This window comes from Onychostoma macrolepis, chromosome 03 (genome assembly GCF_012432095.1).
Source record: "Onychostoma macrolepis isolate SWU-2019 chromosome 03, ASM1243209v1, whole genome shotgun sequence".
Classification (NCBI taxonomy): Eukaryota; Metazoa; Chordata; class Actinopteri; order Cypriniformes; family Cyprinidae; genus Onychostoma; species Onychostoma macrolepis.
The window spans coordinates 34,143,586-34,215,674 of NC_081157.1; the positions used below are offsets into that span (position 1 = coordinate 34,143,586).

At 38.5% G+C, this 72,089-nt stretch overlaps 1 protein-coding gene across 1 annotated transcript; it reads left to right on the top strand.

Annotated features, from left to right (window-relative positions):
- The first annotated feature begins 31,021 nt into the window (after positions 1–31,021).
- Positions 31,022–47,657, top strand: LOC131537733 (uncharacterized). The gene is given in 23 exon segments (XM_058771361.1): positions 31,022–31,109; positions 32,694–32,996; positions 33,231–33,578; positions 33,767–34,066; positions 34,298–34,618; positions 34,806–35,043; positions 35,045–35,103; positions 35,334–35,654; positions 36,085–36,384; positions 37,786–38,106; positions 38,364–38,663; positions 38,899–39,219; positions 39,480–39,779; positions 40,015–40,335; positions 40,597–40,896; positions 41,132–41,452; positions 41,708–42,007; positions 42,243–42,563; positions 42,808–43,107; positions 43,393–43,710; positions 43,907–44,212; positions 45,117–45,271; positions 45,448–47,657. Coding segments are annotated over 23 exon segments (6,105 nt in total). The 5' UTR covers positions 31,022–31,090; the 3' UTR covers positions 45,460–47,657.
- Positions 47,658–72,089: the final 24,432 nt, after the last annotated feature.

Consider the following 72,089-nt stretch of genomic DNA (forward strand, 5'->3'; position numbering starts at 1 on the left):
CAGATATACCAGACTAGAGGAAGCAGGATCCTCTCTCTCTCTCTCTCTCTCACACACACACACACACACACACACTCAGGCAGATATACCAGACTAGAGGAACCAGGGTCCTCTCTCTCTCACAAACACACAAACACACACACACACACACACACACACACACACACACACACACACACATTCTATTGGTTGTATTCTCAGCATTATAATAAAGAATTAAAAACTTAGCTTAAGGAATAAAATAAATATTGCAATAAAAACTTTGAGTACAATGAAAATGACTTACATTTTCAGGAGGTTGAGTAATTACGTCTTTACACATTGACAGCAGATCCTCAAATAAAAGGCTTGCAGATAGTTAAACATTAGAAAGCTGAATTAGAAATTATCTGAGTGCTGAGTACTTTCCCATCGTTCAGTGAAATGAGAGGCAGTTGAGGGGAGGTGGACCAGCCGTCACACACACACACACACACACACGCACACACGCTCAGGCAAACTATACCAGACTATAGGAACCAAGAGTCAAATATGGAAAATATTGAGTAACGTTGGGGATAGAAAAAAATATTTGAAAAACATCACCGGTCATCTGGCAGCTGCTTGGCTTACTCCTTGATTAATTATAGAGGTTCAAACACTTACACTAGTTTTAGGCGACGCTAAAAATATAAAATGTACATTTTCCAGGAGCGGAAAAGAGATTGTCCTGTTAGGGTTAGGATCAATTATAAATTTATAGATTATAAACACCAAATGGCAAAAAATATATATATTATTATTAAGTAGGCCAAAGGATAAGAGCTATTGTCCCGGACATGTCTGGACTTGCCATAGATGTAGTGATTTTAATTCTCCATCATTACCTACAGTAAACCTATCCATCACAGTAAACTTTCTACATTTATTTTTCATTAAAATTTTCAAAAACATAATTTTGTATAATTTATCATTTAAAAAGTCGTTATGCTCATGGAGACAAATTTTGCAGAGGTCAATCATTTGGACTATTACTACACATATGGTTTGGGGGACACTCCATACAGACGTAATTCATGTTTTGTTTTGTTTTGTTTTGTTTTTTACTTTACAGATTCTAAACCTACCCATCACACAGACATTTCTGCACACGATTCCATTTTTAAGAGAAATTTCAAACCACATTTGCAATGTTATATCAGTCTAATACCCATGTTATTATACAAATTTGTGTTCTGAGAAATCATATAAACAAGTACACACATACATAAACATTTCAAGCTAAAAAGAGACTTATCTCTATTTTAAAGAATATGGAAATAAATAAAATATAGATTTATATATGACATCATAGTAACAAACATGTTACTCGAGCAAAGCAAGCCATTTATCATACATTTTAAACAAAATTTTAGTTTTTCACTAACCACACATAAACGTTGTTTTCTCAATAACAAAAACACAAACATGTAGATTCATGCTGCTCACATATTATTGTAGCCCAGTTTGTGGCAAATACAGTATAATCAGACTTTAGCCATTATTATATTTTTAAGATACTGAAAAACACAAATGTCAGGGTATGTCAAAACTTACCCAATTCCCCAAAGACCCCATTTTAAATAAAACATTGTTTAGTATGTTTGTAAATATTTTAATTATAATGACTCAAGAAATATCCTCATAAACTGCATTTATGTAATTATAGCATTGTAAAACACATATAATCATACAATTGTCTTGATAAATCATATAAACAAGTACAGACACAGCACACACACACACACTACAGATGCAGCTTCTTAACCGAACAAAGAAAACATATTTTTCACATTCATTCAACATATTTTTAATATTTTGCACGAGTACCATGGGATCATGCCTTTTTAAAGGCTTGTCTGATGCTTTAGATGCATCAGAATGTGGATTTTCAATATCCAACATGAAATTAAAGAGTTGTATCAGCTGTTTCAGCTGTTTATTACCATTTTCTTAGGTTATTATTATTATTATTATTATTATTATTTTATTCGCATATAGAATAGGTGTAGAATAACCTTATCGTCCATGCTTTTCCCCTTTACAGACCCATGCACAATTGTAAATTCAAGAGGCCTAGTTAGCACCATTTAATAAAAGCGCCACAATGCATTCAGAATACAGAAACCCCCTCTCGATCTATTATGACCGGCGTTTTACTTATGCCGAGTTCACACTGCACGATTTTCAAACTCGTCGGATTGCTGTTGTTTTCACACTGCGTGACTATCTGGGGTAGCATTCAGTCGCTGCTGTGTTCACATTGCACGATGGATCGGCGACAGGGGCTTTCATTGCACGATTTCACAATAGGAAGAATCGCCGACAACTCTGTCTGATCCATAAACTACGTTTCACAACAAAACACACGCGAAGTGATAAGGAAATAACGCGAGAACCTGCATGTGTCAGACCGTTGTTCTCGAGCGAGACTGTACTGGAAGTATTAAGATTATGCAGGAGGGAGATGCAGGGATTGTGTTCTGCAAAGAGTGGTAAATAATAATTTGCAGTAACTGTTATGCTGATGTTGCGGCTGGTCAAGCGTTTGTGCTCGTTTCTGTATGATATAATTGTACATATTAAAATACTGATATGGTCTATAACTCCTCACTGAACTTCCCTCTGCCCTGTATCTTTGTCTCTCATTGGCTGAAGGTCATCGTGATGTAGTTTTCAGTCAGAAATCATTGCACACAGCGTGATTGTGAATCGCCGACAGCTCCAGATATTTAGCATGCCAAATATTTCGCGGGCGTCGGCGACATGTCGGCGATTCTCTCAGATCGCGTCGTTGATAATTCACACTGCGCGATTGTCACTCGCGTGAACGAGCTCCGATTTGCCTCCGATGTCGGGCATTTGTCGGCGATTTATCAAAACCTGTCGGCGAGTGAAAAATCGGGCTAAAATCGTGCAGTGTGAACTCGGCATTAGTCAAATGATCAGGATTACGGATGATACTGTACACATTTTGTTTGTTGGACTGTTTATGTCACTACTATGACTGCAGGCGAGGCCTTCTCTCTCTCTGAGAGTCATCAGCATTCACGGTTTATATAAATAAATGAAAATTTCTCGAGAGTGTTTGACTAAGTCGTTATTTCTTTTTAGGACGATTATTCATCTATTTGATGTGAGACCCCATTAAGTATTGACACAAAAATTATGGCGTGCTGTTTTACACTTACAACTGAATTGACATATCTTACCATTGTGCTCAAAGCTACACATTCAGTAAAGTTTGAGGTCTTGAAAAGGCTACAGACACAAAATATCAAGGCATTTTTTTAGTGCTCTCCATATAACTCACAAGTAAATATCGTATGAATACAGAAAACCCACTCGTGATCATTTGGGTATATTTTTATAAGCGTTGTTTTAAATTACTTTTTCCTTACGGCACTAGATTTAGACCTCTTGCTCAGATGTGCACATTTTATTCGTCGTACTCGTTTCAACATTTCCGTTTCGACATTAAAGCGTAGGTAATGTGATCACAATTAAGAAACATAACATTACACTACATGCCCTTGAAAAGGCTATAGACATAGTCGTTTATACAGGAAATATGTTTGCGCAACAGAAATATGTATCGGTATAACAAATACCTAATACTGAAATCCTCGCTTCTAAATTTGTTAAAGTTTTAATGCTGATTTTGATGGCCTACCCGCTAGCTGATACCGCTCTATACTTTTTCATTGTTTTTAGATGAAGACTATTCTCAGAATCTGGTCAATCACGTCGCGAGTGTTTTCAGGAAAATAAAAGGAAAATAAAAATAAAATAAAAGGATAGTCCTTCTACAAGAGATTGTTTAAACCGAGATTGTGATGTACTGTAGAGCATCTTTCTGGTCTGGCTACGAAGAGGCCGCAAGACACAAGGCCTCGACATGAAGAGCGAGTCTCTGTTACAACTATTACGTATAAAATGAAACGTCATGGATGCGCTATTTGCTTTGTACGCGTCTCTAAACATGACTTTAATAAATAAATCACAGATGTCATGTAGTTAATTTAAGCGAGAGGAGGGATGATTTTGACCATTTTAGTCGGTCATTGAGTTTTAGGTCTGATCCAGGAAACAGCAGTACAACTGCGATCGCGTTGTCATGGTTGTCTTAATAACCTGTTCTTTTTAAGAAAACATACGGAGCAATTTTTAACATCTCTTCATTTTTCACAATTGTAAATGTTTGTTTAGTTTAAATATTAGTTTAAGTCGGTTACATAGGTGTCAGGCATGAAGCTTATATTTATTTTTTAAATAATTATGATAGAGTTACAAGTCTCGGTTGGTTGGGTGAAAACTTGACAGTAAAAGTGTCAGGGACTAGAGTGTTACTCAAACAGTCCGCCGTGTTATCTTTTAATAATTCTATTTTATTGCATGTTACTAAGACAAATTCTGTGACACTGATCATAAACATGTTGAAATGAATATAAATGTGCAAATCTGTAATATAGCCTAACGATACAGCAGACTGATCCCTGCTAAGTACGCCTAAAATTGCTTTTTCATCGCCTTACACTATGAAACCGGAACAATTTTATGTTTCCACGACTTGGATCATTCTTTCTGTTTGAATTCGTTTAGGCCAGTTTCGCCATTCTTATCTCATTTTCCCATCTAATTGTAATTGCTAGGCCTCGCGGTTTGTTTCCTAGTTTTGCTGATGTGTTAACGAGCTCTTTGTTCGTATGCAGCTGTATTTCTGTGAATTTGCTTGATTTAATAAAATATGCTTTAAACCTCATCTTCATTCGAGACATGTCCGTTATATTATTACATTATCCTAGTTTATATCAGATATAAGATACAAGATCATTTCTTAATAATTCTTTTCCGTTTTCTTTTTATTCAATTGACTAAAAAATAAAAAACCTTCTCAGAGGTTCTCACAAACTACTTGAGTTTACTCTTGCACAGTTTGGAAGAACAAACGGTGATAGTGCACGATAAAACAGTTAAAGTGCACGTTTTATGACTGTTGAAGGCGCCACGTCCTTGGTTGTTTCACACCTACAGGCCCTACCTACATTCAGAATTTGGTATTTAAATAAGGTTTAGAGGCCACAGAGTTAACCGGAGAAGACATTGCGGTCTCCTGATACAATGGCTGCTGCTGTTCCAAACGGTCCTGAAACATCTAGAAGAATGATGTGTGTAACACCGCCAAGAAGTTCTGTTGAAATGAGAGAGGAGCTCACTTTAGCACCGAGGAATAATCAAGGGAAGAGCCTAAGAAAGGTTCTCATTGAAGATGAAGATATCGTGAAACAAGATTTCACCGTGTCTTGCGATCGTGTGGGGAGATTTGTGTTTGACAAAGAGTTGCAGATTGTGAAACTCTACGTTTTGAAATCTTACGATGAATATACACCCGAATGCTCCTACCTGCTTTTGACCGCCATAGACTGGACATACTTCTACAATCAAATTTGGAGAAATTTTATTATGGATGAAAACATTTGGTACAATTTCCAGTGGGACGGTTCGATGCCTGGCATGAGGTATAATGCGAGCAAGCCGCCAGACTACATATCCATATCATCCTGTTGGAACAAAACGCTTCATGACCAAAATTATCTTATGCTGGTAAATAAACGTCGGGAGGACTCGGAAACAAACGTTTTGTCTCAAAGCAGCGATGAGTCTGACTCTGATGAGTATGATCGAGACTGGCCTCTTCCTGAGGTCAACCCTTTCGAATGCTGCAAAAAGAGTCTATATTTCGAGCAAAGCGACGTACCTGTGTTAAACACCATTTTTTCAAAGATAGACGAGCTGTTTCAGTCAAGTTCAATGTATTTTAAACCGAATAATCAGGCTGTGTATTCAGTATAATTGTGTATTCGGTATAATCAAAAGCTGAACTATGATATTGTAATGTTTATTTTTCAGCGTTTACTCACCCATCTATGTGTTCCTTGCTGTATGTTTAATCGTTTAATAATTGGCTATTGGGTTGAGTTTTCCCAAGCCACAATACAATACCAACAAAAATCCTAATAAAATGACCGAGTTATCTCATAAACTTTTTCTGTTGAATAAAAATTATTTTTATTCAATTGATTTAAAAATATATATATATATATATATATTTGTAAAATTGTTCATTTGTAAGTCGCTTCAGAAAAAAGGCTAAATGATTAAATCCAAAAACTGAACTCGGAGAAAAGGACCTTTTATTTATCAACCTTTTATTTTGAACAATATATTGTTGAATATATATATTTACACATTGAAGTAGTGAAAAAAATGATCAAATTGCCGTTACAAACAGTGGTCTAGCCAACAAAGAAAATCTCTTAAGGCCAGTATGTTTTGCTGTAATATGAAATCGACAAGTGTTTCAACAATTTCACATATCATGGATTCAAAATTTTTTGAAACCAGCGCCACGCATAAATCTGTTACACAGTACACAGACAGAGAACTTCATTAATTTCTATCTGATCCCCACGTTCAGTCATCATATCCAGAATTTTTCTGGTGGATACACAGATTGGCTCTTCGCTGTAAATAAACATGCCAGTCAAATCAGGCCAAGGGTTATTTTTCAAGCTTCTCACAACGTCCATTTCGTTCTTGAGATTTTTCACACGCTTGGTATCCCCCGTACAATCATGATTCGGATCGCAAGCATGCTCGATGACCATTTGCATCAGTTTGATCATCTGTCCTGGTAATACGGTTTGAACGTAGAGTCTATGAAGCCAATCACGTGACACGTTTTGCAGGGCAGCCGCATCAGCTGATCATCCGCAGCGGCGTCAGAACTCTGGCTGCGCTCCATCGGCTTTTGCGCGGCGTCAGACATCCTTTTCAGAATTCAATTCTTTCCAAGAGATAAACTTTGTCTCCTAATCGATATAGAGCGTTGTCGCCGTTTTCTAGAATCGACTGTTTTAATCCACGACGGTCCAGGCCTTGTGCAATTCAATTTCGCTTCAATTTCCGGTTTATGGTTCAGATCCAAGCCTTGTTAATTGAAAAATTGCAGAGTGCTCAGACAAATTGGATTGTTGGAGCTGATTCTGTTGGTCCATATACTGTAGATAATGTTTTGATCAACAAGATGTTGCAGTAGCTCCGTTGACCGTGCTGTCTGGATCTAGGAAAGTACACGATAACTGTAGAGTTTATCCAGAACAGCAGCTCTTCGCACAGGATCAGTATAGCCGTGGTCATGAGGATCTTCTGTATTATGTGATAAAACAAATTGTTGGGGATGAGGTTTTTACGTTCGCTGTTGGTGGGTTGGTTGTTGAGATGAGGGTGTTGCCCTCAAGGGGCCTGTTTAGGATTTCTGATCGGCAAAGCAATTTTACAAATATATATTAAATCAATTGAATAAAAATAATTTTATTCAACAGAAAAAGTTTATGAGATAACTCTGTCATTTATTAGGATTTTTGTTGGTATTGTATTGTGGCTTGGGAAAACTCAACCCAATAGCCAATTATTAAACAATTAAACATACAGCAAGGAACACATAGATGGGTGAGTAAACGCTGAAAAAGAAACATTACAATATCATAGTTCAGCTTTTGATTATACCGAATACACAATTATACTGAATACACAGCCTGATTATTCGGTTTAAAATAAATTTAACTTGACTGAAACAGCTCGTCTATCTTTGAAAAAATGGTGTTTAACACAGGTACGCTTTGCTCGAAATATAGACTCTTTTGCAGCATTCGAAAGGGTTGACCTCAGGAAGAGGCCAGTCTCGATCATACTCATCAGAGTCAGACTCATCGCTGCTTTGAGACAAAACGTTTGTTTCCGAGTCCTCCCGACGTTTATTTACCAGCATAAGATAACTTTGGTCATGAAGCGTTTTGTTCCAACAGGATGATATGGATATGTAGTCTGGCGGCTTGCTCGCATTATACCTCATGCCAGGCATCGAACCGTCCCACTGGTAATTGTACCAAATTTTTTCATCCATATTCAAGTTTCTCCATATTTGATTGTAGAAGTATGTCCAGTCTATGGCGGTCAAAAGCAGGTAGGAGCATTCGGGTGTATATTCATCGTAAGATTCCAAAACGTAGAGTTTCACAATCTGCAACTCTTTGTCAAACACAAATCTCCCCACACGATCACAAGACACAGTGAAATCTTGTTTCACGATATCTTCATCTTCAATGAGAACCTTTCTTAGGCTCTTCCCTTGATTTTTCCTCGGTGCTAAAGTCAGCTCCTCTCTCATTTCAACAGAACTTCTTGGCGATGTTACAGACATCATTCTTCTAGATGTTTCAGGACTGTTTGGAACAGCAGCAGCCATTGTAACAGGAGACCTCAATGTCTTCTCCGGTTAACTCTATGGCCTCTAAACCTTATTTAAATACCAAATTCTGAATGTAGGTTGGGGCTGTAGCCGTCAATCAACCAAGGACGTAACACCTTCAACAGTCATAAACGGCACTTTAACTGTTTTATCGTGCATTATCACCGGTTGTTCTTGCAAACTGTGCAAGAGTAAACTCAAGTAGTTTGTGAGAACCTCTGGGAAGGTTTTTATTTTTTAGTCAACTGAATAAAAAGAAAACGAGTAGACGGAAAATAATTATTAAGAAATGATCTTGTATCTTATATCTGATATAAACTAGGATAATGTAATAATATAACGGACATGTCTCGAATGAAGACGAGGTTTAAAGCATATTTTATTAAATCAAGCAAATTCACAGAAATACAGCTGCATACGAACAAAGAGCTCGTTAACACAACAGCAAAAACTAGGAAACAAACGGCGAGGCCTAGCAATTACAATTAGATGGGAAAATGAGATAAGAATGGTGAAACTGGCTTAAACGAATTCAAACAGAAAGAATGATCCAAGTCGTGGAAACATAAAATTGTTCCGGTTTCATAGTGTAAGGCAATGAAAAAGCAATTTTAGTGTTAGCAGGGATCAGTCTGTTGTATCGTTAGGCTATATTATAGATTTGCACGTTTATATTCATTTCAACATCTTTATGATCAGTGTTACAGAATTTGTCTTAGTAACATGCAATAAAATAGAATTATTAAAAGATAACACGGTGGACTGTTTGTGTAACACTCTAGTCCCTGACACTTTTACTGTCAAGTTTTCACCCAACCAGCCGAGACTTGTAACTCTATCATAATTATTTAAAAAATAAATATAAGCTTCATGTCTGACACCTATGTAACCGACTTAAACTAATATTTAAGCTAAACAAACATTTACAATTGTGAAAAATGAAGAGATGTTAAAAATTGCTCCGCATGTTTTCTTAAAAAAGAACAGGTTATTAAGACAAACATGACAACGCACAGTCGCAGTTGTACTGCTGTTTCCTGGATCAGACCTAAAACTCAACGACCGACTAAAATGGACAAAATCATCCCTCCTCTCGCTTAAATTAATTACATGACATCTTCGATTTATTTATTATAGTCACGTTTAGAGACGCAGCAAATAGCGCATCCCATGACGTTTCATTTATACGTTAGTTGTAACAGAGACTGTTCATGTCGAGGCTGTGTCTTCGGCCTCTTCGTAGAGAGACCAGAAAGATGCTCTACAGTACATCACAATCTCGGTTTAAACAATCTCTTGTAGAAGGACTATCCTTTTATTTTAACTTATTTTCCTGCAAACACTACGATTGACCAGATTCTGAGAATAGTCTTCATCTAAAAACAATGAAAAGTATAGAGTGTATCAGCTAGCGGGTAGGCCATCAAAATCAGCATTAAAACTTTAACAAATTTAGAAGCGAGGATTTCAGTATTAGGTATTTGTTATACCGATACATATTTCTGTTGCAAACATATTTCCTGTATAAACGACTATGTCTATAGCCTTTTCAAGGGCATGTAGTGTAATGTTTGAAAAAATGGTGTTTAACACAGGTACGTCGCTTTGCTCGAAATATAGACTCTTTTGCAGCATTCGAAAGGGTTGACCTCAGGAAGAGGCCAGTCTCGATCATACTCATCAGAGTCAGACTCATCGCTGCTTTGAGACAAAACGTTTGTTTCGAGTCCTCCCGACGCTTATTTACCAGCATAAGATAATTTTGGTCATGAAGCGTTTTGTTCCAACAGGATGATATGGATATGTAGTCTGGCGGCTTGCTCGCATTATACCTCATGCCAGGCATCGAACCGTCCCACTGGAAATTGTACCAAATGTTTTCATCCATAATAAAGTTTCTCCAAATTTGATTGTAGAAGTATGTCCAGTCTATGGCGGTCAAAAGCAGGTAGGAGCATTCGGTGTATATTCATCGAAGATTCCAAAACGTAGAGTTTCACAATCTGCAACTCTTTGTCAAACACAAATCTCCCACACGATCACAAGACACGGTGAAATCTTGTTTCACGATATCTTCATCTTCAATGAGAACCTTTCTTAGGCTCTTCCTTGATTTTTCCTCGGTGCTAAAGTCAGCTCCTCTCTCATTTCAACAGAACTTCTTGGCGGTGTTACACACATCATTCTTCTAGATGTTTCAGGACTGTTTGGAACAACAGCAGCCATTGTAACAGGAGACCGCAATGTCTTCTCCGGTTAACTCTGTGGCCTCTAAACCTTATTTAAATACCAAATTCTGAATGTAGGTAGGGCCTGTAGGTGTGAAACAACCAAGGACGTGGCGCCTTCAACAGTCATAAAACGTGCACTTTAACTGTTTTATCGTGCACTATCACCGTTTGTTCTTCCAAACTGTGCAAGAGTAAACTCAAGTAGTTTGTGAGAACCTCTGAGAAGGTTTTTTATTTTTTAGTCAATTGAATAAAAAGAAAACGGAAAAGAATTATTAAGAAATGATCTTGTATCTTATATCTGATATAAACTAGGATAATGTAATAATATAACGGACATGTCTCGAATGAAGATGAGGTTTAAAGCATATTTTATTAAATCAAGCAAATTCACAGAAATACAGCTGCATACGAACAAAGAGCTCGTTAACACGTCAGCAAAACCTAGGAAACAAACCGCGAGGCCTAGCAATTACAATTAGATGGGAAAATGAGATAAGAATGGCGAAACTGGCCTAAACGAATTCAAACAGAAAGAATGATCCAAGTCGTGGAAACATAAAATTGTTCCGGTTTCATAGTGTAAGGCGATGAAAAAGCAATTTTAGGCGTGCTTAGCAGGGATCAGTCTGCTGTATCGTTAGGCTATATTACAGATTTGCACATTTATATTCATTTCAACATGTTTATGATCAGTGTTACAGAATTTGTCTTAGTAACATGCAATAAAAGAATTATTAAGAAATGATCTTGTATCTTATATCTGATATAAACTAGGATAATGTAATAATATAACGGACATGTCTCGAATGAAGATGAGGTTTAAAGCATATTTTATTAAATCAAGCAAATTCACAGAAATACAGCTGCATACGAACAAAGAGCTCGTTAACACGTCAGCAAAACCTAGGAAACAAACCGCGAGGCCTAGCAATTACAATTAGATGGGAAAATGAGATAAGAATGGCGAAACTGGCCTAAACGAATTCAAACAGAAAGAATGATCCAAGTCGTGGAAACATAAAATTGTTCCGGTTTCATAGTGTAAGGCGATGAAAAAGCAATTTTAGGCGTGCTTAGCAGGGATCAGTCTGCTGTATCGTTAGGCTATATTACAGATTTGCACATTTATATTCATTTCAACATGTTTATGATCAGTGTCACAGAATTTGTCTTAGTAACATGCAATAAAATAGAATTATTAAAAGATAACACGGCGGACTGTTTGAGTAACACTCTAGTCCCTGACACTTTTACTGTCAAGTTTTCACCCAACCAACCGAGACTTGTAACTCTATCATAATTATTTAAAAAATAAATATAAGCTTCATGCCTGACACCTATGTAACCGACTTAAACTAATATTTAAACTAAACAAACATTTACAATTGTGAAAAATGAAGAGATGTTAAAAATTGCTCCGTATGTTTTCTTAAAAAGAACAGGTTATTAAGACAACCATGACAACGCGCGGTCGCAGTTGTACTGCTGTTTCCTGGATCAGACCTAAAACTCAATGACCGACTAAAATGGTCAAAATCATCCCTCCTCTCGCTTAAATTAACTACATGACATCTGTGATTTATTTATTAAAGTCATGTTTAGAGACGCTGCATAAAGCAAATAGCGCATCCATGACGTTTCATTTTATACGTAATAGTTGTAACAGAGACTCGCTCTTCATGTCGAGGCCTTGTGTCTTATGCCTCTTCGTAGCCAGACCAGAAAGATGCTCTACAGTACATCACAATCTCGGTTTAAACAATCTCTTGTAGAAGGACTATCCTTTTATTTTATTTTATTTTCCTTTTATTTTCCTGAAAACACTCGACGTGATTGACCAGATTCTGAGAATAGTCTTCATCTAAAAACAATGAAAAGTATAGAGCGGTATCAGCTAGCGGGTAGGCCATCAAAATCAGCATTAAAACTTTAACAAATTTAGAAGCGAGGATTTCAGTATTAGGTATTTGTTATACCGATACATATTTCTGTTGCAAACATATTTCCTGTATAAACGACTATGTCTATAGCCTTTTCAAGGGCATGTAGTGTAATGTTATGTTTCTTAATTGTGATCACATTACCTACGCTTTAATGTCGAAACGGAAATGTTGAAACGAGTACGACGAATAAAATGTGCACATCTGAGCAAGAGGTCTAAATCTAGTGCCGTAAGGAAAAAGTAATTTAAAACAACGCTTATAAAAATATACCCAAATGATCACGAGTGGGTTTTCTGTATTCATATGATATTTACTTGTGAGTTATATGGAGAGCACTAAAAAAATGCCTTGATATTTTGTGTCTGTAGCCTTTTCAAGACCTCAAACTTTACTGAATGTGTAGCTTTGAGCACAATGGTAAGATATGTCAATTCAGTTGTAAGTGTAAAACAGCACGCCATAATTTTTGTGTCAATACTTAATGGGGTCTCACATCAAATAGATGAATAATCGTCCTAAAAAGAAATAACGACTTAGTCAAACACTCTCGAGAAATTTTCATTTATTTATATAAACCGTGAATGCTGATGACTCTCAGAGAGAGAGAAGGCCTCGCCTGCAGTCATAGTAGTGACATAAACAGTCCAACAAACAAAATGTGTACAGTATCATCCGTAATCCTGATCATTTGACTAAGTAAAACGCCGGTCATAATAGATCGAGAGGGGGTTTCTGTATTCTGAATGCATTGTGGCGCTTTTATTAAATGGTGCTAACTAGGCCTCTTGAATTTACAATTGTGCATGGGGGTCTGTAAAGGGGAAAAGCATGGACGATAAGGTTATTCTACACCTATTCTATATGCGAATAAAATAATAATAATAATAATAATAATAACCTAAGAAAATGGTAATAAACAGCTGAAACAGCTGATACAACTCTTTAATTTCATGTTGGATATTGAAAAAATCCACATTCTGATGCATCTAAAGCATCAGACAAGCCTTTAAAAAAAGGCATGATCCCATGGTACTCGTGCAATATATTAAAAATATGTTGAATGAATGTGAAAAATATGTTTTCTTTGTTCGGTTAAGAAGCTGCATCTGTAGTGTGTGTGTGTGTGCTGTGTCTGTACTTGTTTATATGATTTATCAAGACAATTGTATGATTATATGTGTTTTAAAATGCTATAATTACATAAATGCAGTTTATGAGGATATTTCTTGAGTCATTATAATTAAAATATTTACAAACATACTAAACAATGTTTTATTTAAAATGGGGTCTTTGGGGAATTGGGTAAGTTTTGACATACCCTGACATTTGTGTTTTTCAGTATCTTAAAAATATAATAATGGCTAAAGTCTGATTATACTGTATTTGCCACAAACTGGGCTACAATAATATGTGAGCAGCATGAATCTACATGTTTGTGTTTTTGTTATTGAGAAAACAACGTTTATGTGTGGTTAGTGAAAAACTAAAATTTTTGTTTAAAATGTATGACAAATGGCTTGCTTTGCTCGAGTAACATGTTTGTTACTATGATGTCATATATAAATCTATATTTTATTTATTTCCATATTCTTTAAAATAGAGATAAGTCTCTTTTTAGCTTGAAATGTTTATGTATGTGTGTACTTGTTTATATGATTTCTCAGAACACAAATTTGTATAATAACATGGGTATTAGACTGATATAACATTGCAAATGTGGTTTGAAATTTCTCTTAAAAAATGGAATCGTGTGCAGAAATGTCTGTGTGATGGGTAGGTTTAGAATCTGTAAAGTAAAAAACAAAACAAAACAAAACAAAACATGAATTACATCTGTATGGAGTGTCCCCCAAACCATATGTGTAGTAATAGTCCAAATGATTGACCTCTGCAAAATTTGTCTCCATGAGCATAACGACTTTTTAAATGATAAATTATACAAAATTATGTTTTTGAAAATTTTAATGAAAAATAAATGTAGAAAGTTTACTGTGATGGATAGGTTTACTGTAGGTAATGATGGAGAATTAAAATCACTACATCTATGGCAAGTCCAGACATGTCCGGGACAATAGCTCTTATCCTTTGGCCTACTTAATAATAATATATATATATATATATATTATTATTTTATTTTTTATTTTTTTGCCATTTGGTGTTTATAATCTATAAATTTATAATTGATCCTAACCCTAACAGGACAATCTCTTTTCCCGCTCCTGGAAAAATGTACATTTTTATATTTTTAGCGTCGCCTAAAACTAGTGTAAGTGTTTGAACCTCTATAATTAATCAAGGAGTAAGCCAAGCAGCTGCCAGATGACCGGTGATGTTTTTCAAATATTTTTTTCTATCCCCAACGTTACTCAATATTTTCCATATTTGACTCTTGGTTCCTATAGTCTGGTATAGTTTGCCTGAGCGTGTGTGTGTGTGTTTGTGACGGCTGGTCCACCTCCCCCTCACCTGCCTCTCATTTCACTGAACGATGGGAAAGTACTCAGCACTCAGATAATTTCTAATTCAGCTTTCTAATGTTTAACTATCTGCAAGCCTTTTATTTGAGGATCTGCTGTCAATGTGTAAAGACGTAATTTCTCAACCTCCCTGAAAATGTAAGTCATTTTCATTGTACTCAAAGTTTTTTATTGCAATATTTATTTTATTCCTTAAGCTAAGTTTTTAATTCTTTATTATAATGCTGAGAATACAACCAATAGAATGTGTGTGTGTGTGTGTGTGTGTGTGTGTGTGTGTTTGTGAGAGAGAGAGAGGACCCCTGGTTCCTCTAGTCTGGTATATCTGCCTGAGTGTGTGTGTGTGTGTGTGTGTGTGTGTGAGAGAGTTATTTTCCTCTCATTATTACTCAATTATTGACCCCTTTAGTGATGTAATTTTATTTTAGACATCTAAAATGTATTGTCAGCACTGTCCATAACAAATAATAAATAATAAATAAATCACATTGAATTTTAAGAACTATCTCTTAAAATTGTTTTTCTTTTACTTATTTTTCAAATTGTCCTTAAACCAATATCTCTTTCTCACATCCATGCAGGCTGACCGAAACCTATGGGTCGGCGTGACACCACATAAGAGCACCTGCTGCCCCATCAGTCCGATTTAAACAGATGACGCATTACGAATCGGAGGTCCGGCATGCTATACCACAAACAGCTGCCGCGCTTTAACGCACAATGTAACCACTCTCTTATTTCAGGATACATAAAGATGATGCATTACAAACACATGTCGCGTTACAAATCGGAGGTCCGGTATGCTATATCACAAACAGCTGCCACGCATTAACAATGTAACCACTCTCTTATTTCACAGATGAGGATACATAAATATGATATATTACAAACACGTGTCATAACACCTGTCATAACACATGTCATAACACAGCTGCGATCATTAAAAGGTCATAAAGTTAATCCCTAAGGTCAAAGGTCAACAGCTGTCGGTCATCAATCAAATATTTTGACATTCAGTGGCTTCCCAATACTACTTCCTAGTCTTGAAGGTACACACAGTATGTAGTTGTAGTGGAGCGGTCTGGTGTTTGGTGCTTTGGAAGAACTGACTGGGTTGCATCTGAAATATTGCAGCGATGACAAAGCACCAATGAAACCTTTGGCCACACACTGATGGAGAAAGAAAAGTACATTTTAAGTTAAAAAAAGTTAAATTATATCCACTTAACAACTCATAAAACACTTTCTAAATGTCCACTCAAAAAAAGTTGGCTATGTTGCATGATTTTCTCGTTAAATTTAGTCTAAAAAATAACATTTATTTAGTGCAACTCACCTGACTTGTGAACTTGACAAGATGGCAGCGCTGTTTCTCCTGCGAAGTCACTCAGGCTCGTGCACGTGTGGAATGATCTCAGTGTTGGCTGGATTTGTTTTTATTAGTTTAGTCAACATTTAGCATTCTGAATGTTGACTGGATTTGAAAATAACCATTCATTTAATATTTTTTAAAATATACTTGTGCAGACTTAATATGTCTTCTCAACTAAGCACAAGCAATAAAAAGAGTTCAACTTCAATATTTGGTAACACTTTATTTTGATAGTCCACTTTAGACATTCTACTAACAGTAAGAAACTTTGCAACTACACGTCAACTAGCAGTCATTAAGAGTATTAGTAGACTCTCTGCTTAATATCTTCTAACACTTTATTTTGATGGGTCCGCAACATACAATATACTGACTATGAGAAACTTTGCAAGTATATGTCAACTTATTCTACTAACCCTAAACCTACCCTACTGAGAGTTAGTAGACATGTAGTTGCAAATTAATGAGAATTAGTTGACACGTAGTTACAAAGTTACTTATAGTTAGTAGAATGTCAAAAGTGGGCTATCAAAATAAAGTGTAACCAAATATTTTTGCCCTTTCAACATTTTGTTAATTGGATTTTTTACAGTGTACATATGCTGCAGTATTATTGAATTGGGAGGAACATCATAACTAATTTACACAATTGTTAAAAAGTCTGGGGTCAGTAGGATTTTTACATCTTTGAAAGAAGTCTCTTATACTCACAACTCAAAAAACAGTTAAAACAATAACATTGTGAAATGATATTACAATTCAAGAGAACTGTTTTTTTTTTTTTATTATTTGAATATGTTAAAATTGTAATGTATTGCTGTGATCAAAGCTGAATTTAACATCATTACTCCAGTCTTCAGTGTCACATGATCCTTCAAAAATAAATCTGATTTGCTGCTCAAGAAACATTTCTGATTATTAACAATATATAAAAAAAGATGTGCTGATAAACATTTTAGCGTAAACTTTTTCTTTCTTTCTCAGGATTCATTGTTAAATAGACTCCAGACCTTTAAATGGTATTGTACAATACTGTTCTAAAGTTTACAGTCAGCGAGGTTTTTTAATAAATTCATTTTTATTCAGCAAGGATACATTAAATTGATGATAAGTGAGAGTACATATTTTTGTTTCAAATAAACACTGTTCATTTTAAACTTTGTTCATTAAGGAATCCTGAATAATACACACAAAACACAAAACAAAATACGAATCATTTCCTGAGCAGCAAATCAGCATATTAGAATGATTTCTGAATAATCTTCATGTAAAACTGAAGAGTAATGATGCTGAAAATTCATCTTTGATCACAGAAATAAAATACATTTTAACATCACTCACTCATGTTTGGATGTCAAAACCTTCTTAAAATAACTTTAATAAAGAATTGTAAAAGATGCATGGTGATATGCATTTTTTCACTACATATTTGCATATATGAAGTGATTTAATGAGCTTTCTCATGCAGCTTACCTATGTTTCCCACATCTCTGTCAGCAGCTTCCTTCAGAAATTTAGATATCTTGAAGCTTCTCTTCTGTTGCAGAAGTGTTACTCCTGAAACCACATAACAATTTTTATCAATAATTGTTTGCCATTAAATATCAAATCACGTTTTAACTAGATTCAGTTAATACATGCTCCTTTAAGTGACGTCACCGATTAACAGTAAAGTTACAGCACATATTTTAGGCTAAATAAATTCGTCTAATTCCAATAACCTATTGACAAAACCTTTACAAAGCTATTCAAATCTCCCAACTACACATAAATGTGATGAAGTCAAAACTTTGATAAATCAGAGCTCAATATACAGAGTTAGCATACATCGTCTGAAAACAGTTGAGATGCTAACGAACTTTTTCGAAGACACTTAACCATCTTTATGAAGTAAATATTCAACAGAAGAGTATCAATTACAAGAAAGAAAAGTGTCAGGAACAGTTGTATGTAATATTTGTGTGATTTTAGGGACTAAACTCGCCTGAAAACGGTGAAAACAGCAGCGAGAGACGCAGTGTTGCAGCTGTCAGTTGGACAGTTGCCGCCCCGTTTCCATGGTAACTCCCTCCCTGCAGCGTTTGAATGAGACTCAGAGCTCGAGTCCATCAAAACAGGTCACAGTCAAGCACCATTTAAATATTATATAGAACATAAACAACAACAAAAAAAATTATTTAATTTTGAATTTTAATCGTTTTGTAGTTATATGACCCATTCATACATAGGTGTAAACTGCAACCCGCACGTGATAGTGGGACAAAGTAGCACTTTTATTTTTATAGATTTTTTTTTTCCTATTTTTTTTATTAGATTTTTTATTGTTGTTTTAAGATCATTCAAACTATTTATTTCATTTAAAAATGTGCTTGCAGTTTTTATACTAAACTTTTGTTAATAATTATAACTCTCGCTATTTTTATTCAGTGCTTTAGATTCCGATTAACTGTAAAATGTAATGTAAAACATAAATTGTATATATATATATATATATATATATATATATATATATATATATATATATATAATTTATAAAACAAAGATGTCACGTAAGAGCTCAGTAGAAACACGGGACAGAAGCGCTTGCCACTGGTGCACCGACGGAGACCCAGCCGCGGCAAACCGCTGGTGGCGTGCCACCCAAAAAAGGCCAGCTGACCGACAGCATTTTTAGATTGGTCGGCTCGCTGATGGTGTGCCGACGGTGGTCCGACCGTATTAAGCCGCTGAATTTGTGCCGCCCAAAAACGCTGGTGGACTCCCAGGTCATTGTTTGCTGGGAAACTACAGTTACTGAGGTAAACTCATAGTGCATATCAAGGTTATTGTGCTTTAACTTCAAATACCACTGTAAAACGTCTCAACGTCTCTCGGATGACCGACGAATTGGGATCTCGCCAGAGCGACCAATCCACTTCGAGTGTAACTAAACGAGCCAATGGACATTGGCATGCGATCATTGCATCCAGCTGCCGCTGATCACAGCGTGAGTATAAGAGGCAGCGGGTGCACCGCGATAATTCATGCTTTCGCTGAGGAGCCGAGCGGTGACCCGGCCGCTCAGCGGTGGTACAGCAAACTGTGGCGGCGGGGCGTGGCGTCTCCGTTCCCTTCTTCAGGGAACGAGGGTTACATACGTAACTGAGACGTTCCCTTTCAGTCGGTCACTCGAGCCACGCCGGATGACCGACGAATTGGGATCCCTACCAAACGCCACAGGAGCTGCCCTTCCAGTGCCCTGTGTAGACCTCTTGATCCTTCCTATAAGGCAGACGATAGGACCGGGCTCTACACAGAGAAGGTCAACTACTGTTGTTCCTTGGACAACCCAGACAGTAGGACTTGGAAACACTGGGAAGCATGCCCTTCCATTTGGAAGAGGCACACTGGAGTCACCTCCTCCCAGAGGGGTTAAGTGGCATTTAGACATGTGAAATAACCCCGTAGGGCCCTATTGCACATGGAAGTCTCTGAGATGGCACAGGCTGCATCACTAGAGATGGCAGAACGTGGTCTGCCAGGGGAAACACGGCTCTAATAAGCATACCGTGGAATACACATATGGGATCCCGGCAGGGTCTCATATGGGCACTAGCCTCACATCAGATTTCAAGAATTCATTGGCTGAAAGGCCTGGCGCGGACGCTCCGCCACGTCCGGACGCCGGAGTGCTGGAGGACTCGACAGGGTTTGCCTGGTTAAGGAACTCTCTGGAGAATTAGGCGAAAGAACGCCGCAAGCCGACTCTGAGCCTAGCGAACGTGTTAGGAGTCGCCCAACCCGCAGCTCTACAGATGTCTGCTAGCGAGGCACCATGAGCCAGCGCCCAGGACGATGCGACACCCCTAGTGGAGTGAGCACGCAACCTGAGCGGGTAGGGCACACCTTGTGCTTCATAGGCCAAGGTGATGGCATCCACTATCCAGTGGGCCATCCTCTGCTTGGAGACAGCCTTCCCCTTCTGCTGTCCTCCGTAACAGACAAAGAGCTGTTCTGAGGTCCTGAAGCTCTGAGTTCTATCCACGCACTGTCGCAGTGCGCGTACAGGACAGAGCAAAGCTAGGGCTGGGTCTGCCTCCTCCAGGGGCAGCGCTTGCAGGTTCACTACCTGGTCCCTGAAGGAGTGGTAGGAACCTTGGGCACATAGCCGGGCCGGGGCCTCAGTGTTGCACTGGAGTCAGCCGGCCCAAAATCAAGGCACGATTCGTCGACCGAAAATGCCTGCAGGTCCCCACCCTCTTGATCGAGGCCAACGCGGTCAGGAGAAGGGTTTTCATAGAGAGAAACTTCAACTCAACTGACTGCAAAGGCTCGAAGGGGCAGTTTGTAGGGCTCTTAGCACCAATGCCAAATCCCAAGAGGGTAGGGAGGGAGGCCTAGGCGGGTTTAACCTCCTGGCCCCCTAAGAAACCTGATAACCAGATCGTGCTTCCCCACCGACCTCCCTCTGACGGGTCGTGGTGAGCGGAAATAGCAGCAACATAAACCTTAAGGGTGGAGGGAACAACCCACGCTCCAACCCTTGTTGCAAAAGGAAAGCACGGCTCTGATCGAACATCTCCGGGGTCCTCACGGTGAGAGGAACACCATTCGACGAACAGGTTCCACTTCAGCGCATAGGCCCGTCTTGTGGGCGGTGCTCGTGCTGAAGCAATAGTGAGCTACCTCCTGGGGCAGATCACCTAGAACCTCCGCGTCCCGTCCAGGGACCACACATGGAGTTTCCACAAGTCTGGACGCTGGTGCCAGAGGTGCCCGTCTCTGAGAAAGCAGATCCTTCCTCAGAGGAATCGGCCAGGGAGGGGCTGTCGCGAGGAGCATGAGTTCGGGAACCAGGTCCTGTTGGGCCAATATGGAGCCACTAACAAGACCTGCTCCTCGTCCTCCTGATCTTGCACAGTGTCTGTGCTAGCAGGCTCACTGGGGAACGATATTTGCGCAGGCCCAGGGGCCAGCTGTGTGCCAGTGCATCCGTGCGGCGTTGCCTCGGACAGGGAATAGAACCACTGGCAGTGGGTGGTTTCTGGAGATGCGAACAGGTCTACCTGAGCAACTCCAAACCGACTCCAAATCAGCTGGACCGCCTGGGGATGGAGTCTCCACTCCCAGGAAGTGCCGCTCGAGACAGCTCGTCGGCCGCCTGATTGAACACTCCTGGGATGTGGATGGCACGAAGGGACCTCAGATGCTTCTGACTCCAGAGGAGGACGTGGCGGGCGAGTTGCGACATGCGACGGAGCGTAAACCGCCTTGCCGGTTGATATACGCAACGGTCGCAGTGTTGTCCGTGCGGACCAGAACGCCCTTGCCCGGCGCCCTCTGAGGCGGCTCAAGGCAAGGCGTACTGCCAGCAACTCGAGGCAATTGATATGCCAACGCAGTTGGGGACCCGTCCACACCCCTGACACTGCGTGCCCGTTATGCGTGGCTCCCCAGCCGGTGGCCGAGGCATCCGTGAATACCACAGCATGCCTGGATACCTGCTCCAGGGGCACTCCTGCCCGAAGGAACGAGGGATCTGTCCACGGGCTGAAGGTTCTGCGGCAGGCGGTGTAATCTGAACCCGGTGAGTACCGCGTTTCCACGCCCACCTCGGGACTCGGCCATGGAGCCAGTGCTGAAGCGGTCTCATATGGAGCAGACCGAGCGGAACTATCGCCGCAGCTGCAGCCATATGCCCCAGGAGCCTCTGAAAGAGTTTCAGTGGGACCGCCGTCCTGCCTGATAAAGTCTTGAGGCAGTTCAGCACCGACTGAGCACGTTCCTGGGTGAGGCGTGCTGTCTGGTTGACCGAATCCAACTCCATGCCGAGAAAAGAGATACTCTGCGTTGGCACGAGTTTGCTCTTTTCCCAGTTGACCGAAGACCCAACTGGCTGAGGTGCCTGAGCACCAGGTCCCTGTGTGCGCACAACTGCTCTCGAGACTGTGCAAGTATGAGCCAGTCGTCGAGGTAGTTGAGGATGCGCACACCCCGTTCTCTCAGGGGAACAAGGGCCGCCTCTGCGACCTTGGTGAAGACGCGAGGCGAAAGGGACAGCCCGAAGGGCAGGACCTGTACTGATATGCCCGACCCTCGAAAGCAAATCGCAGGAATGGCCTGTGTCGCGGGAGAATCGAGACATGAAAGTACGCGTCCTTCAGGTCTATCGCTGCAAACCAATCTAGGGGACGGACGCACCCAAAGATGCGTTTCTGCGTCAACATCTTGAACGGCATCTTGTGAAGTGCACGGTTCAAAACTCGCAGATCCAAGATCGGTCGTAACCCACCGCTTTTCTTGGGCACAATGAAGTAAGGGCTGTAAAACCCGACCTCATATCGGCTGAAGGGACCGGCTCTATCGCGTCCTTCGCCAGCAGGACTGCAATTTCCGCACGCAAGACAGGGGCATCGGCGGCCTTGACTGAAGTGAACCGGATGCCCCGAACCTGGGGGACGCCGGGCGAACTGAATCGCGTGGCCGAGTCTGATGGTCCGCAGGAGCCACCGAGACGGACTGGGAGCGCTATCCAGGCTCCGAGAGACCGTGCCAGCGGAACCAACGAGGCCACCGACATACCAGCGGTGGGGCAGCGAGGTGGAACACAGGGACCCGGCCCGGAGCCTGTGACGGCTTGGCCTGTGATGGCAGGGGGCGGGGTCTGGGTGTGCAGTGTAACACTCACCTGATTCCTCCTCGTGAGGGAGGAAACACAGGAACCCGGCTTGAGGCTTGTGACAGCCTGGCGTGTGACGACTTGAAGCGGGGACTCGAGTGCTACCGCCTTACCTGGTTCCACAAATGGGCAGGAGGGGTGCTCTTGGGCAACCCACTGCTGCCTGCTGGCGAGAGGAGAAGGAAGTGATCCCGTGATGCACGGTTCACCACTCTCCTCCTCTTGAGACCCAGAGATTGAGAAAACTGCTCTTTTACTGATGTTGCTGGGCCAGCGGCGGAACAAAAACAAAACGAAAACAAAAGATTCTCCGCCCGGCCCTCCTCCGGGGGAGGGAGTGGTGCGGTCACCATCTCCCGACAAGCAGTCTCCACCATCTCCGGGTCGCCCGTCTCAGGGCCTCTTGCACTTGCGCTTGCCGCCAGGTTTGGCGGGGGCCTGGACGGGCTGGGCGTCCTGCCTGCGACCGGCTCCACGACGCTGCCTGGTGGAAGGCTGCTGCGGCTGCGGAGGCGGGGGCAGCCGCAGGGGGCGCCACGGCGACGAGCAGGCTGAGGGGCTGCAGCCGGAGTGGAAGCAGCAGGTTTCCTCCGGCGCATGATGTGTTTGATCGCCTCAGTCTGCTTCTGGGCTGCCGAGAACTGCTGGGCAAAGCTCTCAACAGCGTCGCCGAAAAGGCCGGTCTGCGACACGGGAGCATTCAGGAACTGTACCTTCTCCTGCTCCTTCATGTCAGCAAGACACAGCCAGAGATGGCGCTCCTGGACCACTAGCGTGGACATCGCACGACCCAGAGACTGTGCGGTCACCTTCGTCGCTCGAAGCGCGAGGTCCGTCGCAGCACGCAGCTCATGTAGAACCGCCAGGTCGTGACCACCCTCGTGCAGGTCTTTCAGGGCTTTGGCCTGGTGGACCTGCAGTAACGCCATGGCGTGAAGGGCAGAAGCCGCCTCCCACAGGCTCTATAAGCACTGCCAGTTAGACCTGATGAATACTTACAGGCCCGCAAGAGACACGGGTCACCCGCAGAGTGGTAGCGGCTGTTGGACATAGTTGCATGGCCACAGACCGCTCCACTGAGGGGATGCCCGCATACCCCAAAGCGGCCCCACCATCGAGGGTGGTGAGAGCGGAGGAGCCACAAGATTTGTTTCGGGCAGTAAAAGGTGCCTTCCACGATCTTGTAAGCTCCTCATGCACTTCCAGAAAGAATGGCACCGGAGGGGGGCGCTGAGAACCAGCGCGACCCCCACCGAGAAACCACTCGTCCAGCCTCGAAGGATTGGGACGCGGTGGAGGATTCCACACTAGCCCGACATTCTCGGCGGCCCGGGAAAGCATAGCCGTCATCTCTGGGTCTGGCTCGGACAACGCTACCACACCCGAAGGGGGCAACGCAGCCGAGTCGTCATCCCCAGAGGGCGACTCGCTCACCAATGCAGCGACCGACATCTGGTCGTCAGGGGGAGCACCGAAGGAAACAGGCGGTATACCCCGCTCTGCAGAGGTCCCAGCCCGCTCCAACGGCAACCCCACCGTTGTCTATTATGCAATTCCGAGATGGTCATGTCCCCACAAGAAGAACATGAACCATCCACGAAAGCTTCCTCAGCGTGCTGAATGCCCAGACACGTGAGGCAGCAATCGTGACCGTCCTGAGGCGCCAGGAAACGACCACACCCAGAAATGCACGGGTGATAAGACATCTTTAAAAAGACGTGATCACCCGTGTTGCTCTTTTAGAGAAATTTGCTCTTTATTAAGTGCTGAAGCACGCAGGGGAGCTGGTCACCACACACTCCGAGTGTGACTGTCTTCACGGGAATCGACCTCTTCTCCCGTGAGACCGCGACCACCGCTGCTGCGCTGTAACGCCCGCACTCGCTCGCTCTTCTCACTCGCAGGATAGGAGAGCAGCAGTGATTCACCGCCGCTCGGCTCGAGCGAGGATGAATTAATGCGGTGCACCGCTGCCTCTTATACTCACGCTGTGATCAGCGGCAGCTGGATGCAATGATCGCATGCCAATGTCCATTGGCTCGTTTAGTTACACTCGAAGTGGATTGGTCTCTCTGGCGAGATCCCAATTCGTCGGTCATCCGACGTGACTCGGAGTGACCGACTGAAAGGGAACTACGATTACTGAGGTAAACTCATAGTACATATCGAGGTTAGTGTGCTTTAACTACAAATACCACTGTAAAACTACGGTTACTGAGGTAAACTCATAGTACATATCGAGGTTATTGTGCTTTAACTACAAATACCACAGTAAAACTACAGTTACTGAGGTAAACTCATAGTAAATATGTAAGTTATTGTGCTTTAAATACAAATACCACAGCAAAACTACGGTTACTGAGGTAAACTCATAGTACATGTCGAGGTTATTGTGCTTTAACTACAAATACCACAGTAAAACTATGGTTATACTGAGGTAAACTTATAGTAAATATGTAAGTTATTGTGCTTTAAATACAAATACCACAGTAAAACTACGGCTACTGAGGTAAACTCATAGTACATATCGAGGTTATTGTGCTTTAACTACAAATACCACTGTAAAACTACGGTTACTGAGGTAAACTCATAGTACATATCGAGGTTAGTGTGCTTTAACTTCAAATACCACTGTAAAACTACGGTTACTGAGGTAAACTCATAGTACATATCGAGGTTAGTGTGCTTTAACTACAAATACCACAGTAAAACTACGGTTACTGAGGTAAACTCATAGTAAATATGTAAGTTATTGTGCTTTAACTACAAATACCACAGTAAAACTACGGTTACTGAGGTAAACTCATAGTAAATATGTAAGTTATTGTGCTTTATCTACAAATACCACAGTAAAACTACGGTTACTGAGGTAAACTCATAGTAAATATGTAAGTTATTGTGTTATTAAGGTAGAAGCATGGTATATTTGGTGGTTACTGTGCATGGACTACACATGACATGGTCGAGCGACAGTTACTATGGTAACAATATGGTAAATGTGTGGACTTGTTACATGATCCCTTTCCCACCATAGGCAAATTTTAAATTAATAACTTCATTCATAAACACGGAACATGGAGCATTTTATGAGACGGTACCTGTATGTGTCCTGAAGTCATCTAAATCCATCTTTTAATGCGCTATTTCGCTGGTCTTTGGTCCATATGCAGTTGTTGACATTGGGGAAAAGATCGCCTCTGCTGGTACTCCAGTGGTAAATTCACCTTCATACATGCGTGTGGGGATTAACCATGTGGATCAATGATAACAGCCTTCTGAGCCTACCAGTAAGCGCAGCAGACCTCTTCTGGCCTATATCTATAAGCTGATATCCACTGATAACGCTTATTCAATAGAGTGATAACATCCGAAGCGGGTGGATTTGTTTTAACTGTATAAATTTTAAATTTAAATAATATTCATGAAAAATGTATTGAAATTCAAAGAATATATAGCATTCAGCTAAAAAGAATGGAATAAATAAAAGCAGAAGTTGTTGGAAAGTATGTATAAGGTTATAAGTACCGTGTTAAAGCTTATTAGAACACCAGTTGAATCACCACAAACATTTCTGAGGAAAAATATTAACTATAAGTAAACTTACACTTATTCTAAGTTAGATTCACTGTTGTATGTTGTTGCCGTATGGCAACAAATCATAAAGTACCTTAAAATAATATTTTTTTCCCATTTTTTTTTTTTTTACAGCACTTCAAGTTAAGCCATTCCAAAAAAGAAAAAAGAGTCAAATATTTTTTTTTGTTATAGGTCTATCATAATGCGTGCGGTAATGCCATCATTATTTTATTTCCTATCAAACAACAGTTTCACTTAAACCTTAACCATATTGAACTATTCACAATGACACTATTAGAAACATTTAGTTGCAGTAAATTAAGAGATCGTTATATGTATATAATCTGATAGCATGTTGCTTTATCTTTATTCTGTGGCATATGAGCTCAAATGAAACTGAAATGAGTGTTTATGTAATACAATTTTTAACAGATCGGATAGATGCTTCCAACCAAAAATGCAGGTGTTTCCTGGTGATACTGTCAGAATGAAACCTCCGAGCCCTTGATTGAACTGTTAAAATAGCCCTATGCTTTTCATCTCTAGATGCTCTCTGACATTTGGTGTTTAACAATAGCCTTGTTATTTTATATATTTTGCATCAAACATTTAATATCTACATAGTTTAAAACATAATCTGAAAGCAAATTTGGACTTGTCAAATGAACTCAAACTAATATTTTTTTTTTTTTTAGAATTAGATGCAAGAACACGTGCAAGAACATGGCATATACAGTGAGGAAAATAAGTATTTGAACACCCTGCTATTTTGCAAGTTCTCCCACTTAGAAATCATGGAGGGGTCTGAAATTGTCATCGTAGGTGCATGTCCACTGTGAGAGACATAATCTAAAAAAAAAAAATCCAGAAATCACAATGTATGATTTTTTTAACCATTTATTTGTATGATACAGCTGCAAATAAGTATTTGAACACCTGAGAAAATCAATGTTAATATTTGGTACAGGAGTCTTTGTTTGCAATTACAGAGGTCAAACGTTTCCTGTAGTTTTTCACCAGGTTTGCACACACTGCAGGAGGGATTTTGGCCCACTCCTCCACACAGATCTTCTCTAGATCAGTCAGGTTTCTGGCCTGTCGCTGAGAAACATGGAGTTTGAGCTCCCTCCAAAGATTCTCTATTGGGTTTAGGTCTGGAGACTGGCTAGGCTACGCCAGAACCTTGATATGCTTCTTACAGAGCCACTCCTTGGTTATCCTGGCTGTGTGCTTCGGGTCATTGTCATGTTGAAAGACCCAGCCTTGACCCATCTTCAATGCTCTAACTGAGGGAAGGAGGTTGTTCCCCAAAATCTCGCAATACATGGCCTCTCCTTAATACAGTGCAGTCGCCCTGTCCCATGTGCAGAAAAACACCCCCAAAGCATGATGCTACCACCCCCATGCTTCACAGTAGGGATGGTGTTCTTGGGATGGTACTCATCATTCTTCTTCCTCCAAACACGTTTAGTGGAATTATGACCAAAAGTTCTATTTTGGTCTCATCTGACCACATGACTTTCTCCCATGACTCCTATGGATCATCCAAATGGTCATTGGCAAACTTAAGTCGGGCCTGGACATGTGCTGGTTTAAGCAGGGGAACCTTCCGTGCCATGCATGATTTCAAACCATGACGTCTTCGTGTATTACCAACAGTAACCTTGGAAACGGTGGTCCCACCTCTTTTCAGGTCATTGACCAGCTCCTCCCGTGTAGTTCTGGGCTGATTTCTCACCTTTCTTAGGATCATTGAGACCCCACGAGGTGAGATCTTGCATGGAGCCCCAGTCCGAGGGAGATTGACAGTCATGTTTAGCTTCTTCCATTTTCTAATGATTGCTCCAACAGTGGACCTTTTTTCACCAAGCTGCTTGGCAATTTCCCCGTAGCCCTTTCCAGCCTTGTGGAGGTGTACAGTTTTGTCTCTAGTGTCTTTGGACAGCTCTTTGGTCTTGGCCATGTTAGTAGTTGGATTCCTACTGATTGTATGGGGTGGACAGGTGTCTTTATGCAGCTAACGACCTCAAACAGGTGCATCTAATTTAGGATAATAAATGGAGTGGAGGTGGACATTTTAAAGGCAGACTAACAGGTCTTTGAGGGTCAGAATTCTAGCTGATAGACAGGTGTTCAAATACTTATTTGCAGCTGTATCATACAAATAAATAGTTAAAAAATCATACATTGTGATTTCTGGATTTTTTTTTTTTTAGATTATGTCTCTCACAGTGGACATGCACCTACGATGACAATTTCAGACCCCTCCATGATTTCTAAGTGGGAGAACTTGCAAAATAGCAGGGTGTTCAAATACTTATTTTCCTCACTGTATATGACAAATATCATACGAGTAGCTGTCAGGGGCATGTTTAGTGTTTTGAGGGCACTAAGTAAGAAGCTCTGCTTAGTGGAAATCCCATCAGTGGAAGTCGCGTTCCCCCATGGGACCCCCGTGGTTTGCATGTTGCCTAAACATGCTATTGGTACACTGTAAAAAAAAAAGATGTAATTTTAACTGTAAAATATTGTAAAAAACTTAATGGAAAAAAAATGTTATTACATAAGTTAACAGTTCCCATACTATTATAGTAAATTGTAAAAGATCTAACCAGACATTTCATATAATGTTACAGCAAAATGCTGTTAATTGTACAGTTTTTAGAAGTAAAATCAATATATCATTTAAAAACTGTCAAAAACTGCAAACTGATATTTCAAGAATTCCCTGAATTTCCACAGCTGCCAAAATTATTTTCTGAAAAAGCTATGGAATTTTTTTTTTTTTTTTTTTACAGTGTAGCTGTGCAAAATGGCTCCATCTCAGCACAGATGTGATTCTGATATGAACTCATTTCACATGGCTACTCAAAAATATTTGACAGCACACGTATGTAAATAAATAGCAGTGTCTTTAAAAAAAAAACTACTTCCCTCTGATTCAAATCTCAGGTTGACAGTTTATCAGATGAGCCCAAGCCTCTATTACTAAATAGAAAACGTCACTTCAGAACTAACAAAGGAATGTTGGGTTGCTTCATTGAAGTTAACAGTTTATTTCTTGTCATGCTAAAAAGTGCACCCAGGTACATAAATGCCATGAGACCAGGTAGAAAATATTTATTTTTTAAAAATTATTTTTTTCAAAGTAACAGTTGATTTTTTGTATGTATGTAGGCCTATGTATGAATTAATTAATTAATGAATGACAATAAATGATGCAAAACTTAAGAGTATCTCAAAGTTTTTTTTTTTTATTATTAGGGGCAAAAGGGGTTGGTTAAGGTTATTATAGCCTAAACATGGTTTCCCATTTTAATATCAGTCTTCATATTTTGGAGTGATATACTGTGTCTTTAGTGCAAATCATCTTTCTGACCTACACTGGAGGGCAGCAAAAGAAAGGCAGGCTGAAGAGATGTTTTCACTGAATCCATTTAAAAGAAACATGAAATAACAAATGTTTGCTTTGAGGTTTGATCACAGGAACATTGCTTCTTCTTGTGGGTTTTTGGTTAGTAACTCAAAGGCACCAGTCACTGTGTCTACTACTTCGACTACTGGGGGAAAGGAACCACAGTCACCGTTTCCTCAGGTAAGATATTGTTGATACTCTCTGTTATTACATTTTTATTACATTTTGAAGATCAGGTAAGTGGTCTTGCCACAAAATAACATGCAGACGTAGTTACAATTTTTTGCCTTTGCTAATAGTGGAAAGGGGGCGTCGGTAATCGTAAACAATATCGAGTTCATCTCTCAGAATAAAGAAAGAGCGCACTAAAATGTCTCAAAACTAGTCGCTTTAATAACGTAGGTCTATGACAAGACAGTGTAAATGTACTGTAAGGGTAATGGTATGGCTCTTATCGTAAATCTACTCGTTGTGACGGTGCCTTTAGCTACTAGGGAAAGGGAACAACGGTGACTGTAACATCAGGTAAGAAGTCAGATTTTTGTTTAGTTAGAGCCAAACTACAAAACAAATAGGCTAAATAAATAAAATGTTTAGTAACAGAGTTTTTAGTCCACTAGTTTTAAAAGAGAGAGAGAGAAATCATGGACAATGTTGCATTTAATTATGAAGTAAATAGGATTGTAGCTGATGTTTTTATTTTATTTTATTTTATTTAAATCGTTCGAGTTTTTGTGCACTGAAGTAATTAAAAGTATCACTGTGACTACGAAGCCTTTGACTACTGGGGGAAAGGCACATCGGTCACAGTGACATCTGGTAAGAAGTAAACTTTAAATCTTTCATAAACGTTGACATGCGTTTTAAATATAGCCTAATAGGAACTACATGTACAGACCGCTTGTCCGTTTTGCAAGAAAGAAACTTAGACTGAATTAAAAGGATAACTAGTCGAATTTGTGGCTTAGGATAATAAATAAAAGTGACTTGTCATACGAGCGTAATACGTAATAGCTATTTTTGTACAATATGCCTGGGTAAAACTGTCAGTGTGTCTATGCTTTTGGCTACTGGGGGAAAGGAACCATGGTCACTGTCTCGTCAGGTAAGAAAAACCTACTAAAACAAAATCTGATCCAAGTACGAAAAATTGTGACGTAGGCTAATTTGTCAAAACGTTTATATATATATATATATATAAGTAACATTTAAATGGCTATGTACTCTACGATTAGGACAATTAAAGTCGGGACATGTCTTTAGAGTTTTGCTAGAAACGCAAAGATTCACATTAATTATGAATAATAACATTTTACATAATTTGATTTGTAGGCTACACTCACTCAGATAAAACAACGAATCGGCTACAGGTCATTTAACAGATCCTGAGCATTTTTGAGTTGCATTTTTATACTTCGTTGTAACATTAAGAGAATATTGTGTAACTGGGCTTTCGACTACTGGGGAAGCGGCACCAAAGTCACCGTAACAAACAGTAAGATTTTATTATTAATTGCAAGGTTGTATCGTAAAATAAGACAAAAATGTTACTAAAACATATAATGTGGCTGTTTTAAATAAATAAATAAATAGCCTAAATAAAACAATGGCGTAGGTCTTTGGTCGTTAACCTACCATAGGCTAAATATTTGCAATTACAAATCTATTTAATTATCACTTTTTCACATGATTCCATGGTTACAAACTGCTATAGAGTGCTGTTATTTCAAATTCTCAAAAGGTTGGCATTGTTTTCATTTTGTTTGTTTGTTTGTTTTAACTTAAACATTTCGTAGGTTATGTGAACTGATCCATTTGAAACAAACTAAAAAGTAATTCTGCAGACAAATAAATCCAGTGATAAATTGAAGAGTTCAGATGCAAAAGTCTCTAAGTGCCGTCTGAAATTTTCATCTAAAATGAGCATTTTTATCAGGCTCCTATGTTTGGGTCCAGTAATTTTACTCTTAATGGGAATTTATAGGTCATTTTCTATGCAATTAAAGTAAAATAACTGAACATAAATATAGGAGAGTGATTAAAAATGCTCATTTTAGAAGAAAATTACAGACGGCACTTAGAGGCTTTTGCTTCTGAACTCTTCAATTAGTTTAGATATATAACACTTTATTTATTTCAGCATCCAAGAAAAAATATATATTTCACCTAATTTGCAAGATTTTGTGTTTTATTATGCGGCTCATCGAAATACTTAATTCTAATTGTTCAATTAGCATCTAAAACTAAAATAACAGGCTATCCAGTGTAACACTAACTGTGTGCTCATCTGGGAAACCCGTTTCAAAATAGCTGTGTTCCTGCTCTGTCTCTCCGGTCTCCACAGTTTTAAATTAATATTTAATATCCATGTAGTAAGGCTACTTGTTAAGTAGCTGGTGTGCGGCATAACATACTGAGATGATCATTCCAGCAAAGTTAACAGGATGATCGGGACTTCAATGCAAAGTGAAGAGGCTACTCCGTGGTGTCTGTCTTCTTGTGTAAAACCAGTTAAACTCAATCATTTTGTTGTATTTTATGTTATTTTATAATCTATTTCATTTTATATTTTATATTATTCATTAATTCATCCATTGAGTCATACATTTGAGATGTAGCCTAGCTATCTAATAGGTCTAATAATGTTGTGCATTATGAGTTGTCTGAGAAAGATGTAATGTCTCAACAGCTCAACCATCTCCACCAAAGTCAATCTTCGGCATGTCTCAGTGTACTTCTGATTCTGATGGATTCGTCACCGTCGGCTGCTTGGCAAGAGGTTTCTCACCTGCGGACTCACTTACTTTCAAATGGAAGGATACTAATAAAGATTTAAGTGAATTTGTGCAGTATCCATCATTCGGGCGGGATGGAGACTATACCAAAATCAGCCATATGCGTATCAGAAAAAGCGACTGGGTTCCTGAAAACCCTTACACATGTCAAGCTACAAATTCTAAAGGCTCACTAGAGGCTAAAGTTGAAGTTCGAGGTAAGTCTCATCTCTAAAATGTACATTTCTAAAAATACAATGGCTGGATGTTGGATTTCTTCCGTCTCTATAAACTAAATAATAATAATAATAATAATAATAATGAACTAAACAACATTTAACATTGATGTTCAAACTCAACTATAAGAGCATCCTGTGCTTGCTTAATAAAGAATGTTGCACTGTTTTATTTTGCTTTTCATGTCCTCTCTGCTTTCTCCTATATGTTGTCAGCTCCACCAACAGCCCCAACAACAGCTCCACCAACAGCCCCACCAACAGCCCCACCATCAGGCTCATGTACACTGACACTGAAGCCACCACTTCAGAGAGAAATATTTGTTCATAATAAAGTTGTCTTGGAAGCTGTTGTTTCTGGAGATATAAAAGATACAGTGTCATGTACAGTGAATAATGCTGAGAGACAAAAAGTCGATTTTTCTATTGACATTTCACAGTCTACAAAAAAATACAATGTCACTGTTGATACAAAGAAATGGTTTAATGGTGAAAAAGTCACTTGCACCATCCGTGACACAAATAACAAAGAAATCAAGCAGGAGATCAGTTTTAAAAAAGGAGGTAAGTCAGTGCAAAACGTATAATTTACTTTATGGCTGTATGTGCAGTTATAAATGATGAAATGTTGTAAACCGTTTGAAATGCTTTCACAGTCAAAAAAGCCTAGACTGCCTTGATACACGATTGCTATTCATTATTATGTGATTTTCTGTTTGTTTAATAAACCTGTATCCCTTCCTCCAATTCAGATGGAAAGACACCCAGTGTTTTCATTTACAAACCTGATAATATTGGCACAGGTCCTGTCTCTCATGTGTGTGAGGTCACCAGCCCTAACCTTGGCGATGTCTATATCATGTGGAAAGTGGGTGATGGGCCTTACATAGAGGGCACAACCAGTGCTCCCATCCATCATAATAACTACATGTTTGTTCTCAGTTTCCTAACAATATCAAAAGAAAAGTATGAAAATAACACCATCACCTGCGCAGTCAAACATGCCAACATGAACCATACAGGATCTCCATTACAAGCTTCAACAAGCCAAAGTAAGCAGGCATAATTTAAGTGTTATTACTGACAAGCACTCCCAAACTATCATTATGTTTATCTGTTGTTCATTTGTAATATTCTCCAGTGCTGTTTGATGTTGTTGTTTTGCCCTTGTTAGTTTGTGTATCTTTGATGTTTTGGGGCATTTTTCTGTTTAAATGTCTCACTGTACTGCATGAAAATGAATGAAAACATTAAATTATATTTATTTTCTTACTCCCATGCAGTTACATTGACACTGAAGCCACCAAATGAGAAAGAACTATTTGTCCAAAATAAAGTTGTCTTGCAAGCTGTTGTTTCTGGAGACGTGCAAAAGACAGTGCAAGATGCTTCAGTGTCATGTGTAGTGAAGAATGTACCTGTAACCAGTAATAATATCAAACCAGAAACTATCGTCTTCTCTACCAACACTTCACAATTTATAAGAATCCACAATGTAATCATTGATACAAAGAAATGGTTTGATGGTGAAATGGTCACCTGCACCATCCGTGACACAAATAATGACAGAGACGTCAAGCAGGAGATCCATTTTGATAAAGGAGGTAAGTCAGTGCAAAACTTATAATTTACTTTATGGCTGTATGTGCAGTTATAAATGATGAAATGTTGTAAACCGTTTGAAATGCTTTCACAGTCAAAAAGCCTAGACTGCCTTGATACACGATTGCTATTCATTATTATGTGATTTTCTGTTTGTTTAATAAACCTGTATCCCTTCCTCCAATTCAGATGGACGGAAACCGAGTGTTTTTATTCACAAACCTGATCTTATCAACAAAGATCGTGTCTCCCTGGTTTGTGAGGTTACTAGCTCTAAACTTGGCGATGTCTATATCATGTGGAAAGTGGGTGATGAGCCTTACACAGAGGGCACAACCAGTGCTCCCATCCATCAAAATAACTACATGTTTGTTCTCAGTTTCCTAACAATATCAAAAGAAAAATATGAAAATAACACCATCACCTGCAGTCAAACATGCCAACATGAACCATACAGGATCTCCATTACAAGCTTCAACAAGCCAAAGTAAGCAGGCATAATTTAAGTGTTATTACTGACAAGCACTCCCAAACTATCATTAAGTTTATTTGTTGTTCACTTGTATGTTCTCGAGTGCTTTTTGATGTTGTTGTTTTGCCCTTGTTAGTTTGTGTATCTTTGATGTTTTGGGGCATTTTTCTGTCTAAATGTCTCACTGTACTGCATGAAAATGAATGAAAACATTAAATTATATTTATTTTCTTACTCCCATGCAGTTACATTGACACTGAAGCCACCAAATGAGAAAGAACTATTTGTCCAAAATAAAGTTGTCTTGCAAGCTGTTGTTTCTGGAGACGTGCAAAAGACAGTGCAAGATGCTTCAGTGTCATGTGTAGTGAAGAATGTACCTGTAACCAGTAATAATATCAAACCAGAAACTATCGTCTTCTCTACCAACACTTCACAGTTTATAAGAATCCACAATGTAATCATTGATACAAAGAAATGGTTTGATGGTGAAATGGTCACCTGCGCCATCCGTGACACAAATAATGACAGAGACGTCAAGCAGGAGATCCATTTTGATAAAGGAGGTGAGTCAGTGTATAATTGACTTTGTGGCTCTATGTGTATTCATACTATTTCACAGAGTTTGAATTTTATAGATGCTGAGAGGTTGGACGTAATTTTATTGTCCGTTAAAAAAGCAAGCCCATTTGAAAGCTGTGGGGAGCTTTTTTTTTTTCAGCTTAGACTGGCTTGATTGACTTTTACGTTTACATTTACGCATTTAGCAGACGCTTTTATCCAAAGCGACTTACATTGCATTCAAGTTACAGTTTTTACATTTTATCAGCTCTTGCTTTCCCTGGGAATCGAACCCATGATCTTAGCGTTGCTAGCGCCATGCTCTACTATTTGAGCTTCAGGAAAGCTTTTCTTATTCATTATTGTGTGATTCTTCTTTTTGAACATTTTAATAAATCTTTGTAATTGTTTTTTTTTTTTTTTTTATCAATTCAGATGGACGGAAACCGAGTGTTTTTATTCACAAACCTGATCTTATCAACAAAGATCGTGTCTCCCTGGTTTGTGAGGTTACTAGCTCTAAACTTGGCGATGTCTATATCATGTGGAAAGTGGGTGATGAGCCTTACACAGAGGGCACAACCAGTGCTCCCATCCATCAAAATAACTACATGTTTGTTCTCAGTTTCCTAACAATATCAAAAGAAAAATATGAAAATAACACCATCACCTGTGCAGTCAAACATGCCAACATGGACCATACAGGATCTCCATTACAAGCTTCAACAAGCCAAAGTAAGCAGGCATAATTTAAGTGTTATTACTGACAAGCACTCCCAAACTATCGTTATGTTTATCTGTTGTTCATTTGTAATATTCTCCAGTGCTTTTTGATGTTGTTGTTTTGCCCTTTTCAGTTTGTGTATCTTTGATGTTTTGGACCGTTTTTCTGTCTAAATGTCTCACTGTACTGCATGAAAATGAATGAAAACATTACATTTAAAGCTGTCAATTGATTAAAAAATATAATCGCATTAATTACAGTCATGGACTGTGATTAATCATGATTAATGACAAATTTAAAATATTAGGATTTACCTGTAAATGTGTTGAAAAAGAAATGCATGACAAACTAGTTTAAGGAAACAAAACCTTTCACACTTCCGCCAGGTATGAGACATAATCCTTATTATTCTGTTATCATTATTCTTTTGTTTTTATTCAGCCATTATCAGCCTTTTACTGGCAATAAAACGTTTACCAAGCCACATCGCTTCAATCCCAGAATACATTTACCCAACTATTATCAAAAGTATTTCTAAATAAATACAACAAAACATTTTCATGCGACCTTACGTTAAGTATTATGACAAAATGCATTATGAAGAAGAATTGTACCTGTTCTGCAGGTGCATTAGAGCTAAAATTAGCATCATGCTTCATAAGACAATTTATGTACTATATGTAATATATTTATTAATAGCACACTTTTACTCAGAACTCATTTCAAACCACCATCGAGTGTTTGTAATAACTTCCTTTTGCGATCACATGTGGAATTTGGTCGTTTACTGTTGTTAAGATATGCTATTTATAGCCTTTTACATCGCTGCACAAATTAGCATAGACGTATACATTCTACTCAAGAAAATCACATACAAATATCCTATCGTAATCGTGTGTTTATTATCTTATATAATCAATAGTGGCTGTTGTCATGTTTATTTCTGCTGTGTTAACATGTATGCTCTGCTGAAACTCACGTTGTTTGATGTTATAACCGCCTCTCCGTTCTTAAGTTGCCAGGGATACATTCCAAGTATAATACACATTAGTAAAAGGATCTATTTTAATATTTATTTGTCTATATACACTTTGGGCGGCTGCGGTACATTATAAAAGTAGCCCAAAAAACCGCAACCCATGTCTCTGTAAATTTTCCCACGACTGTATTTTCAAAATAGCCCACTTGTGCCGTTACCCTGGCAACACTAGTTCGCTGTACCCTCATCACACAGTGATAGATAACCTTCCGCGCTTCGATGACGGCAAGAAGTTGGGGTCAAACCTTATCAAACAATTAATTTGCGTAAAAAAAATATTAACGCGTTAAAATTTTTAGATTAATCACATGCGTTAACGCGTTAACGTTGACACCTCTAATTAAATTATATTTATTTTCTTACTCCCATGCAGTTACATTGACACTGAAGCCACCAAGTGAGAAAGAACTATTTGTCCAAAATAAAGTTGTCTTGCAAGCTGTTGTTTCTGGAGACGTGCAAAAGACAGTGCAAGATGCTTCAGTGTCATGTGTAGTGAAGAATGTACCTGTAACCAGTAATAATATCAAACCAGAAACTATCGTCTCCTCTACCAACACTTCACAGTTTATAAGAATCCACAATGTAATCATCGATACAAAGAAATGGTTTGATGGTGAAATGGTCACCTGCACCATCCGTGACACAAATAATGACAGAGACGTCAAGCAGGAGATCCATTTTGATAAAGGAGGTAAGTCAGTGTAGCTTCCAAATAATTGACTTTGTGGCTCTATGTGTATTCATACTATTTCACAGAGTTTGAATTTTATAGATGCTGAAAGGTTGGACGTAATTTTATTGTCCGATAAAAAAGCAAGCCCATTTGAAAGCTGTGGGGAGCTTTTTTTCAGCTTAGACTGGCTTGATTGACTTTTCTTATTCATTATTGTGTTATTCTTCTTTTTGAACATTTGAATGAATCTTTGTCATTTTTTTTTATCAATTCAGATGGACGGAAACCGAGTGTTTTTATTCACAAACCTGATCTTATCAACAAAGATCGTGTCTCCCTGGTTTGTGAGGTTACTAGCTCTAAACTTGGCGATGTCTATATCATGTGGAAAGTGGGCGATGAGCCTTACACAGAGGGCACAACCAGTGCTCCCATCCATCAAAATAACTACATGTTTGTTCTCAGTTTCCTAACAATATCAAAAGAAAAATATGAAAATAACATCATCACCTGCGCAGTCAAACATGCCAACATGGACCATACAGGATCTCCATTACAAGCTTCAACAAGCCAAAGTAAGCAGGCATAATTTAAGTGTTATTACTGACAAGCACTCCCAAACTATCATTATGTTTATCTGTTGTTCATTTGTAATATTCTCCAGTGCTGTTTGATGTTGTTGTTTTGACCTTGTCAGTTTGTGTATCTTTGATGTTTTGGGGCATTTTTCTGTCTAAATATCTCTATCACTGTACTGCATGAAAATGAATGAAAACATTAAATTATATTTATTTTCTTACTCCCATGCAGTTACATTGACACTGAAGCCACCAAATGAGAAAGAACTATTTGTCCAAAATAAAGTTGTCTTGCAAGCTGTTGTTTCTGGAGACGTGCAAAAGACAGTGCAAGATGCTTCAGTGTCATGTGTAGTGAAGAATGTACCTGTAACCAGTAATAATATCAAACCAGAAACTATCGTCTCCTCTACCAACACTTCACAGTTTATAAGAATCCACAATGTAATCATCGATACAAAGAAATGGTTTGATGGTGAAATGGTCACCTGCACCATCCGTGACACAAATAATGACAGAGACGTCAAGCAGGAGATCCATTTTGATAAAGGAGGTAAGTCAGTGTAGCTTCCAAACAATTGACTTTGTGGCTCTATGTGTATTCATACTATTTCACAGAGTTTGAATTTTATAGATGCTGAAAGGTTGGACGTAATTTTATTGTCCGTTAAAAAAGCAAGCCCAATTGAAAGCTGTGGGGAGCTTTTTTTTTTCAGCTTAGACTGGCTTGATTGACTTTTCTTATTCATTATTGTGTGATTCTTCTTTTTGAACATTTGAATGAATCTTTGTCATTTTTTTTTGTCAATTCAGATGGACGGAAACCGAGTGTTTTTATTCACAAACCTGATCTTATCAACAAAGATCGTGTCTCCCTGGTTTGTGAGGTTACTAGCTCTAAACTTGGCGATGTCTATATCATGTGGAAAGTGGGTGATGAGCCTTACACAGAGGGCACAACCAGTGCTCCCATCAATCAAAATAACTTCATGTTTGTTCTCAGTTTCCTAACAATATCAAAAGAAAAATATGAAAATAACATCATCACCTGCGCAGTCAAACATGCCAACATGGACCATACAGGATCTCCATTACAAGCTTCAACAAGCCAAAGTAAGCAGGCATAATTTAAGTGTTATTACTGACAAGCACTCCCAAACTATCATTATGTTTATCTGTTGTTCATTTGTAATATTCTCCAGTGCTGTTTGATGTTGTTGTTTTGCCCTTGTCAGTTTGTGTGTCTTTGATGTTTTGGGGCATTTTTCTGTCTAAATATCTCTATCACTGTACTGCATGAAAATGAATGAAAACATTAAATTATATTTATTTTCTTACTCCCATGCAGTTACATTGACACTGAAGCCACCAAATGAGAAAGAACTATTTGTCCAAAATAAAGTTGTCTTGCAAGCTGTTGTTTCTGGAGACGTACAAAAGACAGTGCAAGAGGCTTCAGTGTCATGTGTAGTGAAGAATGTACCTGTAACCAGTAATAATATCAAACCAGAAACTATCGACTCCTCTACCAACACTTCACAGTTTATAAGAATCCACAATGTAATCATTGATACAAAGAAATGGTTTGATGGTGAAATGGTCACCTGCACCATCCGTGACACAAATAATGACAGAGACGTCAAGCAGGAGATCCATTTTGATAAAGGAGGTAAGTCAGTGTAGCTTCCAAATAATTGACTTTGTGGCTCTATGTGTATTCATACTATTTCACAGAGATTGAATTTTATAGATGCTGAAAGGTTGGACGTAATTTTATTGTCCGTTAAAAAAGCAAGCCCATTTGAAAGCTGTGGGGAGCTTTTTTTTTTTTCAGCTTAGACTGGCTTGATTGACTTTTCTTATTCATTATTGTGTGATTCTTCTTTTTGAACATTTGAATGAATCTTTATCATTTTTTTAATCAATTCAGATGGACGTAAACCAAGTGTTTTTATTCACAAACCTGATCTTATCAACAAAGATCGTGTCTCCCTGGTTTGTGAGGTTACTAGCTCTAAACTTGGCGATGTCTATATCATGTGGAAAGTGGGTGATGAGCCTTACACAGAGGGCACAACCAGTGCTCCCATCAATCAAAATAACTACATGCTTGTTCTCAGTTTCCTAACAATGTCAAAAGAAAAGTATGTAAATAACACCATCACCTGCGCAGTCAAACATGCCAACATGGACCATACAGGATCTCCATTACAAGCTTCAACAAGCCAAAGTAAGCAGGCATAATTTAAGTGTTATTACTGTACAAGCACTCCCAAACTATCATTAAGTTTATTTGTTGTTCACTTGTATGTTCTCGAGTGCTTTTTGATGTTGTTGTTTTGACCTTGTTAGTTTGTGTATCTTTGATGTTTTGGGGCATTTTTCTGTCTAAATATCTCTATCACTGTACTGCATGAAAATGAATGAAAACATTAAATTATATTTATTTTCTTACTCCCATGCAGTTACATTGACACTGAAGCCACCAAATGAGAAAGAACTATTTGTCCGAAATAAAGTTGTCTTGCAAGCTGTTGTTTCTGGAGACGTGCAAAAGACAGTGCAAGATGCTTCAGTGTCATGTGTAGTGAAGAATGTACCTGTAACCAGTAATAATATCAAACCAGAAACTATCGTCTTCTCTACCGACACGTCACAGTTTATAAGAATCCACAATGTAATCATTGATACAAAGAAATGGTTTGATGGTGAAATGGTCACCTGCACCATCCGTGACACAAATAATGACAGAGACGTCAAGCAGGAGATCCATTTTGATAAAGGAGGTGAGTCGGTGTATAATTGACTTTGTGGCTCTATGTGTATTCATACTATTTCACAGAGTTTGAATTTTATAGATGCTGAAAGGTTGGACATAGTTTTATTGTCCGTTAGAAAAGCAAGCCCATTTGAAAGCTGTGGGGAGCTTTTTTTTCAGCTTAGACTGGCTTGATTGACTTTTCTTATTCATTATTGTGTGATTCTTCTTTTTGAACATTTGAATGAATCTTTACCATTTTATTTATTTTTTATCAATTCAGATGGACGGAAACCGAGTGTTTTTATTCACAAACCTGATCTTATCAACAAAGATCGTGTCTCCCTGGTTTGTGAGGTTACTAGCTCTAAACTTGGCGATGTCTATATCATGTGGAAAGTGGGTGATGAACCTTACACAGAGGGCACAACCAGTGCTCCCATCCATCAAAATAACTACATGTTCGTTCACAGTTTCCTAAAAATGTCAAAAGAAAAGTATGAAAATAACATCATCACCTGCGCAGTCAAACATGCCAACATGGACCATACAGGATCTCCATTACAAGCTTCAACAAGCCAAAGTAAGCAGGCATAATTTAAGTGTTATTACTGACAAGCACTCCCAAACTATCATTATGTTTATCTGTTGTTCATTTGTAATATTCTCCAGTGCTGTTTGATGTTGTTGTTTTGCCCTTGTCAGTTTGTGTATCTTTGATGTTTTGGGGCATTTTTCTGTCTAAATGTCTCTTTCACTGTACTGCATGAAAATGAATGAAAACATTAAATTATATTTATTTTCTTACTCCCATGCAGTTACATTGGCACTGAAGCCACCAAATGAGAAAGAACTATTTGTCCAAAATAAAGTTGTCTTGCAAGCTGTTGTTTCTGGAGATGTGCAAAAGACAGTGCAAGAGGCTTCAGTGTCATGTGTAGTGAAGAATGTACCTGTAACCAGTAATAATATCAAACCAGAAACTATCGTCTCCTCTACCAACACTTCACAGTTTATAAGAATCCACAATGTAATCATTGATACAAAGAAATGGTTTGATGGTGAAATGGTCAACTGCGCCATCCGTGACACAAATAATGACAGAGACGTCAAGCAGGAGATCCATTTTGATAAAGGAGGTGAGTCAGTGTATAATTGACTTTGTGGCTTTATGTGTATTCATACTATTTCACAGAGTTTGAATTTTATAGATGCTGAAATGTTGGACATAATTTTATTGTCCGTTAAAAAAGCAAGCTCATTTGAAAGCTGTGGGGAGCTTTTTTTCAGCTTAGACTGGCTTGTTTGACTTTTCATATTCATTATTGTGTGATTCTTCTTTTTGAACATTTTAATGATTTTTTTTTTTTTTTATCAATTCAGATGGACGTAAACCGAGTGTTTTTATTCACAAACCTGATCTTATCAACAAAGATCGTGTCTCCCTGGTTTGTGAGGTTACTAGCTCTAAACTTGGCGATGTCTATATCATGTGGAAAGTGGGTGATGAGCCTTACACAGAGGGCACAACTACTGCTCCCATCCATCAAAATAACTACATGTTTGTTCTCAGTTTCCTAACAATGTCAAAAGAAAAGTATGAAAATAACACCATCACCTGCGCAGTCAAACATGCCAACATGGACCATACAGGATCTCCATTACAAGCTTCAATATGCCAAAGTAAGCAGGCATAATTTAAGTGTTATTACTGTACAAGCACTCCCAAACTATCATTATGTTTATCTGTTGTTCACTTGTAATATTCTCCAGTGCTTTTTGATGTTGTTGTTTTGCCCTTGTAAGTTTGTGTATCTTTGATGTTTTTGGGCATTTTCTGTCTAAATTTTCCATGAAGATAGCCTCAGATGCTGACATGAAATTAAAATCTATACTACTACAGCTATCACTACTGCATGAATATGGCTGAAAACATTCAATTCTACTTACTTTCTTACTCCCTTACAGCTACATTTACACTGACACTTAAGTCACCAATTGAGAGTGAACTGTTTGTCAGTAATACAGTTGTCTTGGAAGCTGTTGTTTCTGGAGATGCACATAAAACAGTGAATGAAGCTTCAGTGTCCTGCAAGGTGAAGGATGTACCTGTAACCAGTATCAAGCCAGGAAATACCTTCCCTACCAACAGTTCACAGTTTATAAAAATTCACAATGTCACCATTGATACAAAGAAATGGTTTGATGGTGAAATTGTCACTTGCACCGTCCGTGACACAAATAATAACAGGGATATCAAGCAGGAGATCCATTTTGATAAAGGAGGTAAGTCAGTGTAAAACTTTCAAATAATCAGCTTTGTGGCTTTATGTGAACTTATACATGCTGGAAGGTTGGAAATAATTTTGTTTGAAATGCCTCGCTGTCAAAAAGAATGGACTACCTTGATACACTATTGTTATTTATTATTGTGTGATTTTTCTGTTTGTTTAATGAACCTTTATCACTTCCTCCAATTCAGATGGAAAGAATCCCAATGTTACCATTTACAAACCTGATACCATTTACACAAATCATGTTTCTCATGTGTGTGAGGTCACAAGCCCTAAGCTCGGCGATGTCTATATCATGTGGAAAGTGGATGAAGAGCCTTACAAAGAGGGGAGGACCAGTGCTCGCATCTATAAAGAGAACTCATTTTCTGTTCTCAGCATCCTAACAATGGCAAAACAAAAATATGAAGATCACAAAACCATCATCACCTGTGCAGTCAAACATGCCAACATGAACAATACAGAATCTCCATTACAAGTGTCAACAAGCCAAAGTAAACAGCCAGAATTTCCATGTTATTAATGTGCAAGCACTCCCAAATTATCATTGTTTATCTGCTGTTCAGTGTTCCAGTGCTTTTGTCCTGTTGCTTTCTTGTCAGATTATGTACAGTATCTTTGATGTTGTTTGTACACATATCTGTCTGTATGTTTGTATTGCTTTACTGCATGTGTCAAACTGTGCAGTGAAATCAAATTACACTCAAAAATGTTTAGTTTGATGTTGCATGCAAATATATATGATTACACGAAAACATAGTCAACATAATATCATAGTGCACATTGATGTTTTGTCCTGTGCTTACTGTACTGCTATTAGCCCATCCATGCCTCTAATATATAATATTTTGATACTCTGTTTACGACATGATTCAAAAAAAAGGAAAAAAAAAAAGATTAATTTTGGTTTGACCATGTTTATGTTGTTTTACAATATTAAGCAATAAATCTTTGTGTTTGCATGATTTACTCCAGCTCTCATATGACTCTTATATTCAGAAACCTTGCATGCGCCACTTTCTGGTCCTGTTTTATCAGTATTTAGAGAAATTAGAATATTTTTGTGTCTCTTAGTAAAGTACTCAGTAAAGCCACTTTTCAACCAATAAATCAAACAGATGGTTTGTTGAAGGGGGCATGATATTTTATGTGTACTTGTTTTATTAGTATATCAGTATTAGTTACTATAGTAACAATGAGTAACAGAGAGGACAATGCTTTATGTTTGTCTCTTCAATGTATACTCAGTTGTGTGTGCAAATAAATGTATGTGTGTACATACTGAAAAGCCATCATGTGCTTAAGTGTTACTAACTAGAAGCCTAATATTTACGATATATGTGTCGCAGCATGTGCTTACTATACATATGTCTCCTGTACATGTGTTTTCTTTTTCAGGTGAGCCACCTGAGCCAGAGAATGGATGTGCTCTAGACTGCAATAAAGATATTGAGGAGGAGGATGAGTTCAGAAGTCTCTGGTCCACTGCCACCTCATTCATCTTCCTCTTCCTCTTTTCTCTGACCTACAGCGCGGTGCTCAGCTTCTTCAAGGTAATCTAAACGTCACTTCATAATTTACAGATCATTTTAAACAAGATGATGGCTTTTGAGCTCTTTTACTAGACTGTATTATGCATATTGTTACAGTTATAAACATGCTTCAATTTAGATTGTATTGTGTCTTTAATGTGTTTTTAACTATAGATATATATATTTTTTTTCTCCAGGTGAAGCAGTGATGATTTGTTAAAAGACTCCAAGGTTTCTTATTTGTTTTGTGACTGTAATTACATGTTAGTCTAATCTATTTTCAAATCACGCTAATTGTTACTAATAACTATGTTCTCTTTTTTGTTTCTTGCTCTGTCTTTCGCCATCTCTTGGTAAGCCCGTCAAAAAAACATGTAGACTTACTGAGATGAATCTACATAAATGTCCCCTGTGCACACAGAGGTTTTCCACAAACATTCTTATGACTGCTATGTTTTTTTTCTGCAATCCACAAATTGTAAGATGCATCCTAATATATTCAACGGATTGATAAATAACTATTCACCAGTTCTAGCCCTGTGATAATACTTTGAATACAGGGAAAATGGATGCAATTGACTCTTTAAAAGACTCCTTGTTTTGTTATAGTAGTTTCCATGTACTATATAGCTATGCCTCATTTTTAAGTTGTTTAGTGAAAGTGTCTGCAAAGTGATAAAGTACAAATGCAATTTCATGTTTCCGTATATCTCTACATGCAAATTACTGGGGAAATAGCATATTCTGATTATGTTTCATGTTATAGTTTTTTTTCAACTGCTTACACACAAAATCTTTACTTGTCACACAATTTCTGAAACCTGACACTCAAACACCAGAAGCACACACCAAATCTGCAAAACTTTACACTAATTCTCGGCATTAGACTCAGTTTTCAATTTCAGAAAACACTTTTTTGCAAATCACAACACACAATTCTCTATGTAACACACACACAAATCTAACAGGAAGTATCTTGATTTCCTTTTTCAAACACAACCATTTAAAATGCCACACTAATTCATCAGTGCTTCACACTAACTCCTCGCATGCACAAACACTCATTGCTTTATTTAACACCAACCAATTATGGCTTTAGAATAAGCCTGTAAATAGGCCACAGGTCAAGTTATACAGTTTTTCTTGCTTCGTCGCTTTGATGCATTTCTCAGATCAAAAATGAAATTCTCAAAACTACTTTGTTCAACCTCCACATCATCTAGTCACATGTGCACATCATAAAAGCAGTTTCTCATTCTTTTGAACAAGTTGTGATTGCTTTGGTACATTCATGCAACTGATTATGTACATTTGTCTGAGGTTTCCTACATTATCAGTTGCTAATGTCATGTTGTTCAAAATGTATTATATAGTTCTCTGTGCAAGTCAGACCACTAGTAAAAGTGTAACTGTGAATTCAATCCAGTCTCTTTCAATCAATATCACACATACAGTAGTGTACTTTTATACTTTTGAAATGGATATATGGCATACATAAGAAGTGCAGCCTTCTGCATTTCAGTACAGTAACTGTCATCCAAACTGTTGCCATAGTTTACATCAGATAATACTTACAGAGTGCAGTGTCATATTGACAACATGACTAAGCATTTTGACCATCTTGTTAGTGAGCAATGAAACAATGACATTTTGTTCTGATGGCACTAATATGTTCATTGACATAAATACTTTTGAGAGATGAACTAAAGATTTTGAGTAAGTTACAGGCTTTTGCAGGTAATCCATTGTGTTGTTCTGTTTGCACAAATTGTTTTGAGAAATGCACATACTTCTTTGCCAGTATTACAGTAAGGATAATTCGAGACATGCACCAAAGTGACGAAGAAAAACTGTAGGTATTTCCTTTCTTTCTTACTGTGTAATACTGTATTCAGAACCACGAATGCTTACAGTTAAAAAAAAAAAAAAAAGTTTGTTTTCAATCTTGTGTTCATGTTTACTATGAATTTTTCATGGAATTTTTGATCTCTCTGCCAATTACTTTCAATCTTGTACAAAAATGTACATAGGAGCTCATGAGGAGCTTTATGTTTTGAATAACTGTGTGTATATGATATATCCAAAAATATAATATTATGGCGAAAGTGTTTGCAACGTAAGACAAATGTTTGAATTTGAGATATGTTTGTGATATTTTGAATGCAGTGCTTCATTTTGCAAGAGATGTGAGGCATTTTGCATTTTGTGTGTGCAGTTCTTGGATTTGTGTGTAAAGTTTTGAAAAAGAGAGGCAAAGTTTTGAAAATGTGTGTAAGCAGTTGAAAAAAAACTGTAAGCTTTATTTTATTTTATTTTATTATTTTTGTCATTATGTATTAAATGCTGATGTCAATGCTTGCATTTTGTATTGTCTATAATTATTCAAATAAAGATTGTTTTGACCTTTTTTTGACCTAAATCAGAATTTTAAGGTTATGATTTCACAGCGAGTTGCCTATAAACCTAATTCAATGCAGTCGTCAAGTTAATAAGCAATTAGACCATTCTACATTACTTTTACAATCACTTCTCTTTCCGATAGTAACCTCAGTCTAGTTTTATTCTGTTTCAAGAACCTTCGAACTGAATATCTGAAACATTGTTAGATTAATGATTTTCATAGAAAAGAGATTTTTTAAATTAATATTTCTGTTCTTTTAGTTGTTCAAAATTTGATTTGATGTGTTTCAAACTAATCATATATTCCTATGATTTAGTCTATGCTGAAAATGTGGACGGAATCGTGGAATCCAGCTATAAAAATGTAATGTTGCTTACTAACACGAAATGCCACAGAATAAATAGAAAGTAGATCATTTTTACTTACAGTTTTTACAATCGCTATGACAATTTTTTAACGCACAAACACACCTACAACACACAATTGACAAAACAGTTAATTTCATGCTCGAAATCACACATTGCAAACTAAACTCCAACACAGTACACTATATCTACCAAACATGTCTCAAAATCAAAATATTATTCCAAAACACTAACACATGTTTTCTTCCAACAGGAAAATTTAGTCAATCATAGCACAATATAAAAACACTAACATCAAATGGAATAAAAGAAACTGACCTTACAGTTTTTCCCGATTGCTAACACACTATAACTGATTCATTTGGCCCAATTTTCCAAACCATTCATACAGTTCTTGAAACAAATACACATTTCTCAAAACTTTTAACACATTCCACCTGCTTTCACGCATGCTCCAATTTGCTCAATGTTTTCTGCAAAACTCTACACAATAACATCATCATTTTGCAAAGGTTTAACCATGTTTAACCATCATTTAGAAAACACAAATACACAATATAACTACCTCAAGAATCACAAAATGAACACAAATAGCACACATTTATCCGTGTTTGAACATTCAGTAGCAAAACTGATGACACGGCAGTCAGAATCTCAGGATGATATGAACAAGAGCACAGGTGATTATGTGTTGTGGAAAATAAATCCTGATAGTGGGAGACAAAGAGGAATAGGAGGAGAAAAGAAAAATGAAGGGGATGAGGTCAAAGGTCATTTGTTCCTGATGAAATATAAAGCACTATAGTTGAGAATGTTCTTGTGCATGGAATGATCATAAGGAATGCTGCCTGCAGGCTCATCTACTTACACATTACAATTACAGTACATAGTAGCAGTACTTCAGATGAGAGAACTTTCACTATTCTTTGTACTGTAAATACTGTAGCACACACCCTTAAACTCGTAACTGTTGAATTGATGTGTAGCCAAATACTTTTTACATGTATTTGTGCAGAACTGAGAGTCGACTGTCTAGGGGAGGCAGAGAAAGTCTTTTCTCAGAAGACTAAGAAACTGTTATAGTATAACAAATAAGGATATTATCAATACTGTAATGCAGCTTGGCAGAGGATGCTGTATTTATTTATTTACAGTTTTTCTCGATTGCTAAGACACATTTCTTGCAAGCTGCTCTCCTTTTCTCTAAACTGTGAACACAAAACCCAATTTTCAAGCTACATTCACAAAACCTCAGACTCTTCTTGCAAAACCAAACTTTTTCCTCAAAACAGTTCAATCTGTGCTCAAAACTGAACCATGTTGTCAAATCGTGCCCCGAGTCAATCAAAATTAAAAACACTACGGAACAGTCACTAAACACTACGAAGAAAAATAGAAAACACAATGCTCAGGACATGAAGCTGGAGAAATACATGTTTATTGTTCACTGTAGGCTAAATGCATGTTGCAAAACAAAAAAAAACCTGTGCATTTAGTACTTGTACAAAAGACAAAACAGAAATCTTGTGCATTTACACGTAGCACTTGTAAAAACAAACAGAAATCTTATGCGTTTGCCACTTGTGTACAGTAAGCCCATGTAAAAATAAAGTACAAAAATATACAAATAAGTGCATTACTCAGCCACAGCATCATGTCTCCGTACTGGGTCAGGCCACATTTTGTCTGGCCAGGCAACGGGGGAAAAAACCCCTGGCATGCCGTAACCAGGCTTGGCATGCCTCCACACCTATGTCACCACAGGCAAGTCCCATGGCTTGCAGGAGATTTACCCTGGTGTAAGGTTGGCGTTCATATACCTTCCACCGCCATGAGGAGAAGAATTCCTCAATGGGGTTTAGGAAAGGGGAGTACGGTGGAAGGCAAAGATTGATAAAACCTTGGTTCATATTGAACCACTCTCTAACCTGGAGGGCTCTGTGAAAACTCACATTGTCCCAAACAACAACATAGATGGGATGCTCATCCTGCTGCCCTAACAGAGCATCTCGCATGTGATTGAGGAAATTGAGGAGCTGGTGAGTGTTGTAGGGCCCCAGGTTGGCATGATGGTGGACAATCCCATGATTGCTGATGCCAGCACATAATGTGACATTGCCACCACGCTGCCCAGGAACACCAACAATGGCCCGATGGCCAATCACATTACGGCCTCTCCAGCTTTACAGCATTACAGCTTCATCCATGTACATGTATTCATGGGGTCTGTCCATTGCATCCAGTTCAAAAACCCTCTGTAGAAATAGATATAGTTTTGTAAGTGATACGGAAAAAGTGATTTAGGCCACTACAGTAAATCGCTACTTAGTGTAATCAACATTGAATGTGTCTGGATATATGCCAACCTGTACATACTGGAATCTTTGCTCTTTGACTCTGTCTGAGTTGCGATCAAAGGGCACTCTGTATAGCTGTTTAATGCGTAGTCTGTTGCGCTTGAGGACACGATCAACAGTAGAGAGGCTGACACTGTTGATACCCTCAAAATTTACATGGTCCTCAATGATCTTCTGCTGAATTTCACTCAGTTTAATGGCATTGTTCTCACGGACCATATCAACAATTAGGGTCTCTTGGTGTGGGGAGAACATACCTGTCCTCCCACCCCCATGTGGCATTCTTTCAATTCTACAAAAAGAGAACATGGAGTTACAAAAAATATACATGGAATACTAGGCCTACAAACAGTTAGACCAACCCTCCATTACAATACTACAGTACATTGGTACAGTGATGTACTGAAACATATATTTACTTACAGTATACTGTGGTACAGTATATAGTATGTCATACAGTAATTGCTGTCAACATTTACATACTGTACTATAATGTCAAAAAAAGGTAATTACCTGTTCTCTTCTCTAAATCTTTGGATTATGGTGGACACAGTGAATCTACTGATGTTTGGTTGTACCCTTTGTCCAGCCTCCCTCATGCTCATACCATGGACAAGAACATGGTCAATCACAGTAGCTCTGATTTCATCAGATATTACTGTTCTTTGTCTTCACTGACCACCTCGACCTCCTCTCACACAAACTCTTCCTCTCAGATTTCTATCCATTGTAGGGCCTCACAAACCAGTGCTCTCTGAACTGGCTTACTGTATATGTTCCCTCACATCATTAGCCACAAGTGTGATCAATTTTGAGTTGTTGTGTTCAAGTGGTGACACCTGTGCTTTAATTGTGTTTGACTTTTGTGACCTGTGCTCACCATTATGCAGCACGGGTGCATCACAATGAAAATGTGTTGGCAAGTTGTGTCTAAACAGGTGAAAAGTGCTTATGGTTTTGCCAAAAGAGTGATTGATTCAATCAGTGGGTTCAGGCAACTGAGCATTTGGTTCAGACAATAGGGTTTAGTGTTTTATCAATTGAGAAAAACTGTATTGCTGTACAGAAACTGACAAGATATTCCAATATGTGTTTACTGTATATTCAGTTGTTTGGTTTTTGTACTTTTCTCTTCTAGTGCTTTTCATCTACTGTAAGATAACTTTACAGTAGTGTAATGAAAGTAAACTTTTCTTAAAGTTTATTGGTGAATTTTACTGTGTCTGCACAACTCTATTTATGCTGCATACTGTAACAGACATTGACTTGCAAGATGTTTCCTGTTTCCCAAAAGGAGGTTTTTGTAACAGTGTTTTGGATTGATCTCACTAGTGTTCTCTAGTCAGGAAAATAGTCTGTGTATTTGACAGCTTTGTGTGTCATCTGAGGCCAAAGATTAAATTCTGACAAAAGAGAATATGTTTTTGACTAAAATGTTTGACTTTGACCTGGAAGTTTGAAGTTTGCACAAGTTGGTGTGCAGTTTTGAGATTGTGTTTATAGTTGTGAGAAAATGGTGAATTGTTTCAGGAACTGTGTGTTAGCAATCGAGAAAAACTGTAATAAACAGTATATTGCATTGATCATAGATGGTGTTTTACACTACAGTTTCTTTTGAAGCCTCTCTACATTTTTGTTTTGTTGGGTTTAGTAAATGCATGTATTTTGTTTACTTTGCTGCAGAAAGGGGGGAAAGACAGAGACAGAATTGCTGCAGTAAAGGCTTTATTTGCAACAGGACATTAGATAAACAAGAAATAAAACAAAAATGCAAGAAAAACAAATGCCATATAGCTGTCATTTATTATGTGAAAATACAAAATATACAAATAATAAAATAAAAAGGCACAGAAGAAAAGTAATCTAATCTGCCCGGTCTTCTGTGTTTGGCCACATGTTCTCATCCATATCACACCTGATATCTTCTCTGGCAAGGCATCTTGGGAAGAATCTTTTGGTATGCCTTATCCTTCCTGGTATTGTTCAGCTGTGATGTCTTGGCATGCAGCATCCATTGCATCCGGGACATTTGACCCTGTGGACGATGGTCAAAAACCTTCCATCTCCAGGTTCAGAAAAACTCCTCAATGGAGTCGAGGAAAGGGGAGTAAGGGGCGAGGAAAAGAGACATCATTCTCTCTGACGATCTTCTAAAAGTGATGTTTCATTAACAAATTTCGGGAGGAGCACGCGCAGATAATTAACGCGGCCAGTTCATCATCAGCAATCACACCATCTATCCAATCAGCTCGAGAGAGAACCCCTATAAATAACCAAAGCAGTCATACCTCCATCAGTTGTAGTCTTTCAGCATTCGGTTCGCTTCTTTGCCATTATATCACAGACCCAATCTTTTCCCATCCAAACAACGAGACCTATACTCAAGATGTTCGGATCCTCTGCAGCAAATCTGCCGGCCCCAGGATCACTCCTCCTCCGCCAGTCATCGCCGTCGAGCCCCAGGCTCCATCGCGCCCGCAGCTCTGCTCGACCAGCCACAAGAATTCCCCGACACCGAGGTTTAACCTCGCCTCCACTGCCTAACTTCCATCTTCCCCAGCATCCTCGTATCATTCGGCTGCGCCAATAAATTCCTCCGATCGGAAGTGGTGAGTATTTAATCCAGAGGCAAACGCTGATGAATTCTGACGCTCCGTTCTCACAGAGAACAATCAAACGGGTTTGTATGATCTATTCGTTACCCCACAAATCAGCCAACCTCACTCCTAAATCCACTCCAGCCGCCAAGGCGACCAATAGATTGAGCAAGCCCCGAACTCGTCTCGCTTGACACCATCATTGTCCCGCACAAACCCGGCTCTCCGCGAGCGTCGGGTCGCAGAAGCAGGCCTTCAACGAGCCTGGGCCGCGCCCAGTTCTTACCGCAGCAAAGCCTTACTCGCTTCCCGCTTCGGCTCAGCCTTCACCGCGGCTCTTCCGGCCGCAGCGCCGCATGCAGCCGGGCCTCTAACTTCTGTTTCTAGACGCAAGTGCGAGGCTGCCTCCGCTAGTGGCACAGGCCACCAGTCTTGCCAAACAATGTTCAAGGTAAAAATAGCTAAAGGATTTGTCATTTGTTGTTTTGTTGTTAAATGACGTCGCGACATCATCGGATGTTAATGTCATTATGTAGCCAAGTGCTGAGAATACACACTGAAATTACTCTTATTTTCACCAGCATTTTACCCATATTTAATTCACTCATTCCATTTTGATAAATGGATAAGTCAGATAATCAACAGTGAAACTTCTCTTCCACTGTTGATCTTAACCAGGAATCAAAAATTAATCTCAGTGGACCAACAGTAATGATTAACAATCATGAGTACAAACGAAAAAATTAAGGCTTAAATAAACATTGAGAAAATGCAACCTGCAACTCACTTCATACATGAAGTGCATACTGCTAGGCACCTCCCCCAAAGTGTCTACATTACCAGCCGATGTGCCGCTCGGCTGGCCAGCTGTTTCAGCTGACAGCTGCAGAAGCAAGCATGTGGCTGCCTTCGCTTGCAACGCAGGCCATCTCAGACTTTCCTTCTACTTCCCCTAACTCCTTTTCTTTTCAGCAGCCTCCAGATCCTGTCGCAGGTACTAACGCGAGGCCGCCTCTGCTAGCATTGCAGGCCGCACAGGCTCTACAGCCTTTCTCTCCAAATGCCACAAACCCCGTGCCATGCAGCTGAAACAAGCGCAAAGCTGTCACCGCTTGCAACACAGGCCCTCACATGTCTTTTGTCTTTCTCCTGTTACTCCTAACCCCTTTCCTTTTCAGTTGCCTCCAGCTCCCATAGCAGACGCTAGCGTGAGGCTGCCTCCGCTAGTGGTACAGACCACAGGCTCTCCAGGATGTCACAAACCCCACTCCCTTCCCATGAGTGAGCTACAGCAGCCGAAGCAAGCACGTGGCCACCTCCGCTGGCAACACAGGCCCACACATCTTAGTCTTTTTCTGCCACCACTAATAACCCCCTTTTCCTTTTCAGTGACCTCCAGCTTCCATAGCAGACGTTAGCGTGAGGCTGCCTCCGCTAGTGGTGAAGACCCATCCATATCAAAGAAGCTCACCGAACCCTCATCAGCAGACCCTTTCAACGCCAGTCCATCCCTGTTCACTCGAACCTCGGACCCACCCTCTCTAACACCACGAAATCCACCCATTGTGGCTCACTCCACTCCAACCATCCCAGCAACACCCCGCTCCTGCAGGAGCCTGTATCTCTTCTGCCGCAGCAGTGCCCGCTTCCTCAGAAGCCTCCTCTTTTCAGATGCCGCAGCAGTGCCCGCTTCCGCAGAAGCTACATTCTCTTTTCAGATGCCGTAGCAGTGCCGTCTCAATAGAAGCCACATTCTCTTTTCAGATTCCACAGAAGTGCTCACTCCCGCAGGACCCTCTATCCCTACTTCCCACTCATCTCTACTTCTCACCGCCGCAGAAGTGCCTGCTCCTGCAGGAGCCTGTATCTGAACCGCCCACTCATCTCTATTTCCCACTGCCGCAGCAGAGCACGCTTCCTCAGAAGCCTCCTTCTCTTTTCAGAGGCCGTAACAGTGCCCTGCTCATTTCATACTGCCGCTGCAGTGCCCGCTTCCTCAGAAGCCTCCTCTTTTCAGATGCCGTAGCAGTGACCACTTCCTCAGAAGCCTCCTCTTTTCAGATGCCGTAGCAGTGCCGTCTCAATAGAAGCCACATTCTCTTTTCAGATTCCACAGAAGTGCTCACTCCCGCAGGACCCTCTATCCCTACTTCCCACTCATCTCTATTTCCCACTGCCGCAGCAGTGCCTGCTCCCGCAGGAGCCTGTATCTCTACCGCCCACTCATCTCTATTTCCCACTGCCGCAGCAGAGCACGCTTCCTCAGAAGCCTCCTTCTCTTTTCAGAGGCCGTAACAGTGCCCTGCTCATTTCATACTGCCGCTGCAGTGCCCGCTTCCGCAGAAGCTACATTCTCTTTCAGATGCCGTAGCAGTGCCGTCTCAATAGAAGCCACATTCTCTTTTCAGATTCCACAGAAGTGCTCACTCCCGCAGGACCCTCTATCCCTACTTCCCACTCATCTCTACTTCTCACCGCCGCAGAAGTGCCTGCTCCTGCAGGAGCCTGTATCTGAACCGCCCACTCATCTCTATTTCCCACTGCCGCAGCAGAGCACGCTTCCTCAGAAGCCTCCTTCTCTTTCCAGATGCCGTAGCAGTGACCGCTTCCTCAGAAGCCTCCTTCTCTTTTCAGATGCCGTAGCAGTGACCACTTCCACAGAAGCCTCCTCTTTTCAGGTACCTTAGCAGTAACTGCTCCCGCAGGAGCCTTTTCTATATTCCTCCACTGCCGCAGCAGTGTCTGCTCCCGCTGGAGCCCTATCTGTATTTTCCCACTGCCGCAGCAGTGACTGCTCCCACAGAAGCCTCCTCTTTTCAGATGCCGTAGCAGTGACCACTTCCTCAGAAGCCTCCTTCTCTTTTCAGATACCGTAGCAGTGACCACTTCCACAGAAGCCTCCTCTTTTCAGATGCCGTAGCAGTGACCGCTTCCACAGAAGCCTCCTTCTCTTTTCAGGTACTGTAGCAGTAACTGCTCCCGCAGGAGCTCGCATCTGCATTTCCCTACTGCCGTAGCAGTGCCCGCTTCCTCAGAAGCCTCCTTCTCTTTTCAGATGCCGTAGCAGTGCCCGCTTCCTCAGAAGCCTCCTCTTTTCAGGTACCTTAGCAGTAACTGCTCCCGCAGGAGCCTGTATCTGAACCGCCCACTCATCTCTATTTCCCACTGCCGTAGCAGTGCCCGTCGCAGTAAAAGCCTCATTTTCTTTTCAGATTCCACGGAAGTGCTCACTCCCGCAGGACCCTCTATCCCTACTTCCCACTCATCTCTATTTCCCACTGCCGCAGCAGTGCCTGCTCCCGCAGGAGCCTGTATCTCTACCGCCCACTCATCTCTATTTCCCACTGCCGCAGCAGTGCCTGCTCCCGCAGGAGCCTGTATCTCTTCTGCCGCAGCAGTGCCCGCTTCCGTAGAAGCCACTTTCTTTTGTTTTACAGATGCCGCAGCAGTGCCCGCTTCCGTAGAAGCCACTTTCTTTTGTTTTACAGATGCCGCAGCAGTGCCCGCTTCCGCAGAAGCCACATTCTCTTTTCAGATGTTGCAGCAGTGCCCGCTTCCGTAGAAGCCACTTTCTTTTGTTTTACAGATGCCGCAGCAGTGTCTGCTCCCGCAGTAGCTAAACTCTCTTCTCTAAAGGCCACAGCAGTGCCGTTACTCCAAGCGACGTCCAGCACCCCACCAACACGAAGCTCTGCCGATTTTGGGGGGTATCAACACGCCTCTTTGGCTGCTGTCCCGTGCATATTGCATCTTTGGGGGGAACGCTATGGGTCCGGGCTAAATGCAGAGCTCGGACCCCTCTCCCCGTACAGGGGGAGTACACCGGGCTCGGGGGTAAGTACCGAGCTCGGAGCCCTCTCCCTGGACAGCACGCCAAATACGCATAACCTTTACTCAGTTTATTATATGTAAGGGTGAACTCGTGAATCTCACATTTATGCAGGAGTGAACTTTTCCACACAAGATCAGCCCAAAGAGGTCCTCTTTTACTGTATATCATATGGTCATGCGATTGAAAGAACCTCAACATCTGAGTGTGTTTCCTAGATGGGATTCAGCTGTAATTTATATATTTGCATAACTTCAATCAGCTGTTTTTCATTAGCAATGGATTAAAATACAGGGGACATATTTGTGTTTCAATGCATAATATAAACAGCTGTTCACTTTGACTTTAGCCTATAAATTAGTTTTAGAACATGATGTTATCTATTCTGACATACAGTGTGAAAGCATTTGAAAATTTGGCAGTAAAATTAAATTGTTTTGGCCTTGGTTGAGCTCGTGTGTAAAAGAAGTTCAAGCATTTTAAATTTGTGTTAACTGTATAGGACGGACGTTGTGCTAACTGTGTTAAGAGTTTAGGAAACTTGTTAAAAGTATTGAGAAAACTTTCATAGCGATCGTAAAAAACTTTAAATCAGATTGTGATATGGGCTAGTGTCTGTGAATATTAAGCTTTTCATTTTAACAGTACACCTGTTGTGCAGCATGTTGTTTGCTCATATCAAAAAAAAAAAAAAAAAAAAAAACAGAACGGTTTAATTTTCATTGGATTACAGCAACAAAAAAATAATGTTAAGCCTTCATTTGATTACCAGAAAAAAGTATTTAATAGGTCCCTAAAAAAATATTTTTTGTTAATCTTTTAATAAATAGTTTTAATATATTTTAATAAAATATTTTCCTGATTTCAAGACATGCTTTTTGATTAATAAACTTTAATTTAACCATTAAAATGGGGAAAAAAATGTAATCCAGAAAAATGTAAAAAAAAAAAAAATTGAATAGAATAAATAAAATAAAACATTTTTTGGGAAAAAATAAAATATAGGGCCTTAGGCGCAATGTGTTTCACATCACATTTCACAGTGTGCTTTTCTCTCGGTTTTCATCTCTGGGGATCCACCAGTGCAGATGCACATCTTACTTTCAGCAGCTGCAAACTGTTGAGCACTCAAGGAATTAATTTTTTTAATAATAGCCAAACAGTAATAAACTGAACAACCCATGTGCAGTTTCAAACAAGCATGACGACCTGCAAAGAATTCAAAACAAATTGCCATGCTGTATTTAAACATTATTCATTCTGTGATCTGATTCAGTTGTACCAACATCCTTTTAATGTAGACTTATTTGAATTACATTTTGTGGTCTATCCAAAATTACGCTGCTCAAAACATGCTGAGAATTTGGAGTGTTGCAATCATTTGACTAAGTTCTCTCAAAGGAATTTCAGAATGTCAAAATTAGATCTATTTGAGAGCATCTGTGTATTCAGGTCTGTCTTTCTTCCTCTTTTTTCTCACACCTGCTGAAGTGAAACTGCGTTCGTGTTGATGACTAACAATTCTTAGAAAGGTTGAAATGTTCCAGTTTAAAACCGATGCCTGCAACAATTAAATAATTATTTTATTAATGCTGTAGGCCTACCATGGTTTTGTTTTACACTTATAAGGTTTAATCCAAATATGTAAATATTATATATATATAAGGTACATGCCCATTTATGCAAAGTATATATATATGTTTTTTCCCTTGAAAATCAAGTGAAGCCAACGACGCAGGTTTTGAGTTGTGTTTTTAAAATTTTCAAGTTTTTACAGTTTTCTCAGTCGATTTGACGCTTTTCTCCAATGCAATGTACTTGTTCTTAAAACAATTAGCACAGCTATCCAAACACAAAATTATCTTAACCAAACAGTTCAACTTTACTGCCAAATGAAGCACTGCAAGTTTTTCTAGTAGTGCATTTATTAAAAGTAAATATTAACATCAAATCTTTAGGTTTGTTAATGATTATAAAACATAGTCAGCTGTAGATGCACAAATACACTAATGAAAATACATGTTTATTGCAATTCTTCAACAGGGAGTTTTGTTTTATATATATTGTGTATATCTAAAAAGATAAATAAATAAAAATAAATTAATTGTAAAAATGTAAAAAATAGTTCTCCAACTGCTATCACCCATCTGAAAAATTAATTGCCCCTTTAAACTTAAAATCTGTTTGTGCCACCTTTAGCAGCAAGAACTGCAAATAAACCTTTCTGATAACAGATCAGTTTTTTACAGCACAGTGGTATATATATATCCCGGACAGCACATGTACGTCTGGCTGACGTTGGCCCAATAGCGAAACGGCCTCATTACCTAAACCAGTAGTACTTCAGAAAACCCCTGTCATTTACCACAGTCTGCTGCTCCATCAAGAAATGCAACTTGAATCTCTGTTACTCAAGGAGAAAGTTATCAATTTATTGCAGTGATAACACTGGATTCTCAGGACAAGAGCTCATCTCAGATAGTCAAAAAGACAGTGGAAATGTGTGCTGTGCTCAAATGAGTCCACATTTCAACTTGTTTCTTGGGAAAAATGGATGTCGAGTTTTCAGTCCCAAAGACCAAAGGGACCATCCAGATTTTCATCAGTGACAGATGCAAAAGCACACGTCTGTCGTGGTATGGGGGTGCAGCGGTGCAAACAGCATGGGTGACTGGAATATGTAAGGTGCCATTGACATGGAGGCATACTGGGATTGTACAGAGATATATACTGCCATCAAGATGACTTCTTTCATGGGAAGTCCATGGTTATTAGATCAAGACAATGCCAGCTCTCATTCTGCATGTGCTACAACAACATGGACATGTTCATAGACACATGTGCATGTGACTGACTGGCCAGCAGATCTGTCTCCTATTGAACATGTATGGCCTATCATGAAAAGGAGAATCAGACAACGAAGACCACAGACTGATGGACATCTGAAGTCTTGTATCTAGTGAGATTGGGCAAAATTTTGCTCACAAAACGTTTAAGAATTAGTATCCTCAATTCCCAAACAATTAAACATTGTAATTACAGGGAAAGTTGATGTGACACAGTGTTAAACATGCCTCTGTCCCAACTATTTTGGAGTGTGTTGCAGCCATCAAAATCTAAATTAGTTTATATTTACAAAATAAAATTTGGCCAGTAAAAACATTGGATATTTTTCTTTGTACTTCAGTCAATTAAATATAGGTTAAAGAGAATGAGCACATCACATTTTTTTTTTTTTGATTGTATGGCATTTCATAAAACGTCCAAACTTTTCTGGAATTGGGTTGTAGAAAGATGGGAAACATATGCTTCTCATTTTCAAAATAGTTATTATTTTAGTGCAGTCCTGATTTATATCTTTCTTATATCAGTTAAATAATTACATTTATATTTTTGTATTTGTTTAATTTTAAATATTATATTTTTGAATTTCAAATCTAGCTTTTTTGTCGTTGTGGTGTGCCAGCTATAATAATAAAAAGAATACAAATTTCTTGAGCAACAATCAGCATGATTTCTGAAGGATCATGTGACACTGAAAGCTAGAGCTTTAGCGTGAGAGAAAAACACATTTTAAAATATATTCAAATAGAAAGCAGTTCTTTCAAATTGTAGATTTACTGTTTTTAATGTTTGTTCTATCAAATAAATGCAAACTTACAACCCGATCTCATGAAAGTGCGTATAATAGTACACCAAATAAAAACGAAAACTTGTGGTATTGATGCACAAAAATGGACTTTGGCGTGTCTGTGCTACGTGATGGGTAGGATTAGGGTTGTGGTGTAGATGCGTATCATATGTACGCGAAAACTGCGTATTATATGCACGCCAAAAACGCGCGTAGCATAGACACGCCAAAGTCCATTTTTGCGTATCAGTACCACAACTTTTTTTTTTTTTGGCGTAATATTTATACGTATTTTCATGAGACCGGGCTCAAACTTACTGCAGAAAGGATTTGTTTCAAAACCATTAAATCTTACTTACCTTTTTTTGAATGGTGTTATAGGCTATATTTTATTTCAGGGCTTCTGCAGGATTTTTAAGCTCAAATTTAAGACCTTTTTAAGACCTGCACAAATAAAATGAATACCAAATTAGCGGGGTAGGGCAATGTCTATAGTACCATATTAAACTGTAAAATTACTGTAAAAAGCATAATTTACAATTCAGATACAAGTTTTCACAAAAACAAAAAGTTTTATAAAATGATAAACTTTACATTTCAGCCTTTAAACCATTTTTAAGAAAATGGATGAGTCAAAATTATTCATTATTATATTGATTTAAACAATTATTATTAATAAATTATTATATAAATGAAATAACATGAATTAGGGGTGTGCGATATTGACAAAAAAAAATGTATCTTGATATTTCATGGGATTTTATCGATAAAGATAATTAGACAATATTTTGCTGAGTGTGTTATTGTGCTGGTATCTTAAAGATTACCGTGGACAGCTGACTCCTGAATTTTTAATATTTTTTATATTCTGTGTGGTCTTATACTTATATTAATAAGTGAGTCATTGTGATTGAACCGAATCATTTGATTCATTCAGGTTCGGTTGAGACACTGCAGTAACGCCATCTACACCGAAAATATGGTTGGTTGTGCGTCTACATGGCTTTGCTTGGTAGTGATAGCAATGAAGCTTAGAAACCTTTGTAAATCTTTTTTTTTTTTTAAGAGTGGGTCGGATCGCGTATCAAACTGAAACCACAGTCAGTTAATCGATAATAATAGGCTGATTAAAAAATACATTATACAGGCACTTTTTATTTAATGGTATTTTATTGTTTAATTGTATTCAGTGTATTAAACTTTCAATAAAACACTTGCAATGGGTTTGTAAAATGTTTTTGTAAAATGTTTTATGCATGTTTTGGCCCGAGACACTAAGTGTTGGTATACATATTTTACAAATTTCATAAATTGTTTTCTGCAAATTCTTGTTCTGCATCTCCCCAAGTACCACTGTGGTGATTTTTTTTGTTGTTGTTGTTTTACTCTATTATTTTTTAATAATTGCATACCAAAGTCGTGACAAATGCTATTTACATTGCTATATAGACATATTTTTAAAATTCATAAAAAGATAAGATCAAATTGTTTTCTGCAAACTCCACCAGATTCTTGTTTTGCATTTCCCCAAGTACCACTGAGGCCTGACTCCCCTTTGAGTGACATCCCCAGCAGTGCATTTTCTTGAGGTGAATTACTTTTTACTTAACCAGTTAGGTTAAATTACTTTTTAAAAGTACAGGCCAACAATAAAAGTAAATGACATTTAAAACTATGAAGAAAGAAAGTAATACAATTTAATTTTCATTTGTACAGACAAATCTCACTAAGAGCCACATCACGAGAACGTCTTTGGCTTTGTAAGTATATATTTTGACTGACTATCAGATACCTCTCAGTATTTGAGTTGAGATCAAATAAAGCAACACCATGCAGCATGTTAGTGTCTTAAGAAGAAAGGCATAGTTCTTAAAGTAATAATAAAAAAATAAAAAAATCTCTGATCTGCCAGTTTTTATAGTAACATACTAATATTTTTTTTCTTTGACTACAGACCCATGTATTATTTAATAGTGAAATGTTCAGTCATTTCTTCTTCATCCACTTTTGCTGCAAACAAAAGTGGATAAAATGTCTGAGAACACTGGCATCCTTTGCAATAAGATGTTTTTTAACTGCTAGTCACATTCTTAAGAGTTTTACTTTAGATTTATCTTTGACATTCATGTTAGCATAATAAGTCATCGGTGTCTTAAAGACATGAAAAGGGTTGTTCTTCTAAAATTCAATAATAGTGTCCTGCATTTATGACTGGCCGTGCTCATTTTAGTGAACAATGACTGCTGAAAATTGCATATATTTTTAATTCATACAGATGTTTGCAATATCTCACTCATGATTAGTAAGGTTTCCTACTTTTCTTTCTTCTGCTTGTGTGTCAGCGGCACCTACATACAACCCAAAGGCTGTTTTCAGAGCCACAGTACAGAGCGAATCGTTGGCTTTATCTAGTTTTAGATCAATTAAACCTACATTGTGCAGCAAGTCGGAGTCAGTGTCTAAAGACATATAAATTGATAGAACAGGATCATAAATTTAATGTAACACGTTCATAATGTGTTGATTTGTAAAAATATTTTTCTTTAAAGACTATAGTTATTAATCTCTTAAGCTACTTTAAAGACTTTAAAGTTATTTAGCACATATCTATCAATACAGATTCATGCAATATCGTTTCCTCCTTTTGCTTGTCTTTAAACAGACCATTGGCATCCAATGCACTAAGCTGTTTTTTTAACCATCAGGCACATTCTTAGTGTTTGACTTTGGATTTATCTTTGATACTCATGCTAATTCATAGCGTAATTCAACGCACATGCAGTATTTGTTAATGACAATGCTCTATTCTTGTGTATTGTAATGTCAACAATTGTGAGTAATATATTACTATGCTTTTTTTGATTTATTAGATTTTGCGTCACCCTCCACTGAGTTTTTTCCCCTGCCATCTATTACTTTAAGGTACGTAGTTTTCACTTTAAGTAATACTTGTGTCATTATTTTGGATATGTAGTCATCTGAGTCACATCATGTGTTATTAGGCATGGGGTAATTATCTGGACATATTCACATTTGCAGTTAAGAATCCAAGAATCAATTAATCCTCCAGCTAAGCTAACTTGCATTAAAGAGGCAAAATACAAAATGTTAGAGATGTGAATGGACAGTGGTTTCACGATTAAATTCGATTACGATTATCATGTCAACGATTCGATTCGATATCACGATGCATCACGATTATATCAATTTAAAATATATATATATATATATATATATATATATATATATAAGCAGGCTACTTTTTAATTAATTTATTAACTAATTAATTAATTATTGTTAAGAATTCAAAGTAAATATAGCTTCAAAACATACAAGCAAATATAAAGTAATAAAGGGGAAAGACAATTACAAGTGATAAACAAAAAGCACTTTCAGTATCTGGGAGCGCTTTAAGTATCTAAAGTTTACAGATAATCATAGTTATGGGTTTTTCTTTTTAATCAGCATTATTGGCATTTATTTATTACTGATGAGCTCATAGACACTGGCAGCTTTAATAGACTGCATTCCCACTAATGCACAGATCTATTTCTACATATCAGATGCTTTGTCCTGTTCTGAAAACATAACTGACTGTGTTTATCAATTTTGTATCATAAAAGTAGATGCAAGTGCATTTAAACACAGCTGCGAGCTTCAGGACAAACAAACACAAAGCACATGTGAAAGTCTGTCAATGCGTGAGTTTCGTGCATCTAATACGTACTGCACTCCAAATAGCAGAAGTGAAAGCATTTCTAAAGTAAAATAACAGACTCAAATAGACTAAAATAACAGCGAGAGGAAGCAAACTCTGTGAGAACCAGCAAGATAACCTTGCTATGCAAAGGAAAATTCTGGCTGCAGTGGCTGTTCCAGGGGTTGAAGCAGAGGAGGGGGTTCTAGAAAATGGTTCCTGTCAAACCATCGAACAACTTCAACAGTTTGACAAAACATTAGACACTCAAGAGAAAAGGACAAAGATGGTAACAAATAAATAAATACATATAGATAAACTGTATAGGAGGCTATTCCTCTACACAGGGCTGGATTGGCAATCGGGAATACCGGGCATTTTCCCGGTGGGCCGAGGCACTGAAGGGACCGACGTTTTTTTTTTTTCCAAGGACCATCACGCAGGGACAACGAGTAGCTAGTGGCCCATTGGTTTGTCTCCTGTATTGACAGCGTAAACCACCCAATCACAATGCGCTATAGACGGAGCGATGATGTGTTTTGCTCCGCCTAAAGAACGCTTCACCGCAACTTCTTCCTTGTCGGTTTTTCCCACATTTTCACAGCATCTTTATCAAGAACAGGCTTGCTCTGCGGTGAGTGATGCGGACCAAAGGGCCAGGCAAGAGGAGGAGAGGAGAGCAGTTGAATCGGTAAAGTGCTTGATAGGGACTCGCAACGGAGGCAGGCTTCTAAACTAATGTGTGCGCGCGCCACGAGAATACGCAAACACTTTTTAATAAAACGCAAATTCGTCCCCCGCGATTTTTTGGCCAAGTCAGGTCAAGTGTGTTCATATGAGGTTTCCATGGGCCAATGCGAATAAATCTAGATTTAAATTCGAAAAGACACGATATTGTCGGACCTGACGTTTTAGTCGTATCCAAAATAACTAGATGCAATGACACATATATGTCAAGAGTTTTTGAACAGTCAGAGTTTTTTAAGTTTTTTTTTTTTTTTTTAAAGAATTCTCTTCTGCTCACCAAGCATGCATTTATTTAATCCAAAATACAGCAAAAGCAGTAATATTGTGAAATATTTGTACTATTTAAACTGCGTTTACCGCGTAATGCGTTTTCTCTAACCGATTTCCGAGGGAAACAGCGTGAAACCTTGCGTGTTCGTTCGTATTCTACATCTGCTTAACTGTCGATATAGTTCGCATAATCATCAATAAAGTGTATTCTGAGATCTGAGGTCTTATATCACTGTATTAGTTCACTGAGGCGCCTTAGGCGTCCTTGGGGAATCCTGGACTGTGACGTATGAGGGGAACCCCAGTATTACAGCACAGCGTCACACAAGCCATGATACAAAGTTACAGAAATAAGCAACCGAAAGCAATATATGTCTTCCTCAGATGTAATGTTAGTTCTGTACTTCAGCGCTGGGTAAAATAGCATTATAATCTCCTTTGTGGTAGAGAAAGCTGCTTATATGTAGGCTACGGGAAACAACGAATGTTGAATTAAACATACACATAATCAGCGTTTCCACATGTTTATACTGGCCCCGATAATCAAAACATCTATTTAGCGCTTGCTCCATTTCTGCAAATCAGTTTTTGTAAATGAATGACTTGAGCCACATATGGCCACCTGCTGGTGAGCAGCTGACAGCAGCTGGAGATCATGCATCGGTGCTCTACTGCTATTCCTGCGGTTTCCGGATGTGCAACGCTGAATTTTCTGCCGAATTTTAACCACTGAATTTGTGGCAGCGAATTTGAAAAGTGAAATAAAATGACTGAAATTTGCCTGTCGAATATTATACATCGTATTTTTAACTGATTGAATATTTTGGAAGTGAATCCTGGAAGGTGAATATGAATTATTGAATTTTTAATTATGCAAATGTGTGTGAAATATTTTGAATTGAAATATTCACAGCTTAAATAATTTTAAATTTCAGGACCTAAAAATGCAAGCCCTGGAATTGAAATACAAGGCATTAAAATGCAAGTACTGTTAACTGCAATGCATATTTTTTTCGATTTGTGGAATTCAGCATGCTTTATGTTTTAAAAAAAAAAACTATTGCCATTATTCTGTTTCCATAATAATAAGTCTACATTATTAAGCTTAAATAAACAAACAAACAAATAAATAAATACATAGTCATTTATTGTGTTATAATGAATACTTTGACAAAAAGGGAAAACTCCTTTGTCACTTTTGAATGATGGTCAAGAAGCTGCTCTTTAAATAATTGTCATCCACTAATGGAGTGGCCAAACATGTATCAATTTAAACAGCTACTGTATATAAAATTATACCATGTGAAATCATGTTGTTATTATTCGTAAATAAAATATATGTAGAATGTAAATGGAATTATAGAAATGTAGGTCAATAGCAACTCCAACAGACATCTTGATTTTAACTGTACATACGCCCAGTATTGATATAATTGAACAAATTAGCCTGTTTGAATATTTTGAAACATCCTTTTTGTCTTAAATCTGTATGACATCGTCACCCTCCATTTGTCAATCATATTTGTGATCAGTCCTTCTCCACTGGATCTCATATGAGGCCACTTCACTGAATCAAAGATGTGCAACAACCTGCTTCACCTTCTGCTTTTACTGGCCTTTGCAAGTGTGTCATAATGTGCAACCTTACACCATCTCAAACTGTAACAGTAAATATTCACTCTACCTGATGTTATGTTCTTATTTCTATTTTATTTTTCAATAGGAGTGAGAGGTCATGATTTGGAGTCCATTTCTTCTGTATCAGTGGTAAAGCCTGGAGAAACTCTGAGTCTTTCCTGTAGAAGATCAGGATTTACCTTCGGAAGCTACAGCATGCACTGAGTCAGACAGAAACCTGGAAAAGCACTGGTGTGGATGGGCCATGTTTGGAGCAGCGGACAAAACTATGCCAAACGTTTTGTGGAACGAATATAAATGACTAGAGACGATTCAAAAAACATGGTGTATCTGAAACTGTCTGGACTCACAGAAGAGGACGCAGCTGTGTATTTCTGTGCAAGACAAGCACAGTGTCACAAACCTGTGTGCAAACGATACAAAAACAGGTTTGTACAAACACTTGTAGTGTAAAACTGCAAGTCCACAACACAGTGACTCACACAATCACTAGATATTTTCTTTTAAACACCTTCTCAACATTTAATCAGACATTCTATCAACATCATCATTATGCTTTTCTATTGTTATTAAAAAATGTTATGAGATCAAGTTCATTTCACAAACATTCCAGTTTATATTAGTCATTTAAGTGGGTGAAAAACCTAAATATATACTGTAGATATAAATATTTCATACTAATCAAACATTAAAATATGTAATCAATGAAATGAATGTTAATAAGCCCTTCAAACCCTGGATTCTGGTTATCCTCTTTATAAGTTCTCAGTTCTCATCTCAGTGATCTTCCATCATTTCCTCCTCATGCATATTCAAAAGAATCTATGATAGGCTGCACGTATTTATATCCTGCTGAGCCGAGTGAAGCTGTAGAGTCATATAAACACTCACAAGATGAAGAATATACCTTTATTACTAATTTTGTTCAACCTAAACTGTGAGTTAATAAAATGTGTGTGTATAGATAGATGGATAGATATAGATTTTTTCCTACTTTCTCTTTACAGGCCTACAATGTCAAAAAATGGAGTCCATTGAAAGCACAGCTGTGAAAAAGCCTGGAGAAACTCTGACTCTGTCCTGTAGAGGATCTGGGTTCAGCTTTGACTGCTGTGCTATGCACTGGATCAGACAACAAGCTGGAAAACCTCTTGTGTGGATGGGTCTTGGCTACAGTTCTGGAAGTGGATATAAGGCAGAATCTGTTAAGGGGAGGCTTGAAATCAGCGGAGATGATTCAAAAAGCATGATGAATCTGAAACTGTCTGGACTGACAGAAGAGGACTCCGCTGTGTATTTCTGTGTAAGAGAATCACAGTGACACTAACGTATGCAGCAATGATACAAAAACTGATCTAGACACACTTTTAGTTTAAAACTGCAGTTCTCATCTGTGTCAGTAGGTTGCAGTGGAACACAAGAAGTCGTCCACTACATAGTGACTCACACAATCACAGAAACTACACAGTGACTCATACAATCACAGAATACTTTCTTTTAAACTTCTCAAAACTTGAGACAATCTATTCACAATCAAGATTCCTCTTCACTTCACAAACACTAATTCAAAGTGTTCTAGTTTTGCTCATTTAAATGTATGAAAGCTATATAAGCTTTGTTTATGTGTGTACATACAATATAACGCACACATAAGGTCCCTTTTTTCAGGACGTGCTGCTGATCTGAAGCCTAGTGCTTGTTCAGCACAAAAGTAAATTCATACTGTAGCATAGCTTCAAAGAGCTGTAACTATATAATAATCTGTGTGTGAAAGGGTAAATGTCAGTATACTTCTCATGAACAAACATTCAATGAAAAGACAAAGATGTACAGTTGAATGCCATGTTTAATAATAAGCAGCAAACAATAACAAGAAAATAAGGATTTGCAGGATTTGATGGTTTTGCTGCATTTGGCGGTTGTATTGGATTTGTTGTTTTGGATTTCCAGCTTTTGGACGAGATGGTCTTTAAGTCACAGTTTCTTCGTCTTCTATGCCCTCCCCATTATCATCCTCCATCGCCATTTCCATCTCTACATCACAAAAGTCCCCTTCTGGAACTTCAATTTCTGGGATTTCAAATTCTGGAATTTCAATTTGAAAATCTTCCATTGTCTGACTTTAATGAACAGAAGTATTCCTCAGGTTTAGTGACAGGTAGATATACCACATATGGCTCATACAATCTGATAATCACCTTCTGTGTATTTTTATACATGACTTACATAAAACCCAAAGAGCAGGAAACCTACATTAGGGCCGATTAGCAGACAAGCCACAGCCGTGGTCTACAATAAAACCTGTGATGTGTTTTATAACAAAACTCAAATAATGTTTGAAGATTTAAAATGGAAGTTTTGGGTATATTTTCACAGTTTTCAGACATAACGTAATCTATCTCTACTTATAAACATGCAGTCATCTTTACTAACACTGATTTATCATAACAAAGTCATACAGGTATTAAACGTGAACAGAATGATATATTGTTAAAAATGTCTCAGTATTTTTGTTTAATTAGGCCAGTGATATCCATTGTTGTTTTGGATATACTGACTTTTTATTATACGGACAAAAACTGCTGAAAAATACATACATACTGTACATACATATAGTTTTATAAGGATGGAAATGTTTACTATCCCTTTAAAGGCTCATTCAGACATTTGTTATACGACAATGTTATGACTTATGTAAATGATTACTGTCAATATTAAGTGTAAAATGTTTTCTGGGCATTAAAATCACCTTTTCTGAGTTGTGTTCACTGCATGACAGGCTGCTCTATAATGCTGTGTTGAATGGTTGAATAGAGGTGACATACTGAAAAGCAGATTTAAAATTACCATTGTCTCTTCCAGAAACACAGACACTCAGCCAGACCTGACAGTAAGTTTGTAATATTTAATTTTCATAGCACAATACAATATATTTATGCTACTAAACTGAAATATAGCACTGTCAACCCTTCATGAGACCCTTAAATCAGCATTATGGGAAAGTATGTCATGCTCCTATAATGTGGTAAAACATTGTATGCCTGTTTTTATACTTGTCCTACAGAAAAGACAAAAAAGGCAAAATATGTAAACCTCATACATACCCTCACATCTGTGGTGTATGCATAGGTTCTAGCATGTTATAGTGGTAATAGCAGGAAATGACAAGCAGAATTCAAATTAGCTCTCAAACAACATGCAGCCTTTGTCTGTGCAGTGCAGTTTTCTTTATGAAATATGCTGCAGTTGTCTGCAGGGATGAATATAAATGCATGAAGCAAAATATCAAATCACAGGACATGTTTATGTTTGTGGTTCATGACTCCTCCTTATTTATGGATGTGCACATAAACAGGCCAATTATGCTGCATATTTAGTGCACAGTTAAGATCAAAAATTAAACATCATGACTGGGTGGATACTGTTGCTGCTCTTCTTTGCAACACCAAGTATGTTATCAGGAAATACTACAATGCTGTTATTAATTTGCATATTGTTTTGAACTGTATATACACACAGACATACAGTGTTGGCCAATTTATTAATTTTCACTAGATAAAAAATGGTTTTAATTCAGTTATTTCTATCTTTTGCTGTAGTGTGTCAGTAGGAATTATCAGTTTACATTTCCAAACATTCATTTTGCCATTAATTGTAATAATCCAGTGAGATTTTTGTTTGCACAAGGAGTCTGACAACAGCCAGTGCTCCACACAGATCTGATCTGATCATCATCAGTCTGTCTGGAATGACATGAAGAAAAAGAACAGACTACATCTATAAGAACTGTGGCTACGTCTTCAAGATGCTTCAAGAAATCTACCTGCAAAGTCTATGCGCAAGTGCACCTAGGGCAAAAGCTGTTTTAAACGCAAAGGATGGTCACACCATGTTAATTTAGTTAATAGAAGTTAATTGATAAAGAAAATCTATTTATGACATTATTTTTGACAGCATCCTCCTTTTACAGCATTTTTACACAGGTGCCTAAAACTTTTAACAGTACTGTAGCTTTGCAGGTAGGTTTCTTGAAGCATCTTGGAGACGTTGATTCCAGTAATCATTGAGGTGAAGAGGAGGAGAGGTCATATCAAAAGATATGGAGTGATATTTACTTGTTTTAATAGTAGAGCTGTTCATCTCAAAATGGCCTATTCACTGAACACAGATTCCTGTTTTGTGCTCTTAGAAGATTTATGTGTAGAAGGGGTCAAGTTATGTATGCTGTAAGCTGTTCTGTGTCAGCTGTGCCACGCGTGGAGACACAGAACATCATACGCTGTTTACGTTCAGCGGATATTCTCCAAAATGCTGCCAGGGTGATGCGGAGGAGACGAATTGTTGAATAAAGTCTTTTTTTATTTTTATTTTGCACACAAGAAGTATTCTCGTAGCTTCGTAAAATTATGGTTGATTCACTGATGTCACATGGGTTATTTTAAAGATCTCCTTGCTACGTTTCTGGACCTTGATCGTGTAAGGACACTTGCTGTCTATGGGAGGGTCAGAGAACTCATGGGATGCATCAAAAATATCTTAATTTGTGTTCTGAAGATGAACGGAGGTCTTACGGGTTTGGAACAACATGAGGGTAATTAGAGTAATTAATGACAGAATTTTCATTTTTGGGTGAACTAACCCTTTAACCCTTAATCACTTGCTTCAGATGAAAGGAGTTCCAATTTTGTACCCTGTGATTTTTCAGAAGGATGACATCTATTCCTGAAGAAGATGGAAACAAGTACAGTACATCTGCAATCTTTTCTGGAAGCGATGGACTAGAGAGTACCTCCCATTATTGCAGAAAAGGCAGAAGTGGAACAAAACCAAACAAAACCATAAAACTAGCGACATGTTCTCATTATCGACGATACTTCACTACAGAGTTCTTGGCCTTTAGGTCGAATTTTGGAGACATTCCTGGACAGCAAAAGGTATGCATGCCGAGCTAAAGAACAAAGAACAGTATTCTAGACAAACCTATTAGCAAATTATGCTTCGTAAAAGACATGTCATGAGAATCTTTGAGAATTTTTTTGTATGGCCATCACATGATTTTTTAAAAAATCCTTAGGCTTGCTTCTGGTAAGTGTAAACAGAAAAGTATTTTTTTGGGAACATCAATTTTTAACATAATTTTCTTGCAGATTTATATGAAGCTTGTTAATAATCACTGATCTGAATGCCCTTTTGTATTTCTGTTATTATTATTTTTAATCTGGTATGATGGAAACTTAGCCTACAAGGATTCCCTGAGAAACAACTTCAGTATCACCAGAGACACGTCCAGTAACACAATAACACTGC